The 69,242-nt window shown below is 54.0% G+C and overlaps 2 protein-coding genes across 2 annotated transcripts in view; one reads left to right on the top strand and one right to left on the bottom strand.

Moving 5' to 3' along the window:
- Positions 1–4,676, bottom strand: part of LOC134047566 (diacylglycerol kinase beta-like) — a 16,557-nt gene extending 11,881 nt beyond the window's left edge. The window contains exons 1-3 of the mRNA XM_062498815.1: positions 4,610–4,676; positions 2,372–2,448; positions 1,261–1,439 (exon numbers count right to left, since the gene is read on the bottom strand). Coding sequence (XP_062354799.1) covers positions 1,261–1,439; positions 2,372–2,448; positions 4,610–4,676 — 323 coding nt within the window. The remainder of the gene's footprint in view (positions 1–1,260; positions 1,440–2,371; positions 2,449–4,609) is intronic.
- Positions 4,677–23,365: 18,689 nt separating this feature from the next.
- Positions 23,366–32,425, top strand: PTTG1IP (PTTG1 interacting protein). Its single transcript, XM_062499286.1, has 7 exons — positions 23,366–23,447; positions 26,051–26,103; positions 27,091–27,199; positions 29,742–29,847; positions 29,958–30,023; positions 30,393–30,439; positions 31,973–32,425. Exons 1-7 carry the CDS (start codon positions 23,366–23,368, stop codon positions 32,014–32,016), a joined length of 507 nt encoding a protein of 168 aa, XP_062355270.1. The 3' UTR covers positions 32,017–32,425.
- The last annotated feature ends 36,817 nt before the right edge of the window (positions 32,426–69,242 follow it).

The following is a 69,242-nucleotide window of genomic DNA, read 5'->3' as shown; positions in this document are numbered from 1 at the left end:
AGGGTGCCAGGACAGCCCACGCTCACTGATGCCAATGCCAACAGCAGGAGGGATGCTCCTGGCAGAGGGGCCCTTCCTCAGGGGCTGGCAGGGGCTGGGGCAAGGGGCAGCTGTGACTCGCTGCCTCATTTCCCCTCACTACAAGATGCTGCCAGGTAATTAAGACATTGACTGATGGGGGCTCTGTGGGATGGGACTGGTAGCTTAAGTTTGCCAAGAAAAGGGGTCAAGATGCCAGGAGCCCAGTGAGTTTGGGAGGTCACTGCCACCACGCTGGGGACTCGTCCAGAAACTGTGGAGGGCTTGTCACTGCCCGTGTCTCCCTGTGGAGCCCCAGCCAAGCTCACCTGGTGACTGAGGGCTGAGCAGAGACACGGATATCTTGGAAGAGCCTGAGGAGTTCTGAGCAGAAGTGGTGCCAGTGGTGGATTTCTGGGAGGATGATCTGGACCAGCTGGGGGAGGCATTGGGGATCGATGCCAGGGTGAGGGATGCTGGCTGTGGCTCAGCTGTGTTGCTGTGGCAGCTCTTGGGCTCGGGAGTGTGTCGTCCCAGAGCACTTCGAAGGGTTTTCCCATTGATCCCTGCAAAGAAGACAAACCCAAGGGCAGCATGACATCAGGGTGTCTATGCCCTTCCTCCAGGACTTGGCTCTGGGTGCTCACCCTGGGTCCTCTCTGCTAGCCCCATGCCTCTCTGCCCCAGCATCCCAGCCCCAGGGATCTCTGAGGGGTATCCCAGGTGGCCCCTCACCCTCATGCCTGTTCCAGTAGCTCCCAGCAGTGCTCACATCCCTAGGTGATGGACACCACAGTGCTCAGGACCAGACAAGGAGGATGTGGTCCTCCATCACCAGCCAAAGCTGGAGGACGTTTTCCCTTTCCCTTTGCAATTTATAGTCCTTTCAGCAGATGTCTCCACAAGCCATGAATCCAGCCAGGAAGGGCGTCGGTGGTGGGGGGGTGGAGGCAGAGTTGGGTGCCTGGTGCAGCTGAGTACAGGGGGGCTGCTCACACCAGTACAGGCACAGGTCACCTCAGTCTGCATGGAGATGCTGACATAGAGTGACTCGGGCTCTGAATGTGCACAGGAAAGGGCGCGTGCCATTGCATCCTATAGAAATCCCTCCCTGGAGCAGCACAGGGCCTTGGGAACCCATTGGACAGATGGGGTTGTGAGCTGGCCCCCCCTTCAGATGCCACCCCCCACCCTTCATTCCCAGCAGGGTGGGAGCGAGCCCAGGGTGCCCAGCTGGGTGACAGGGCTGGCTCACCGAGGGTGCTGTGCTGTGACACACCAGGGCTCTGGTGCTGGCTCTCGGGGGAGGCTTGGCAGATCTTACGCTTGAAGGAAGTGAAGAGGTGCTGGCAAAGCTCCTCGGGCACATCTGCCTCCAGGTAGGTCTTCATGAAGAGGCAGAAGCCCTCGTAGTCGATGGGCTGGGGAGTGGACAGAGGAGGAGGATGGAGGTGCCCCAGGCCACCATAAGGGTGCAGAGCTGCCAGTGGGTGCGGGGCTGCATGCCCTGGGCCCCCCTCACCGGGCACATCAGCTGCAGAGCCCTCCCTGAAACTGCTGGCTTCTGAAATCCCTGTGGCTGGAGGTAATCTAAAGGGACCCAGAGGCAGCAGAAATGCCCAGTGCCAGAGTGGCTGAGCCAGGTGAGCGGTGCAGGGAGCAGGGACAGCAGCCAGGGCAGGAGCTGGGGGAGTGGCAGGAAAGGGCAGAGCAGTGGGACCTTCCAGCCCAGCCCCATGGGGGTCTCCTCCTCCTGAGGACTCCGTGCCTCCTCCTTCCCTGCTGGGCATTGCCATTGTGTGAGGACAATGTCTTCTCAATGGCTTCTGCAGCCCCAGCTAGAGTGAGGGGCGGGTTGTACCATGGAATAGCAGGGTACCTTTGTGCCCCTCCTCACCATGTTCAGCCCACTGATTTTTCTCATTTTGCCTTGATTCTAGTGATTACAGCCCCCATGGAAGGCTCTGTCCTGCTGGCACACTAATAGGTCCCTCTGAAAGCAATACTTGGAAAAAATAATCCCAGCTTTCTTTGGAGGAGAGTGAGAGGGCACAGAGCTGTCCCATCCCCGTGCTGGCCAAGTCATTTGCTTTTAGGGGGAGAGTAAATCCATCCCAGATCCTGCCTGGAAAGGCAATGCCCCAGAAAGCTCTCACTGGGGTGGGATGGCTACGCAGTGGGCATGGTCCAGGGAACAAGTCCTGGGAGCAAACCCACGGGGAGAAATGGGGGCCAGGCAGCCAGCCCTGCCTTCTCCTGGCTGCTTCCTGCTGTGGGAGCTGGGCTGGGGGAGCCTGCAGGGGCTGGGAGCAGCCAGCAGCACAGGGGGACAACGGTGGGGACAGGGCCGTACCTGTTCAGGGTTGTACCTCGAGAGGACACCGTCCCCATTGAACTCCTCCAGAACATCCTTGAGCTTCTTGGTGGAGTCTGGGGAGACAAAGGCACTGTGCTGAGCATGGCCCCACTGGGCTGCCTTCAGCATCCACCAGCAGGATGGTGCAGAGGGGTTTATCTGCTGGGTATACAATTTCTGGATCCTTCTGTGCCTGGAAGAGGCCACCCATGCTCTGCTTCCCCTTCCACTATCAGAGGGCAGGGCAGATATGGAAAACTGGCCTGGGAGCTTTACATATATGGAGAACTTCCTCCTACCAGTATGAAAATAAACAGAGATCCAGAGCAAAGAAAGGAAGGTGTGGACCACACTCCAGTCCCAGCTGCTCTGGTGTGCCAAGCACACCCCTGGAAGTGCCTGCCCCAGTGCAGGTGGCTGCTGGCACCCCTTGGCAGGGCCTGTCATCCCAGAGGCTGCCTTGGACTGCCCATTGGTATCTCCAAGAGGTGCCAGGAGGGAGAAATAGATCTGTATTCATAGAATCATGGAATCATTTAGGTTGGAAAAACCCTCTAAGACCATCAAGTCCAACCATTAACTAGCACAACTGTGTTCACCACTGAGATAGAAATGTTCCCCATCTCTGTGGCTTTTAAATACCTCCAGGGATGGTGACATCACCACTGCCCTGGACAGCCTGTTTCAGATTTTGACTACCCTTTGGGTAAGAAATTTTCCTGAATGACCAATCTGAACCTTGTGGCCATTTCTTCTTGTCCTGTCACTGGATTGGTCCATGCAAATTTCCACACAAGTAGTAAAGACTTTCCCTGGCTGAGTGTCCTTAGGGCTGGAGTGTCTGGAGGGACATACATCCTTTCAAAACAGAGAAAAAAGGGAAAAACTGAAAAAAAAAAGATCAAGGTGAGTAAGCATTCAGTCCTCACCTTCACACACATCTCTGGGCACGTGCATTTTAAAGGTTCTCAGACACACCAGCCTTGTTAATTACTGTGAAATCCTCTCTCCACGTGGGGGCTGCGCTGGCTCTGATCCCTCCAGCCCTCTGCTGGGGACAGCACTTGGCACTGAACCACAAGTGGCTGGGATGTCTGGGACACTCAAGGAGAGGGATCCTGGCTCTCTTTGGAGGACCCCCAAATCCCATTCCCCAGCCCAGTGCTGAGCCATCCTAGAGGGGAGGAAGCAGCTGCCCATGCTGCAGCCTCGCTGACCACACTTTGATTAACAAAACAAAGATGCCATCAGTGTTCTGAGTCCAGCATTACAGATGGTGCTTTATGGTCTAGAAAGCAAAGCCCACCATCCTCCAGAGAGGCAGAATGAGATGCAGAGAGGGATATTGCACACACACCTCTGCCTGCAGCTCTGTCTGAGGTCTCTGGCTGGTGGGCAGGAGCATGGCCCCACTGGGGAACACGAGGAACTCGTCCCCAGCCTCACCCTTCTGATGCACAGTGTCCCCAAGGACAGTCTCAGAGAGCTCACGGTGTCCCTTTTGCCTCTCAGTCACCTCCCACGCACCCTGCCCACCCCAGGGCCATGCTAATTCTGCGAAGCAACACCCTTGTGATTTTACACCCCTTCTCCCTTCATCCTGTGGCTTTCCTGCCCCACCCTGCCCTGCTGTCATCACCTCCACGGGCTGCACCACTTCTCCATCAACTGCTGTAAAAAGCACGCCCACGCTCCAGCTCTCTGGCAGGCAGGACCTCAAGGACCTGGTTCTGGATCTCTGAGCTTTGCCCAGGCTCTCTCCAGCTTCTCCCAGCTCCAGGACCCCTTCAGTGCTGCTGCTAATCTCCTTTCCTGGGCAGGAGCTGCGGCAGAGTGTTGCTCTGCAAAAGCACTAAGGAAAATTACCGCAGAGGGCTGGCAGCCCAAAGCTGTGGAGCAGCTCTGTGTGTTTGGGAAAAGCCAGTCTGCTCTCCTGGTTGGCATTTCACTTTGGTGAGGAACGTGGGAGCCAGCCGCCTTCAGACGTACTGAGCTGTGCTCACGTGTCTGGCCCCCAAAGCTCAGCTTAAATCCTTCTGGGCAGGCAGGCATGGGGACCCCAACCAGCCAGGGGTAGGGGTATTTTAGACTTTTCCAGCCTCCCCACCCAAAATCTAAGGAATCACCTAATTTTCCAGGAGGACGCTAAGGGAAGGGAGCTCGCCGGTCCAGCACAGACCAACAGGATTTTTGAACCCGCTCTTCTCATCCCAGGAGGGCACACGGGGTACTCACAGTCCGTGTACTGCTGGAGCTGGGCAAACTCGGCGGGGCTGAGCGAGATCCACATGCCATCGCTCATCTTTGGGCAGCAGGGACGTGGCAGGGGCCACCAGGCTCAGTGCCACAGGTCCCAGACAGCAGGCTCAGTGCCACAGATCACATTGGCACAGCGAGGGGCACGGGGGGCTCTCGGACTGTTGGCATCATTCTGCTGAGCCTGTGAGAAGCCAGAGTTTCAGGGCACCTTCTGTCAGCACCTTTCTCCCTGGAGGGGACAGAAACAGAGGACGGGGTCAGTGGTAGGCACAGACTGGGTCCTGATGCCACAGCTCCCTGGGGACAGTCACCTTCAGTAGTGGGGGTCTGTGGGGCAGGGGGTGTGTGAGCTTGGAATTGGGGTGCCAGGGTGTTTTCCCAGCTGGGATGGACTCCCCACCGCAGATGTTGGGGATCTGTATTCCGGGGAACAGGGAGCATGGGCTGCAGTGAAATGGGGGTGAGCACAAGGAGCAGCACAGGGCACCTTGCTCTGTGAGCACTCTCAGGGTTTGGTGTCCCTGGGGAAACTCCTCTGCTGTGAAGCCAGCCTGGTGCCACCCACCCACAACAGCCACAACTCTCACTGGCCAGAGGATGTGGCTGACAGAGGTCAAGCAAACGCCTTGGGCAGGAAAGGAACTTGTCACCCCCAGCACTTCCTCTGGGGAGCCCAGCATGGGGAGAAGGAAGGGCACGACTATTTAAAGTAGATGCAAAAACTGGAGCCAGGGAACACAAGAGAGAATTAATATGCAGCTTACTCCTGCACCTTTGAAGCTGGTGTTTACTTCCAGAGAATCATTGTTAGTGAAAATCTAGTCAAAACTGGATACAAGGGAAAAACCTGTGCCGCAGAAAAACCCTGACCAAAGGACCCTCTCCAGCTCACCCATTTATAGGCTTCAAAATTTATTTTTTTTTTCCATTTAACCAAATTGATCATCAGGCAAAATATTTCGGAGGAGATGGTCGTTCTCCAAGGATCTCCATTTTAGGGCTGTTTCCCTGCTAAATGTTGGCTCCCAGTTTCCACCAGCCTGAGCTGGAACTGGACTGGAGAAAGAAGAGCAAGGATGAGCTGGGAAAGACCACAGGACTTGGGATGATGCTCGGGGAGCACCCACATCCTCCAGCTGGCTGCACCTTTCCACTCACAGAAAAACATTTTTGATTAAGATGAACAAGTAATTTTGGGGAGCCGTCAGGTCTCACATGTCACACCAACCACGCACAGAGTCCCTAGGAACATTCACATATGGGGGTGCACCAGGAGCAGTCACTTCATCCCTCATCCTCAGGACTTTGCCCACATTTCTCTACTAATGCTATTTTGGTTTTATACTCAGCTGCTGAAAATGCTCCAGGGCAAGACATGGCCCCAGGGGCAAAGCCTGGTGTTGGTGGAGGAAGGAGCAAACCCTCTGGAGTTCTGGGGAGGATGGTGATCCCTGAGGAAGCAGCACAGGGCTGAGCATCTGCCCAGATGGCTGCCAAGGGCTTTTCCAGCTGCAAGGAGTGACTGCACACTGAGAGAGGAGCCCACCAAACCCTGGCCACGCATTTGCCAGAGTTAAATGCCACAACTCTTTTTAGTCCTGTTCAGTCCTTTCCTCCCAGGAGGACAAAGCCACTGGGGTCTTGTCCCACACCTCCATGGCCTGGGACTTCTTGGCTGCTTCTGAGGATGCCTGGAGGGCTGTGGGGCTTGGGGACCCTACAAGATGCTGTTCCTGCCCAGGGGTTAAGCAATGGTTGTCCCAGGAAAGGGAGCAGTGCCCTCACTGCTCTGCCCTGGGGCACTCATGGTGGGATGACATACAATCCTGGGGAAAAATCTCACCTTCCCATCCTCACTGGGGCCCTGCAGCCTCATGGCAACTCACCTCCAGCCTGCGACTACCCCAGCTCATCCTGGCAGCTCTTTGTCCCCATGCCACCAACTGGGGACAGGCTGGATGCAACAGTGGTGTGGCTAGGGAAGAACCCCCCACACTGGCATTGGTTTTGTGGGGATCTTCATCTTGATGAAAGCACAAGCAAGAACATGGTGTTTGCTCATATCCTGGATGATGGGCTTGTCCCAAAGTACCTCTGAGGCTGGTCCAGAACTCAGTCTGTAAGAAGTGCCCAGGAATGCACACTGATTTCATGTTTCCTGGCAAAACAAGCTGTTTGATTTGATCAGAACCTCTTTTTTATCCTAAGCTTACCCAAGGAGAGGCTGAGAGCGCAGAACCAGTTAGAAGCAAAAGGCAAAGAGGGGGGGACCTGGCTGGCTCCAGCTCCCAGAAGGAGTTTGGGGGCACAGAGCCCTCCCACAACAGAGGGCAGCAAAAATATCCCTGGGGTGATGGGGCCGGGTGACAGGGCAGCACAAAGCACCAGAAGGAAAGCAAAGCAGAGCTAATTGGGCCATCCCAAGGGGCTTTCCCCCAGCAATTGCTGGAATAACAAATGCCACTTCTGGCACGTCAGCCTTGGATTTCAGGAAGGGCAGGAAAAAGCCTCCTCAGGAATCCAGCTGCTCCTCGTTTGGCCGCCCTCTGAATTGTCAGTGGCAAATTATGTTCTATTAAATCAAATTTGCCTCTCGCTAAAAATAGCTCCCTACTAGTGTTACAAATAACACCGGATTACCCTGCCTGAAGGCTCTCACCGGGACACGGCCCCTCTCCCTTGTCCCTCTCCCTTTCCCTGCCAGCCATGAGCGTGGGCACTGGGACTCAGGGAGGCTGAAACACCTGGGGGAGGACAGAGAAGGGAGACCTTGGAGCCTCCCAAACCTTCCTGGGGGAATCAGCAGTTCTTGGGAAGCTGCATGGAACATCCTGGCAGCTCCAGTGATGAAAGAGGTGCTGTCGGGAGCATCGATGGGTGCAGCTCCACGGGAGCCAGGGCCCAGCCATGTAGGGCCAGAAATACATCAACAAGGGAAATGCCAGGCGGGAGTTAGCCATGGGCCAGCTCTCAGTGGTAAGCAGAGCTTGAACATGAGGCAGGACCAGGCCACAGGCAGTGGAACACTTCAATATCCCTAAGAAAGGGCTCTTCGTGGGCACCTGTAGTATTCAGGGATGGGGGACTCCCAAAAGCAGCAATGGGATGGCAGAGGAGCTGTTTTTCCAGCCAGACATCCTTGTCAGGAGTCTCTTCATCAGCCCCCCAGGACCCAGCTCCTCCATCCCACAGCACAGTGCTCTGGGGGTCACCGTGGAATTGGGAGGGCTTGTGGTCCCCCAGGACCACAGCTACTGATGGGGACCTAACTCTGCCCACGCTGGGGCAGAGAACCAGAGGCAATGGACTGATGGGTTGGCAGCTGCCAGGTGCTGGCAGAGCCTCCATCCTCTGACTGGATTCACAGGAGTGTGAGGATAGGGCCGCAGCACATGCCCTGCAGGAGATTTCTGCTTCAGATGCCCTTTGGGAAGGAGAAACATCGACTCCTTGAGCTGCAGGAGGTGGCACGAGGAGGCAACACTCCTGCTGAGCACATACACACAACACACACACTCACACACACGTGCAGAGGCTGTGGCTCCCTGGCAGCAGAGGGATGGATGCAGGATACAGCATGGCAGGATGCTGGGCTCTTCCCTGCATCCCTGCCCGGGCCTGCAGAAGCCACAGTCACGTGCCACCTCTCCTGGGGCAGCAGCATGGCAGGTCCCTGCAGGAATGGCATTTTCCAGGCCTCCCCCACCATCTTTTGGAAAGATCAGCCTATTTTTGTGTTGGATGGGGAGAGGCCCCTGAGGCGGTGGGTGGAGTATAAATCCCTCCTGTCCCACTGCAGCAAGCAAACCCCAACCAAGTCACGCTCAAACTATTTTCTGCAGCGACAGGAGAAGGCGCTTTTCTGCATTTTGCCAGCCCAAGAGGACACTCAGGATTGGCTTTTTCAATTCTCCAAACCTGTTGCTGTCTACACATTCTCCTGACTCTTTGACCACTCACCCACAAAGAGCAATGATGTCCAGGTACCTCACACCAACTTTGCTTTGGATACTGAGCACTCTTGTGGCCCCAGCACAATAAAAGGTGCTGGCAGGGGTACCCATAGCATCTGTGCTCTCCCCTACAGTGACACAGGGAGAGGTGGGTGGTCAGAGATAGCCCTCCAGCCCCAGGGTTGGGCTGTGGTTGTACCAGCTTCCAGCTGGGTGCTGGGAGAGCTTGGCTCAACCTTGTGACAGCAGGAACCCAGCACAGCCTCCCTTGGAACTTGCCCACCCGCCAGGGCCACAGCTCAGCTCATACCCCAGAGACACCAACAACTTCCTGACTTACTGCTGTTGGATTTTTAGAGAACACTTTTGCTGGCTGAGTTCAGAGCGGACTGGATCTGAGCTGGGATACCTTCAGAGAGCAAGACCCTTCCCCTTGCCATGGCCCTTACAGGTTCCAGTCAGACCAGACAGAAAAGCCCTTTCCCACATCAGACAGGGAAGCAAATGCTGGTCCTGCAGCCTATGGACTGGGATCCCACCTCCACCACCTTGCACCTAGAAGCCCAGGACTTCAGGACACCTACAAACCTGTCAGACGGAAGCCCTGGCTCTCCCTCCCTGCAGGAATCTTGTGGCCACGAGTTCCATGGGTTACAACCACACCTTGTGTGGGATAACACTGCTTCCCGATAGCTTTGGAATACGTTCTTCCCTTTCATCCCCCAGCACAACCTGCAGAACAAGTCACATCAGCCCCCTTCCACAGGCCAGCCACACCGAGCACCACCTCAGTCCTGCTGTCTTCCAAAGCCAAGGGCCCGGGCAATTTTTACTTAACAAAAAAGGCACTAACGAGCTTTTCCGGCCTGGCAACACACAGGAACAGCTGGATTGGGCTGCTCTGCCCAGCCAAAGGTCGGCTGGTTTTACAGCCAGGCTGAGAACCAACACACGCTGTGACACCGCTGAAGGCGGTGTAGGGTGGTGTAGCCCCCCGGGCTGCTTTAGGGGCCGCTTGCCATCCTCCTCACCCTGGGGACAAGGGTATGCTGCCCTCTCTTTTCTCCACCTTTCGGGAAGCTTTTCACACGCCTGGGAACCCCGATCCGCCAACCCCAGTGCTGCCCCACACTCCCTCAGCGCCTGCACCGCTCCCTAAACCTCTCGGGAATGGGGTCAGGGCTGGCCCGGGAGAGGGTCACGGACTCCGAGGGCAGCAGACGGGGATCGACGTGCGCTGCCGAGCCGCTCCCGCGTGGATCGGGGGATTTGCCCACGACTGACAGGGGTGAGCCCACAGGGTTCCCCGCCCGGCCCCGCGTCCCCCCACCGCTGTCCCCTTACTTGGCGGCAGCAGCGCGGTGCCATCGGCGGGACCGACCGGCGGCTCCGGGAGTGGCGATGCCGGGAGCGCTGCCCAGCCCGGGATTGGCGATTCCCGGAACGCTGCCCAGCCCGGGATTGGCGATGCCGAGAGAGCTGCACAGTCCGGGATTGGCGATGCCCGGAGCGCTGCCCAGCCCGGGATTGGCGATGCCCGGAACGCTGCCCAGCCCGGGATTGGCGATGCCGAGAGAGCTGCACAGTCCGGGATTGGCGATGCCCGGAACGCTGCCCAGCCCGGGATTGGCGATGCCCGGAGCGCTGCCCAGCCCGGCGGCTCCGCGCTCCCGCGGCGGGGCGGGGATGGGATGGGGGGGGGGACGCGGACGGACCCGGCCCGCCCCGCTCCGCTCCACCCGCCTCCGCCGGCACCGGGCGGCCCGGCCGGGAGGGGGAGGACGAGGAGGAGGAGGAGGAGGAGAAGGAGGAGTTGGAGGGAAGAGCCCGGCGGCCCCGACCGCGCCCCCGCCCCTCCCCAGGCCCGGGGCAGCGCCGGGGAGCGCCGGGCTGGAGCAGGCGGCTGCGGGGGCGGCGGGAGACGTGTTTCCACGATCAAACTCCTTCGTGATGAATTCCCACCTCCCCACAGCGGCAGGGTTTCCCCCGCTTCCCCATGGTCACCACACTGCCCCGCAGCTCCCGTCCTTGTCCCCGTGCCTACCATCATCCCCAGCCCTAACCCCATCCTTGTCCCCATCCCCTCCCACGTCACCATCTTCATTCTTGTTCACGTCCCAATCTCCTATCATGTCCCCATCCCCGACCCCATCCATATCTTCATTCCATCCTCGTCTCCAGCTCCATCTCTGTCCCCATCCCAGTCCCCATTTTCACTCTTCCTTGGGCCTTCCTTCCCCCTACACCTCAGTCTCTCACTTTCAGTTTGACCCATGGCAAAGGTTGCTCTTTCCTCAGGAACAGAACAAACCACTGAAAACAAACAAACAAAAAAATGCCAAAACAGATAAAAAGCATTTTTATTTTCTTTCCATGACGCGTCTGCCTGCCTGCTTGGGAGTGACACTATTTCAGGCATGTCTATTATTTATGTTTCGCTATATTTATATTAATTAGAGACGTGATCCATGCACGTAGTTCTCCAACTTCAAAAAAAAGCAGGAGAAGGGGACTGACAGCTGGGACTGAACTTTCTTGAGAGAAACAGGAGGAGGTTCCACAGCCATGACTGTACATTGCACACCAGTCCTAGCTGATGTTCCTGCTCTTCATGGGGGATCTCTCCAGTCCCAGCCCCGCTTTCCCTCCCTCTCTTCTGGCTGGAACCCCAGAGAGATGGGTAGGGACTCTTGGCTGGGGTGCTGAGAATGATGGAATCATTCCAGAGCCACACCAGTTTTAGGGGAGGCAGAATCATAGAATCATTTAGGTGGGAAAAGACCTCTGAGACTGAATCCAACCATTAACTTTTGATGATGGCACTTGTCATGTGGGAAAGAGGAGCATCCCTTCAAAGAACCAACTGGTCTCTGATGATGGGCTGTGCTGAAGCACAGAGAAGTCTCACATTCCAGAGCAGTGGGAAGGGGCCTGCTCCCATCAATGCCAACCATCTCCCTCAGAAGCTGTAACCTGTGTCAGCCCTGAGCCAAAGCAAGTGATATCTCCTCTCCCTTGAGTGTCTCAGCCCTGTCCTCATCCTGTCTGTCTTACTTCTCCATCCCAGGAATGGGGATCAGGATGAGGGTGGAGAAGTGAGGCCTCAGGGCACAGTGCAGGGCTGGTGAGATGCAGGGAAAGCCCAGCCACCACAGGGGAGGCAGGGTAGAAATTAATAATAAATGAGTTTTATCATTATCAGCTATTGCATGGAGGCAACAGTTTGTCAAACACGTGGGTGAGAGGAGGATGAGGATGAAGAAGTCTCCTGGCCAGATACCTATTGCTGTCTGCATCCAGGGTGCCAGGGCACATGGTTTCTGGGCTGGGCAAGAACAGACGTGGCCAGGACTTGTGAAATTCCTGCTGCAAGGGCTCAATTGGTATCCTTTTCTCAAAAGAAATCTCACACAAGATGACACCTTTCCCAGCTCAGAGCTGATCCCAGCCCTCACAGGAGCAACACACTCAGGATGCAGTATTACCTCCTGTTATTATATCCAGCCAGCAGCAGTCTCCCAGGGCTTTCTAAATGGCCAGGAGCTCTCACAGGTTTTCCAGCATTTGGGAACAGCCCCCACAGAAGTGGGGCATGAATATTTTTTCCAGGCAGAGTGGCCAGCTCAATCATGAGAAGCTGCTGGCCCACTGAGATGCTGGACTCCTCCACTCTGCTTTTGACTCTGCTAATGCTCTGCCAGGGCTATTGCATCTGTAAGTATCCCTTCCAGGGATTAATTAGTAAATTAAAAGGGTAGATAGACCAAATTATTATGGTTAGGCACAAGCCCCGGTGATGATGTCTCTCTCTTGCAGATCTGTTTGCTGTGTCCTGACACACTCCCAGTCCCTGAAAGGGCTGAAGCAGCAGATTCACTCCCCAGATTCACCACCCAGGGCACTGGGGTCAGCTTTGGGAGGAGGAGAGCTAATTAACACTGATACCAGAGTCCCAAAGCCCTGACCATGCAACCCACGGTGCTCCACACCTGAGGGAGGAGCAGGATCCCTTTGCTGGGGTGGCAGCAACCATGGGCCAGGGGTGCTGGCAGGAGCAGTGGAGCCTCTGAGAACTGCCTCTGCACATGCAGGAGGAAAAGCCCATTTTGGAGAAGTAGGAAGGACAATGTGCCAGAATGGGGATGACAGTTTCCCAGTATTCTCCCTGCTCTGCCAATGGCTCCCTGGGATGACCCCACAGGTGTGTCTGCAGGTGCCTCTTGGCCCCTCACCTCTGCCAAGCACTGTGCCTCAAGGCCAGGTCTGTCCAAGCCTCACTCTCCAGATTAAGGCAAGTGATGGGTTAAGGAGAGCTGCAGCCCCGTTTTCCACCCCTGTCCAAAAAAGCCATAACGTTTTGCCAGGTAAAAATTGCTCTTCTTAAACCTGAGTCATTTAAGATTCCTTGTTCTGAGGCTCAATGGTTTCTTCTTTTTCACTGGTAGCCTCCGGCAGAGCCCAAACCCAGCAGGGATCAGCAGAGGAGGGGATGAACCTCCCCTGACCACCCTGGACACACAGGTTCCCACAGAGGTGATTGCTCTGCAAAGGATGGGCACTGATCCAACCTTATTTTGGGGGCACTCAAAGGGAAGAAGATGCTTTTTCAGCATGACAATAAAAGGAGAGGTTTAAAATGTCTTTTCATCACCTGGGCAGATTTGGGAGATTTTTATCAGCTCTCTTCTTGGTTTAACTCTGGTTAATTTTCTCTTGAAATGTTGGCCCAAGGCAACGCCAAGGCTGGCTGCTGACTCAGTTGTAGCACTGCTTCCCCTCCTGGGCTCTGTGACGTAGGAGAGAAGGAATCCCAAGCAATTATGACTTGATTATTTTACTGAACGTGTGATTACAAATGGGAACTGCAGAGCAGTGAGCACTGCAGTCAAGATAAAATTAAAATGAGCCCAGGCTCCCCCAGTCCCTGCTCTTGCTCCAAAGACAAACAGCTGCTTGGGAAGCCCTTCACAGCCCAGTTATTTCTCAGTGACCGCAGGAAAGGTGATAAAAACTCCATAAAACCAGAAGAAATTTCCAGGATGATTTTTTTGTACAGTTCTGCTCCCTGGGAGGAGGATGAGCTCATGGGTAGTTGCCAGTGTTATATTAAGTCTCAGTGAGCCTGGAGAGAGGTAGATTAGGTTGGAAATTAGAAAACACTGCAGGGATGGGATGTCCCCTGAGAGGGACCTGATTGAAGAGCCAGGAGATGCCAACGTGGCTAAACTGGTCCCTTCCCAGCTGTCAGTCGTGATGATTTGGGTGTCCCTGGGCATTGTGCTGGGGCTCCTGCATGCAGTGAGATGAGCCAGTGGCAGGGTGGGGCAGTCACTTGCTCTTTCACTGTTGTGGATTTTCCCAAAAAACTTGGTGTCCCCCCAGCAGGCTTTTCCCAAGCATTGGGGTGCTGAGCATCACGGAGGAAACAACAATTTGGCTGCTGGGTGCCAGCTGACTCCATCCCTTCCTCTGCACCTGGAGAACAGCCTGCACAGCTCTCCTGCAGAGCATGACATCTAGGCAGGATGGCTTTCTGGAGGGTGAAATAATTCTGATTTGGGAAACCATGAGGCTGACAGGAAGCAAGAGGGAGTTGCAGCAGGAGAGTCAGAGGGAACATCCGTAGCAGTGCCAGCAGCAGCTCTCCAGGGCTGTGTGGCTCTTGCCCAAGCCCAGCTCCAATCACAGAGCCAGCCTGCTCTCAGGGAAAGATGGTGTGAGTCAGGGATTTCAGCAAAGTGGCGTCTTCCCGAGGCTGGAGGAGGGCTCCGTGCTGAGAGCATGGAACCTTGTGATCCATGGCTACCTCTGAGCCCTGGAGCTCAGTACGGGCTGGGGAAACCCAGGAGGGAGGGAGCTGGGAGATGAGAGTGGTGTTATGGGATGAGTCAGAGCACCCATGGGTACTTAAAATTTTGTCCCTGCCCTAATTCCCCTTGAGTGACCTTGAGCTGGTAGGTGATCACAGAATTATAGAATGGCTGAATGATCTGGGTTTGAAGAGACCTTAAAAATCATCCAGTTCCAACACCTCATCCCCACAGGTGGAGACACCTTCCACTAGACCAGGTTGCTCCAAGCCCCATCCAAATTGGCCTGAAACACTTCCAGGGAGGGGGGTATCCATATTTTCTCTTGGCAACCTGTGCCAGGGCCTCACCATCCTCACAGGGAAGAATTGCTTCCTCAAATCTGTCTAACCCTGCCCTCTGTCAGAGTAAAGCCATCCTGCCTTGTCTATCACCTAGCCCTGTCCTTGTCCAAAGTCCCTTTCCGACTCTCTTGGAGACCCTTTAGGTACTGAAATGCCACAATAAGGTTCCTCTGGAGCCTTGTCTTCCTCAGACTGAACAATCCTTATCATTTCCATATAGGAAAGGGATTCCATCCCTCCAACCAACTTTGTGGTCTCTTCTAGACTTGTGATGGCCACAGTGACAATGTGACAGCATGATAGTGTCACAACATTATGACATCAGAACCCATGGGCAGAGAGCACCAGGTTCTTTTAGCCTAGTGAAAAAAAAAATCCCAAATGTAACAAAATACATGGAAAACCCCTTCTTGTACAGGGATACTGATCTGCAGCCTCAAGCATCCAATGCTGGGGGTCACACTTCACTGCACACCCATGGGTGCCTCCATCATAGAGAAGGGAGGTGGGAGGAGGAGGGCAGGGGAAGAGCAGGGAGCAAATTTGGGGTGCAAGAATCCATGCAAAGGCAGAGCCCCAGCTCTGTGCCCTCGGGGCAGGCATGGGAACAGGGGAATCCTGCCTCTTGTCTCCATATCTGGCTGCTTCCAGATTGTGAGGAGAAGAGCAGGGAAGGGAGTACAGGAGCTGTCAGATGTTGTTAGTGGTGTGACACCTCTTAATAAGGCCCTGGAAGGCAGCAGATCCAGCAGGGTTTCTGCAGACCTGATTGTGAATGCTACTGCCAAGGTTTTACAATCAGCACTAATAAACACGCTGGGGCAGCATTTGGCACCATGAGCTCAAACATCCCAGCATGAGAGTGAGAAAATTAGGATTACAACAAAAAAATCCTCACTGCAGCACAGAGCTCCTGGGAAACTCGTTGCATCTTTTGGGATGTGTTGATCCAGTTGTGGGTCACTTCTTGTGGTGTACCTTGTTCCCACAGATACACATCTTACCTGAGAATGTGCACATGGATCCTGCATCCTCAGTCAAAAGACTGAACAGGTTTTCCACCAGCCTTTCAACCATGAAGAAGCACCAGACCTTTATCTGAATCTCCATCCTTCTTGTGCTGCACCCCAAGGGACACAGGCAGCTGCTCAGTGAGACAATAACTTGTGAGAAGGAAATCCCTGTCTGTGGGAAGAAGGACTGCGGGGAGATAGAGGAGATAAAATGTGCTGTGACAAACCCCTGTGTCATCTCAGGGCAGCACGTGCCATCGGGCAGCGGGCACTCCTAGCGCAGGAGGGCACCACACAGAGCGTGTCTGGGAGGGAGCAGCTGGGCCTGTAGGTGTGGAATAGCAGCAGAAAAAAGCCCGTGTGATTTGGGAAATGCCACATTTGGCGATGATGAAAGGGTAGAGCTGAGTCAAGTGGCTATCTGTGAATCACAGGGCTGTAGGGAACACGCTGGTGGGTGTTGAAAACACTCTGCAAAGCTTGGCTCAGCTGTGGCAGACATTTGGGCGTGCAGGAACGTGCTCAGCTGCCTCTTCCGAGGATTTTCCCATCAGAGCTGGGGATACCTTGTGGGATCAAAGGGAACCAAACACCACGGTGTCCATGGGGGTCCCCTGCACGCTGCCACCCTCAAAGCAGGGGAAGGGATCAGTGGATCGGTGCCTTGGGACGGAGCATGGGGTCCAAGCATGGCATGTTGGTGTGAACTGAGCTTTGCCATGACAGCCCTGCCCAGGGAATGTTTAGTGCCACCCCCAGCTCCTGGGCCCTGCAGAGCTCGCAGCGCTCCCTCAGATGATTTGGCCTCTCTTGAGTGAGCAAAATTAAACTAATTTCATTAGAAACCCTATTATGTTGAGCAATCTGGAGCACCAGGCTTCAGGGAACAGTGAGTCTCCCCTCTGCTGGGGATAGGGGATCCCCAAATCAAAGGTGCTGATCCTGTGTATCCCCACAGACCTTTGCCCTTTGTGTTATTCCCACCCAGGTGGCCCAGTCTGTTGTCCCCACTGAGGCTCCTCTTCCCCAGAGTGATGGTGCTGGGTTCAGGTCTGTCCCCAGCACTGCCCCAGTGTCTGGGAGGGCTGGCTGAAGAGCTCCTCACTGAGAGCGATAAGAATTGCTCCAAGTATATACTTCCTTAAATCCCTTGAACTCCTAAATTAAAATACGGATGTGGGATTTAACTTGGAAGGTTTTTGAAGGAGATATTTTTGTTATACATCATCATGTGTGTCACGAGCCCCAAATATTTGGAAGGGTTGTATAAATAACTGTGTGATCACCTTTTCTCATCTGGCTTCTGCCTCTCCCTGTCCCACAGCTGCCACAGAGTAGGGAAACGTGCATGGCACTCAGGAACCTGCAAGTTTACACTCAGCTACTTTCATGAGAGATTTCTCAAGTTTTCATGAGAGGTGCTGTCACAAGACTTGTTTCATCTGAAAGGGAGGAGAGGAGAGGAGAGGAGAGGAGAGGAGAGGAGAGGAGAGGAGAGGAGAGGAGAGGAGAGGAGAGGAGAGGAGAGGAGAGGAGAGGAGAGGAGAGGAGAGGAGAGGAGAGGAGAGGAGAGGAGAGGAGAGGAGAGGAGAGGAGAGGAGAGGAGAGGAGAGGAGAGGAGAGGAGAGGAGAGGAGAGGAGAGGAGAGGAGAGGAGAGGAGAGGAGAGGAGAGGAGAGGAGAGGAGAGGAGCAGGGTTCATGAGGATGCTGCTTCCCCAAACATCCATCAGACACTTGCAAACTGTCAGGACAAAACTGTTGATGCTGAAACACCATCTGGGACAAAACACATACTGGGAACTACACCATGCACTGGGCAACAGTTGTGTCAATCCCAGAACTCCTGGCATGTGAAATCTTAGAATAATTCTTATTACCTTTTCAGCGGAGAGAGAGGCAAAATAAGCCAGAAGCTGTTTCCCACCTTGACAGCTGAACCAGCCGGGGACATGGATGGCATGTCCCACACGTCCCACATCCTCATCCCCATCACCCCAGACCAGCAGCCAGTAGAAATGCCCCAAGGCTGGCACCCCAAAACTGCCCTCCTGGCCCTGGGACCTGGGGTGGGGAGCACCCTGAGTGTTTTTTTTCCTAAAGCTACACCAAGAAGATGTTGCAATTAAAAGACTTTCTGGGTCTATGATGTGAATCCTCAGTCAGACAGCTTATTTTGGGCTCAGCTTAAACCCCTCCATGCCAGGCTGCGCTGCCGCAGTCACCAGGAGAAGAGAAACATTTGCCATATGCTGAGGGATTACTGTATAAAATTGAGATGCTTGGCTGCATGCCAAAGCACAGGGTTTCCAAATAGAGTCTGAATCCTGGACAGAAAAGTTCCAACTAAATATAGACATGACAGCCTCAGAGTTGAGTTGTTTTTTTTTTTTTTTAATTCACTTAAAATAGCATGTTGAGTGTTTGTTTTTTGTTTTGGTTTTTTTTTTTTTTTTTTTTTTTTTGTGCCTCCCTGAGGGGGCATGTAGAGGCATGTATACAAACACAGTTACAAACCCAAGGACATGGTGGAATGGGAACCTCACCCTTCCTTCTGCACACCCTTGAATGGTCCCGAGGCTGGGGCAGATGCTGGTACAGAGCACTCAGGCTGTCTCCAGCACTCAGGAGGAATCAGGCGAGGTGTCCTCTTTCTCACATCCTGCCCAGAAAGGTTTATCAGCCTAAAAACATTGCAGGGAGCCAAAAAATCTGGGGCCCATGATGACATGGGACAAGAGGAGTGGGTGGCACCAGTGGGTGGAAATTTGTTCGCACACAGCTCAGCAATGAGAAGCTTTGCTGGGTGGTATCAGAAGAGCCAGTCCTGCTGCTGGGAGTCAGTGGTGGTTGAAAGCTGAGAAGAATTCAGCAAGGAGATGGTGCTTTCACTTGGAAAAGGCGGTGTGGATTTTCTGAGCTGCCAGCCTTGCTCACACCTTTTGGAGATGTGGGCTGGATTACTCAGCCGTAGAACTACTGCAGCAAAAAAAAAATTGAAGCCCTGCACCAGGATGGAGCAAGAGATCTCAGTGGCTTTGGGATGCATCTGCTCTGGGTGCAGTAAGTGAAATACTTTTGCAAAAGCCCATAGAAAGAGCAACGAAGCCTAAATATCTGAGATGGGAAAGGAGGTGTTGGATGTGCTCCTCACACCCGGCATGGAGTGCTGGGAAAAAGAATCGGAGATTGGAGAGAACACATCCATATGCGCTTGAGGCAGAGGGATGCTGGAAGCTCTTTAAAAGGTTGGAGGAGAAAACTCCCAGAAAGCTGTAAGTCATTGGCTTTCTAACATCACATATATATAAAAAATATAATATGAGAAAATATTGTTAATAAGCTTGATGACAGAAAGGAGGTAAGACAAGCCCCTACATGCATGTTGTCTTGCACAGTATCCACAAAGGGCTGCCCAACACCTTTGTATTCCAAGCAGGAATTTATTTAAGGGTCCATAGCTCCCAGGACAGCTGATAGGGATAAAAATTAAGCAGGCCTTAAATGAGGGTGGCCCTATAAAACATAGGATGTCTTAGCATCAAATAAGCAGTTGCCCAAAATGGAAAAAAACAAAAACCTAATATAAAAAGTCAGGAAAGTGGTTAAGGTGGGATCCCACTCCAGCAGAGGAGCTGCCAGGAGGAAGAAGTCTGTAAAATTCCTGTTCCTAAACAATGGTGCTGGGAAGGTTGGTGACACGGGGGAGGTAGGGCTAATAATAACAAATACTGTTAGAGTTATACCTTACATAGAGAAAACTGCACTGGAACGGGCTTTCCAAGAGCCCAGCAAAAAGCTTTTGTTTAATTTATGGGGCTCAAGCTATTTTTAGCTGGCAGATCCTTGGGGTTTTATCTGGGATCGCTACTCTGAGCCAGCAGCTGGAACATTTTAATTGTTTGCTCTGGATTTAGGGTGGGTTTTTTTTCTAAAGAGAGAAAGAGGAAAGCAGGTGCCAGGGTCTGACCTTGCTGGGCTCCAGATTCCTTTGGCAGCACCTTCCCAAGTGGGGAGAGCAAACGGGTCTTGGAGCAGCACTCTACATCCTGGGAGAATTTTTGGCGTGGTGCTAGGGGGGTCATCAGATGGAACCCATATCCTCCAGTCCAGCCAGGACCCTGCATTCGTCCCCAGCCTCTGCCAAAGGCCAGCAGCCAGCAGGTGAGAGAGTGGCTGGGGGACACTGTGTCTCCCCATCCTCCGGTTGCTATGGAGGTCTAAAAATAACCTGGGCAGTCCAACAAGGAGGGAGCATCCCCTTCTTCCAGGAAAGCCAGAAGCTCTCCAGGCCTGCGTGGGGCGGTGCTTTATTTGTCAGGAAAGCCCTTTGGTATCTGCCTGGATCGTGGATGTGAGAGGAGCCATCTGCTCGGGGACAGGAGGTGTTTACGCAGCCTGGGCAGGGACGGCCTCTGCAGAGCCTTGTCCCAGCTCCCACCACGCTGCTGGCACCTCTGTCCTGCTCAGAGCTTGGCCCCAGTGATGAAGGCAGACGTCTCTGTTTATGAAAACACTGGCTCCTCCACTGTGGGAGCTCCCAGGGCAGCTCAGAAATCCATCCTGGCATGGTGGGGTGACAGCGGGACTGCCACGTGCTGGGGTGGTGTCCCTGCCATGCAGAGCACTGGGAATGCTGGCAGCCTCTCCAGAGCTGTGCCCTGGGGCTGAGCACAGAGCAGCCAGGGGACCCTGGGTGGGCAGGGCTGGGCTGCAGTTGACGGCAGAACCACTGGCACCGCAGGGATTCCTGCGGTGTGGGGACACCACAGCACAAAGAGGGTATTTTGGGGTTTCCTGTTCCACTTCCTGTGCTCAGGGCTGCAGGTAGACACTTCTTCCTGTGTTCATGTGAAGGTGTTGGTGAGTTATGAGACAGAAAGGAGGCAATTAAAAGCAAAGCAAAGCAAAACACCTCGGTCTTGAATATGGTCCTAGGAGAGTGTGAAGTACTCCAAGACCCCCACCTGCCTCCACTGACCCAAGAGTGGGATTGGGATTAAAGAGAGAACTTTAAGAAGTTTTTTTGAAGAATGGCAAGAAAACACAAGTTTTCAACCTTACTTCTCCCCTACTCCTTTTTTTTTTTTCATTTTTGTCTCCCTACAGAGTAAGTCCTTTACATTTGGATCCCGCTGACACAAATAACTTCAGGGTTTGGGCTGAAACATCAGCAGTCACCTCTTTCCATTGCCAGCTGGCATGGCAAGCTAATTTTAACCTCCCAAGCTCCCTCCCATCTCCTGGAGGTTGTCCTGTTGCAGCCAGGGAGTGCTAGAAAATAGTGCATCGCCCACTCATCCAGCCTCCTTCAAGGGAAATATTTATATGATGCCAAAGAGAGGGTTTCCATGGCAGTGATGACTCTAGCACTGTCGCCTTGGAAACCACTTGAGGCCATCTTGAAGGGTTTGAAAATCCCCCTCAGAGACAAATAAGGAGAGGGAGAGGAAAGGCCACTGGGATCAGAGTGGTATTCCGGTCTCCCCCGACTTTCCTGTCAGCTCCTTGCCTGCTCCCGCTGCCTGGATCCCTGCCCATGCCACTGGGATGATTTGTAATCCAGGTGTTGCTTCATGGATCGACTCACGACGAAGGAATGGAGTACTTTGCAAACAGAAATGGTTCAGTTGATGCTTCCTCGTGCCTCCCAAACCATCCAGCAGTGACTCGGGTGCTCAGCCCCAGAGGGAGTTTCAGGGAGACTCCCCTGCACCAGCGAATGCCAGGGTGACAGGAGTGGCTGTCCGACTTCAAGCACCAGCTGCTTTTGGAGCAGCAAATGCACAGGTTCCACGTCTTTAACAGCCCGAGCTCCCATCACACATGAAAAGCCTCGTGTTTCTCCCTGAGGAGCTGCCAAAATCTGAAGCACAGGCAAGAGACGGCTGCCGGCACCAGAGCGCTCGCCCGCGGCGGTGAAAGGAACGCACCTCTGTGTCACGCACATGCCAGGCTCAGCCCCCGCATCCCGTGCTTCAGCTCCCACATCCCGTGGTTCAGCCGACCGCCCGCCTTTGGCCACCTGTGCTCCCAGCCTGCAGGAGCACTGTCAGCGGCAGCCAGTCCATCTGGCTCTCAAGGACACCAAGAACACGGCAGGGAAAGCAAAGCTTTTCCAGCAGATGGACCATGAGCTCCACAACGCAGCCAGTGGTGGCCAGTGTTGTTGCTTGTTCAAGCTATGGGAATGCTTTCTTTGAGGTTTCGCTGAAAAATATTAGTTATCATCTTCATTGTGTTTAGGGCAATTGAAAATATTTTCTTCTTTCTCTCCATACGGCAGTGTCAGTAACTCTCCAAGCCAGAGCTCTTCCCTGACATGCACACCCACCGGTGGGTACCTTCACATCACCCCTCATCCCCACCTGCCCTCCAAAACCCAGCCAGTTTTCCCAAAGAGAATCACCCGTGCAGTGCTTAGTCCCTCAACCTACACCTCAGGGAGGGTCTGGCCACAGTGCCAGTACCAGGTTAAGTCACATCTCTCCATCCTGCTGCCTGTGCCTGCTCCTACCTGCACCTCGAGGGAACATTTGGGGGTGCCAGGGGAGCACCCAGTTCACTCCTGACCTACAGCGTGTGAAAAGCCTCAATTATACTGATGCAGCTTCTAGTGTCTCAAATGTTGAAACATATGGGTGTGAGGCCAGGGGTGTTTGGTTTTGCCCAGGAGGGAGCTCCTATCATGCTGTGTGCCACAAAATTTGTGTCTGGCCTGTGCTGACCAAGGTGCCAGGTTGGGATGCAAAGCTTAGAATTACAACTGTAAATATTTATTCATGGGCATAAGATGTCCCAGCCAAATCAGGGCACCCAAATGTTTTTTTTTTATGAGGTTCTTACATCCATCAAGTAAAACAGAACTTGACTGAGCACTAGACTCACACTAACAGATCTCCAATCACTTGGAGATTGGCCAAGTCGCTGTTTCTGCCTGTCTATCGATCCAGGTGTCCCTTCAGCCACTCGGGCTCCAGTGACTGACCTGGGACACCAGACGAGGCTGGGAGGGTCTCAAAGCCTTGGATGCTGTGGTACCTTGGTCATCCCACGGATAAAGCTGTTCTTTAACCTTCGGGCGCTGCTCTAAGCCACTGAAGAGCAAAAGTCCTCCTCTCCTGGACCAGGCTATATGTTTTACTTCAGCACGAACGATACCAAAGTCTTCAATAAAACTCCACTCCCTCATCACACCGTGGCGTGTCATGACAACTAATACTCATTTTACCATGACCGTGCTTCCGTGCTATAAACGGTGCGGGAAGGGTTGCGAGACGCTTTGGGGTGGGTTTGCGCCGAGGCAGGCGGTGGTTCTCCGGGGGAGATGAACCCGGGGAGGTTATGGAAAGGCCGGCTGTCTCCCTCTCCTTGCCATCCTCCTGCTGCTCCCGCGGGAGTCTGGCCCCCTCCTGCGGGCGCGCTCCCGCTAGGCTCCGGCAGCTCCGGGGGTCTCTCCGCCCGCACCAGCTCCTCCACCCACCGCCCCCCAGCCCTTACCCCGGCCGGCTGCTCAGCACGGTAGCCCCTCTGGCCCTCCGCCCCCGGCCCGCCCCCGGCCGGCGCTACAACCTCGGCGGTTCCGCCCCCGGCGCGTCCCGGCCGCGCTCCGCCATGGCCCCGGTTCTGCTGCGGCTCTGCGCGCTCGCCCTGGCCCTGCTGCCCGCCGCCGTCACCGCGCAGGACGCGGCCGGAGGTAAGCGGTGACCGCTGTGGGGCTGGGCGGTGCTGTTCGTACATCACCCCGAAATACCGGCCGGGCAGCTGCTTTGGGTCCTGTTTCTGTGGGATGGCCGGGGCGGGAAACAGGCGGGCACCCCACGGGCCGCCCGGGTGCGGGTGGACGCCGGTCAGTGCGAGCTGGGAGGGAAGGCCCTGTCCTTCCGCAGGGTGGGATCCGCTGCAGCCTGGTGCGTCCCTTCGAGAGTTCGGGAAAGTAGAGTGGATGCTGGAAGTGGTGCTTAGCTCGCTGCTTTTCCAGTTTCTTCTGCGATGGAATTTAGATGCCCATAAGATCTATGGTTGTCCCGTCCCTGGAAGTGTCCAAGGCCAGGTTGGACAGGACTTGGAGCAACCTGGGATAGTGGAAGGTGTCCCTGCCCATGGCGGAGGGGCGGGGGGTGAGACAAGATGGGCTTAAAGCCCTTCTATCCAAACCATTCTGTGATTCCATGATTTAGTGATGATAACAGCTCAGGTGACACAGCTGCTTACCTTCCCTGACCAGGAGCAGCGGGCAGCCAGGCTCCTGCTGATGGCCCTTTGGAGGGTGGGGGTGACTGGCTGGGGCAGCCTCAGACCAGGAAGAAGATGAGGGTTGTCGGATATGTATGGGTGGGGAGCAGCGGGTGTCTGGCTGCTCCTCCTTAGTGGGTGGGGGACGGAGCATAGCCCCCAGAGGTGCTGCACCAGGTGGAGAAGAAGCTAAGGGTGGAGATGACTGCCTTCAGAGTGTCCTAAGGAGTCTGCCCCCTCTTCCAAGCCAGGAACTGTTCTCCGTGTGATGACACCTGCATGGTAGCTCTGTTAGGGAGGAAGCTGAAGACCAGCACGTTTTGCTCTTCCTTCCACCCAAGCCATTCACTTCACTCCTCTTGTAGCCAGCTGTCAAAAGCATTTCCCAAGTGGCTTCTAGCACAGCAAGAGCTGCTGTCCTGTTTGTGTCCCTGAGGAGTGCAGTGCTGCCATCCCATGAGAGCTGTCTGGTCACCTGAGATGGGGTATTTGGACAAACCAAATCCTGAAGGGCTGCAGTGTCCTTGAAGCAGCCCATTCCCAAACAGCTGTAAGTGGGTGGCTTTGACTTAATGGCTTGGAGGATGGTCCCCAGCTAGGGATGCCAGGAGAAGGGGAAAGCAAAGCCCAGTTAAAACCACAGGTTCTACTTTTGCCCACCACTGGCCTTCTGTGGTGTGGGAGGGTGTTTTGTGGCTCCTGGTAAGGAACAGTCCCCGGGCAGCACAGGTGCCATTTTGCTTTTCCAGCCTCAGTTGAAGGAATGGGGATGCAGCTTCGGAGTGTTTAAAATCTGCAATCTCAGCCTCTCTGGGTGTGTAAACAGCCTTATCTGAGCTATGTTAATCAATTGCCCGGTTGTTTGGAAGGCTGCACAGAGCATGTGACTGCTGACAGTGGGTCATAGCTGAGGGTTCCTGCCAGCTGGAGGGAGAAAATGCAGCTTTGCTGATTGTGAGAGTGGAAAACAAGCACCTCCGGGACTGATTTTTTCCTGATTACGACACTGCAAAGCAGAGATCCTTCATCCAGCAGTGAGTGGTCAGGCAAACTGATTTGAGTTTTCCTTTTCAAACCACTGTCAAACAGGCTGCTGCTTAGACTCTTAGGCAGGAGTCAGTTTTAAATGGCTCATTCTTGAGGGCTTGGCAAACCACCCTTTCTGAAGATCTGGGGAAGCACACCAGTGAGTTGCAGGTGAATATCCTGTAGGAAGAAATTTTCTAAGAGTGCTGCTGGGAGCTGTAGCTAAGCTCAGAAAGGGGGCTGGACTGGGCCAGCTTGTCATGTGTTCAGGTTCAGACCATTCCCCTGCTTATTCCAATATCCATTCCATTCCAATATCCATTCCCCTGCCCAGCTGGATGCATCCTGTGGGAGGATGCCAACATCCATGGTGGCACTAGACCTGAGAGCCACCTGTGTCTATAGAACTGAGGTCTTCCTCTGCCAGATGGAGGTGGAAAGAGGTTCTGAACATGAGCATAGATTTTGGCTGCAGTGCTGCTCCCATTGTCTGGACTGTGTCCTGCTGAAGGAGGATTTGGATGAACTGGCTGGGGTGGGGTATGGCCGTCGTGTGCAGCAGGAGATCTCCTGCAGGATCTGTAGTTCTGTGTGTCCCTGTGTGCTCCTCTGCTTCTCCTGGTAGCAACTGCTATGTCTGGGACTTGTTTACTTGAGCTGCTCCATTATCTGGTGCTACAGGACTGTACCACCTACCCAGTGCTTGCCTCCATCCTCATAGGGTCCCTCCAGACCAACTCTAGTTGTGTCCCCTGGTTGCCCCACTGCCATAGCAGATGCTCAGGCTTTTAGGGAAATAAAACCCAGTAGAGGAACTCACAGCTGAGGGCTTTGTCAGCAGAGCAAGGCAGATGAACTTCCACTTGCATTTGGGCCTCCCACTGTGCCACAGAGTGCATGCTGAAGCTGGTGGCTCTTGCAGCAGCAGCACACATTGCTGCTGGTCCAGTGGTGGGTTGGAGCAGGCTTGGAGGAGCCCAAAGCTTTAAACCACCAAAGCTCTTAAAAGTCCTCAAGTGCCTTTTTTCCTTCCTGCAGATTGTCACCAGTACACGAACAGGAGCTGTGAGGAGTGCCTGAAAAATGTCACCGTGAGTAGCAGCAGTGAGACTCCCAACCTCTCAGCATGCCTGAAAAACGTTTCCTTCCTGGAAGGAGGGCTGGTCCCCTGGCCTTGTCCCAGACGTGCTGCAAATTCCACCCAGCTGTGAGGGTGAGAGGGCAGTTCCTCTCTGGTGCTCTGGAAGGAGGTTGCTAGAAACTGGGGTGGGTTTTGTTGTGTGCTTTTTGATTAGAGTAATGGAATTGCTGAGCTGCTTCCTCGTGGATGGGCGACGTGTTTGGAGAAGGCTCTGAGTGGGCTGAACTGGCTGGTCAAGTTCCCCTCCAGCAGTCTGTGCCATGGCACTGGGTGGATGCAGGATGTGTGCTGGTGTCCTGCCAGTCTCCGCTGCCTTGTCGCAGATATCAGCAAACTTGAACTGGAGTCAGATCTTGCAGCTGATGTAGCCAGAACCAGTTTGAGCAAACCCTGCTGAAAGCTGGGCTTGGGGGTTGGAGGCACCAGGAGAGGAGTGTGCAAAGCTCTGCAGATAGTCAGGTAGTGGCTGGGCACACACACACACACACACACACACCTCTCCTGCTCATCAGCTTTGTGTGTGTAGAGTGCTTTGTCTCAAAGGCTTTCTTCTTCTTCTCCCAGAAATAAACACAAAGGATTTGTGTTATTAATTGTGCAAGCCATGGTGGCATTCTTAAGGCTGTCCTGGGCAGGGCCAGCAGTTGGCGCAATAATCCTTGTGAGTCCCTTCCAGCTCAGGATAGTCTATGATTCTAAACCAGGAGAAGGATTCTCAGCATCTTTACTTGCTCTAGAACCCTGCACTCCCCTTGCCTGCCTCTGCTGCTGTGATCTGTGCTGACCTAGCTGTTCCTCCTGAGCACCCAGTTGCTGCTGGGTGGTATCTGGTTGTCGTGAGCCAGCAGCAGTGGCTCTGTGCTGTGGCTGCCAAAGCAAAGTGCGGGTCACTGGCATTGCCCCAGTAACACTGTGCTGCCTGGTTGCTGTGTTCTAGTGCCTGTGGTGTGCCAGCACCAGAAGGTGCATTGAATACCCCGTGCGAAGAATCCTTCCCCCGGCCGAGCTGTGTGAGCTCCGCTCTGCGCGCTGGGGAGTCTGCTGGGGTAAGTGCCAGCCTGGGGTAATGACTGTGAGAGCTTGCTGCTGGTGGGAGCTTCCCCTGCCTCCCCATCTCTCTGCCAGTGTAGCAATGACAGGCTGAAGTCAGTCAAGGTTGTGCAAACTTCCTGAAGTGTGGGCGGGGAAGCGGAGTGGGAGCAGTTGCCAGCCTTCTGGCAAGCAGGACCTGTGAAGATTTAGCTACTCCAAAATACATCCCGTATGCTTTGGTGTGATGGAGGCTCCAGACGTGGCTAGCGCCGGGGAGTGGAAGGTTCTCTGTGGGCCTTGCTGGTGTCTGAATCCCAGGAGATCTGTCCTCTGCAGCTGGCACGTGGCTCCGTGCACTGCTTCTGGCTCTTCACACGGCTGCTGGCCCAGGTGGGCTCCTGGAACCAGAGGTGTGGTGACTTCTTTGGGAACCTCTTGGTGCTTCTAGTGCTGAGTGTACTGGAGTGCTGCTCAGCTCTTATGCACCTGAGAAATCAACGTTCTCTAGAACTACCCCTGCATGTGCAGGTCTCTTCTAGGAGCTTGGTCTGGAGGACAGCTGGCTCTTGGCTGCCTCTCCTTGCTGCTGGGTTTTCTGAAGGATTTCTGGGGAGATTAGTGCCTTGTTTTCGACCAAGCTTAGTGTATGTTCATGCTCAGACAGGAGTGAGGTTCTGGGGGCTGGAGCAGGGAGGAAGGAAGCTGGGGCTTGGTTATGCTCACCCACCCCCTTGCTGAGGAGCCTTGAGCTGAATTGTCGTTGCCTGTCATGTGCTGTGCTCGAGGCAGGGCTCTCTTGTCTGCCCACAAGAGTTCAAACTGCTCTTATGCTTGTGGAGGAAGAATCTCCTGTTTGTGAGCCCTGTGGTATGCTTTCCTGAAACTTGTGTCAGACCTTGAAATACTAGTTTTGATGTGATCAGCTTCACAAAAGGTTTCATTGTAAAAGAGCACTTTCCTTAGCTTGCAAAACTTGCTATAGAGGAGATGAGTCCCGTGGAAGATTAGCTCTTAACGTGAGTCTGCATTTCTGGTGCGTGTGACTTAGGCTCTGTCATCAGCTGAAGGAGTGCGTCGTGCTCTGCCATAGATTGCTCTGTGTGGGGAGGGGGGGGGCTGAACGCCAGGCTCGTCCTGAAACCCCCAAAGGGTTCCAGAAGCACTGATGCTGCTGCAGGCTTTGGAAACAATTTCAGTGGTGGAGTCATGTCAGCGCGGAATACCTAAAAGAGGATCTATTTAGAACAGATAAAAAGAAGAAGTTTCTTACAATGACAGTGATGAAGCACTGGCCAAGATTGCCCAGAGAGATGGTGAATGCCCCATCCCTGGAAATATTCAAGGTCAGGTTGGATAGAACTGTTAACAGCCTGGTCTAGTGAAAGATGTCCCTGGCCATGGCAGGGACTTGGACTAAATCACCTTCTAAAGTGCTCTGAGCCATTGCACTGAGATTTCTGTAACCTGGCTGTCGTGTGCAAAGTAGCTCTTAAACAAATATTTCCACAGGCTCGAGTCTCTGAACCGCCTGAATCATACATCATTTGGCACCTAGATGTGTCTGTTTTGGCTGTTGTCTCTACTGCAGGAGCTGAGTAGGATGATCAGGGTCCCAGGCTCATGGCTGCTGCTTCACCATGTTCCAGCCGGTTTTGTTCTGTGTGTGAGCAAGCAGTTCCCCCCAGGCCTGGGGAGATATGGCAGTCAGGTGCAGAAAGCAAGACTTGGCCTTCAGCTGCCTGGGCAGCACTGCTGGCCCCAAGTACATTAATCCCTACAGATCTTGTTGCAATTTTTCTCTTGCTCAAGGACTTCAGATGCCTGTAAGTGCTCATCTCGAGATGACTTCTGAGGCTGACTCCCATGGACAGTATTTCCCCCCTGTCAGAGGTCCTTTCTTAGCCCTGAAACCTTCAGTTTGCTGGGATTTTTCCGTTGATGGTAACATTTTACCTGGATTAGTGATTAAGATAACTTTGCTCCCATTTCTGCCAGAGGAGTTTGACCTGAGTGCATTTTTCCTTGCCTTTCTTCATAGTCAGTAACTGAGCACTCCTGTTAGCAGGTACATGTACTCAGCTGGTGTTTATTTGCAGGTACCAACACTGGGTATATCTACAGCTAACAATGTCCATTTGTTTTCCCAGGTGGTTACACATCTCCAGCCCAGTGACTGAAGCTGCTGGTGACAGTAGTTGTATGTTCATAAACAGGACAAGAGAAAATGGATGTAGGATAAGAGGAAATGGCCTCAAGCTGCACCAGGGGAGGTTAAAGTTGAATATTAGGAAAAGCAGTTCTTCACTCAGAGGGTGGTCAGAGAGTGGAATGGGCTGCCCAGGGCAGTGGTAGAATTACCATCCCTGAAGCGTTCAAAAAACACAGAGCTGTTGCTCTCAGGGACATGGTTTACTGGAAGACCTGGCAGTGCTGGGGGAGCAGTTGGACTTGATGATCTTAGAGTGCTTTCCTATCATTCATGATTCTGTGATCCTGTATTGTAACTCCAGGCAGCTGTGTCCGTGTGTACTAAACACGTTTTGTCAAATCCTTTAGTGAACTTTGAAGCCCTGATCATTGCAATGTCCGTGGTAGGAGGAACACTTCTGATCATGCTGGGGGTCTGTTGCTGCTGCTGCTGTTGTAAGAAAAAGAGCAAAAAGCAAGTATTGGGGGGGGGGGTCCCCTGATTCTGTGGAGCAGCTCAGATGCAGCCATGTGCTGCTGCAGAACTGAATGCTGAATGCACTAAGGGGCTTTTCTGTCTGCCAGGCCAGACAAGGACGATGAGAGGGCAGCCCGGGAGCGGGAGAAGAGGCGGGTGAGGCAGGAGGAGAGGTGAGCTTTGTACCACAGGCCCTGAGGCTGCAGAATGATTTGGCTCCTGTCTGTGCCATCAGAAGGCATATGGGGCTCAACATATGCAGACAGTGGCTGCTTCAGCTCTTGCTGACACACAAGCCTCTTGAGAAATCATGCTGGGGTGACTTGTGGATGTAGCATCACAAGTATTGTGTATGCAGCTCCCTGAGGACTGCTGGTGTGTGTGGGCTCTGGTGGTCCGAGAGCCTCCAGGAGGTGGGAGGCTGAGCAAACCTACCAGCCTGGAGCTCATTTGGTTGGGAATAAGCAAAGGGCTCTGGCTCTTCTTGTTCTGTTTTGTATCACCAGTTACTGACTCATGGCTTTTCTGTTTGCTTCTTGCAGGAGAGCAGAGATGAAATCACGGCATGATGAAATCCGAAGAAAATACGGTACAGTGCTGACATGAGTGATTCAAACGAAGCTTTTAGATGAAGCAGCCTCAGTAACTGTGCTCCTTGCCATGGTTACAGCTGTAGATGAGACCTGGTCACCAGGAAAACATGGTCCCTGCTTTTGTTGGCTCAGAGCAAGTGTAGAGATACTGGGGTCATGGTGTGTGAGCCCAAACAAGGGCTGTTTTTCCTGGGCAGGGAAGAGGAAGTGTTTAATGTTCCCCAGAATGTGTCCTCCAAGCTTACCATGTAAGAGAAGCTTGACTGGAGGGGAGAAACAGAAGCTGGCAGACACAGCACCATCCTAATGCTGTTACCCTTCAGGCACAGCCCTCCAGAATCCCTGTGGTGAGCAAGTGGCTGGGAAGCCTTCAGCCTGGGGTGTATGGCCTGGTAGGAATCAGAATGTCCACAGCTGCAGGAGCACAGAGCAGGCACCAATCCCACCCCAATCCCACTGGTCCTCTGTGCTGGCAGTACTTCCCGAGGAGGTGTCTCAGTCCCCTGGGGACGGGAGTGCACAGCCTCCCTCCTGGGCTGGACTGTCCCTCAGGTGGGTCCCATGGACCTAGCCCAGATCTGGACCTACCTGAGGAGGAACATCAGCTGGGAAGGAAGCAGGGAACAGCCAGCTGCTCTGTGCAGGGGAGGGTCCCTCCAGTCTGCCCACTGGGACTGCTGTGGGCTCTGCCAGCGTCTGGCTGTGGAGCAGTTTGGCTCATGCATGCTGCACATGGTGGTCTCTGCCTTTGCAGGGGCTGTAGGGAAGGCTAGAGACCTTTCCTCTGCCTGCAGGTGCTGCCTGCTGCAGGTCCAGGTTAGGCAGGAGATCCCAGGGCCTCTGGATGGGCTGGCTTCTTCAGGGAAAAAAGAGCAGGCAAAGCTGTGCCTGAAGGGTGGGGAAGCACTTGCCCCTTGGTGAGGGAATCACCTGCCTGTGGAAGCGCTGTTCTCTGAGACTGTCTTGGCATGTCAGGGCTGTCTTGCTGCAGCCTGACCCCAGAGTTTGCAGTCTTGTTCTTTGTGGCTGTTCTTCAAAAGTGTTGAGCTGGGAATGCAGCAAATAGCGTGGCATATGGCTCATTGCTAGCCCAAAAGTCAGCCCCATACCCTGCCTTGCTGTTTCCTAGTCTCAATGCAGGAGCAGGGAAGCAACTCTAAGAACAATTTTAATTTCATTTGAGTCTGGGCTCTCTGCTTGTAAGCCCAGTCTGACAGAAGGGGTGTGCAGAGAGAGCACTCTGGAAGATTAGCCAGGCTGCTTTACCTGGACTGTACATGGACTGCCTGGGAGAGGTCAAGCTGCCATCAGGTCAAGCTTCTCAATGGATGTCTCCTCTTGTGCAGAATGGGAGAGTGAAACACTGCTGACTGTGGGCACTGCTCAAGGAAGAGCAGGTGTTTTGGGAGAACTGCAGCTGGGAGGCTTGAGGATGCTCAAATGACAAAGTTGTTTCCCAGGACTGGTTTTCTTGCTGGCAGTGACCAGTATGGGAGCTGCTGTCTGAACAAATCTCTCATCTCTTCTAGGCCTGTTCAAGGAAGAGAACCCTTATGCAAAATTTGAGAATTAGCATCTCCAGACCCACCCACCTTGGTGAACAGTGCCTTCTGCAGAGCCAAAAGTCTCCAGGCTTCCCCCCCACCACCATGGTGCCACTTCAACTGCCACAGGGGATGACCCAGATATTTGGTGACACCATTGTCCCCACTCCAGGTGCTTGGTTTGGTCAGACCTTTGCTCTTGCCCTGCTGGTGCAAGGAACCGTGGTGACAGTACTGGAGGATTTCTTCTCACTCACCCCTGGAGTGGTTGTGGTGTCCAAAGCAATGCACGTAGCAGTCCTTGTCCCAGCCAGGGTCAAAAGCAACATCACACATTTCCCTCACTCCTGCCTCACCAAGAAAACTTGATGCACACAGGGCTAGGCTGTTCTGCTCTGCCCCCCCCCCCCCCCCCTTTTTTTTTTCTTTTAGTATATGCAAAAGCCAGCAAGAGTTTCCTGACATATGGGTCATCAGAAGGCTTTGGCTGTCACTCCAGGTGCCTGCACTTATCCCAGCACATTAGCAGTCCTCTCAAAGAGCACAAGTTTCTGGTAGTCTGGTGCTTCCAGGAGGAAGGACTTATGTGCACCTTCTCACTTGCAACTAATCTGGGCAAATGCCCCAACTCTCCTACCTCTCTGTGCCTTTCTAGAAAGGTGGTCTTGGGCTCAATCGCCACATCTCTTAGCAATACTGTAAGTTTCAAGTGCATTTCCAATATGCTGACTGTATATTAAACTGATTCAATTACCATTCTGGTCTGAAAGAGTTTAATTCTGCTTCTACTGCAGGCACAGGTTAGCAGTAGGGGCTGATGGAGTTGTCAGTGTTACATGGCTCTGACTCACTGGGGGTAGCTGGAGGAGGAAGAAGCCTTAGGCTCTCGCTGGGCTTGAAAAGAGAGGTGCACTCCCAGAGATGTTAAGGTGTTAGGAATCGCTTCAGATGGAAGTAAGGCTGCTCTCTAAGGAAGGAGCTGGGTGTTCTTTCCAGTTTGGCCTTTTGTCCCCTGCCATCTCTAGGAGAGAGGCCTTGTGTTCGTGGGGTGGCCTGGGGGTTCAGGCTGCAGCTGGAGCTGTGTGAGGGAGTTGGGGTGGGAAGGACGATGAGGGGACTTCGGGGACTGCGAGAGGCTGGGCTGAGGAAAGCTGCTTGTGGCCTCCTGCCAGCTGGGGGGACTCCTGGGGCTGCCTGGGCTTGGCTCAAGTGCTCCCTCTGCATGCAGGGCTCTGGAGCTCAGCACAAGCTGCTCCAGCTGAACTGGAGGGACTAAAGCAGCCGGGAGCCCTTGCTGCTGCTGCCCGGGCTGTGCTGGCTGCCAGGCCCTGGCTGCTGCCAGCCTGTTCCAAGGACAGGACTTGCACGTGACTTACTGCAGCTTGTCTTTGGCTACTGCCGGAGGAGATCTCGGGTGGGAGGAACAAAGGGATGGACTGTGTCAAGCTCTCTGATAACTGCTGTCCCACCTTCTGTGCGAGACAGCTTGACGGTCCTGGACTGGGCAGGGGCCGTGTTCCAGTGCTGCCCAGGAGCCCAGGGTGGCGCTGACAGAGGCGTGTTCAGGTGTGCATAGGCGGGAGAGGAGGATTCAAAGAGATCCCCGTTTGCCTTGAATCTCCTTGTGCATGGAAACTAGACTGTGGCACCCAGGAAAGAGAAGGGGAAGTGATGATAAGGGTCCTGGTTGTGCCCTGGAATTTTCCTGTGTGTGTTGGCCCGAAGGCACACAACCAGAGGTCGAGGGAAAGTTGTGGGGGCTTTGTTTGAGAGCCAGCAACAACCAGGGACAGCTGGTGCTACAGCCTTTTGAGCTGCCGTGCCCTTGCTGGGCTGCACGAGGCTCCAGTCCCCCTCCTTCCCTGGTACTGGCACCAGTCAATTCATGTTGAGTTCCCCAAGCACTCCCACTGGCCCTGCTCTCAGCACGAAGGGCTGGTGCCTCCAAACCCATCAGTGATGGGGGAACCCTGCAAGCACCTTCCCCTTCCCGAGACCCCGCTTGTGACTGGCTCTGTCCTCCTCTGCTGAGCAAGGGCAGCAGAGAGACCTTCTGGGAGCCAAGCCCTGCCCGGATGGAATGTAGCCATGCCCTGGGGACAAGCAGAGGCCGTGCCATGCTGCCAGGGCAGCACCCAGTGTCCCTGGAGAGAGGCCCTCTGTCCTGTGCTGTCATCCTGAGCTTGTCCTGGGCTCCAGCATCCTCATGCCAGGGGCTTCCTCCCATAAGCTGTGGTTGGAGCTACTCCTGAAGGTTCTAACTGCTGCTGTGAAGGTTGCTGTGTGAGGGGATCAAGTGGCTGCTGCTCTGCAAAGCTGGGGAAGCCTTTGGCTTGGCTGGGCCACGGTGGGGAGGTGAAGCTGTGTCGTTGGGTGGGCAAGGTGCCTGCTCAGGTCTGGGAAGAAGCATCTGCAGTGTAAGTGAGAGTGGAGCCCAGCAGCCAGTAAAAGATTTAATGAGGATTAACTGTTCCTTTGCAAGGCTGGCACAATGGAAAGGTGTCCTGACTGGGTTGGGGAAGCAGGTAGTGATGGGGACAGCAGAGCTGAGGAGTGGAAGAGTGGCCCACCATTTTCCATGGGTAGAAGGAGGATGTGCAAGGGAAGTTGGAAAGAAGGGGTTAAGAAGATGTAACCGGGAGCTTGGCTTTGAGCCACAGGGGAGTTCAGCAGCACATAAAGGCACATAAAGGCCACAAAAAGCTGGCACTGGGCCAATGCCAAGCAGGTGATAGGGAAGGTGGGACAAACAGGTGGGATTTCACTGTGAGAGGTGAAATCGCAGGGACAGACTGAGCTGTGACCACAGTCTTCCCAAGTGCAGGTGGGTAACTGTGCTGGGGTGGCCGGCTGTCATCACAGCCTCTTCCATTCCATTCACAGCAGGGCTACGGTGGCAGCAGCAGCAGCAGCAGCAGCAGCAGCAGCAGCAGGGCCCCGAAGATGCCTGGTGCTGGAGAGTCTGTGCCAAAGGACCTGCTTGTTTGCAGGGGGCAGCAAATGATTCCAAGAGGCAGCTGTGGTGTGTAAGTGCTACGATGGTATCTTCAAGAAAAGTGGTGGAAGAGGCAAAGAATTCAACAGACTCTATGTTGTATTCCAAAGCTGCTGTATTTGAAGGGGGAAAATGCTTAGTGGGACTGATAAATGATCAGCCAGACCTTTCTCATGAGTTTGGAGAAAGCAGAGGGCTGGGGAAAGGCGGAACTTTGCAAATAAGCTCTGCCCTGTGAGGAGAGGAAGTGATTGTAAGTGTTGATCCTGGCTTTTAAGTAGAGGGTGTTGATCTCAGCATGAAGCTGAGATAGAGGCTGATCATCATCAGTGTAGCCCAGGCATCAGTACTGGGACTGGTCCTCTTCCTTCTTGCCGGTGGCCTGAATAATGGGGCCCAGGGCACCTTCAGCACGTCTGCGGAATCTCCTACAGTGGGAGGAGCTGCTGAGACACCAGAGGGTGATTCTGCACCCACAAGGACCTCAACAAGCTGGAGAATTGAGCTGATGGAACGTCCTGAAATTCAACCAAGTACCATTCAGAGTCCTCCCCCTGGGGAGATGCGGCCCCAGGCACCAGGACACATCATGGAAAGCAGCTCTGCAGAGCAGGTGTGAGCAAGTGTGACTGGCACAGTCCCACTCCAGCAGGGACTGCCTGGAAGGATGCTGGGCAAACACTGAGGTGTGCAGCCCACTGCCAGGTGGGCTTTGTGCCACAGGATCTGCCTCTGTGCATGGGGGCGGTCCTGGGTGCCACACAGAGCCCTGTGATGTCACCACTCACGATCACTGTGACACCAGGGGCGGTCCTGGGTGCCACACAGAGCCCTGTGATGTCACCACTCACGATCACTGTGACACCACTCACGTAACTATAAACAGCAGCGTTGGGCAGTGCCCCAACACTCACACTGTGACCCACTAGCAGCTGAGGAGCCTCCGAGTGCTGCCACTGTGTGAGGAGCCTCTGAGTGCTGCCAGCATCTGAGGAGCCTGAGTGCTGCCAGTGTCTGGAGAGCCTGTGTGCTGCCAGCGTCTGAGGAGCCTCTGAGTCCTGACAGTGAGTGAGGAAGCTCTAAGTGCTGCCAGTGACCGAGGAGGAACCTCCGAGTCCTGACAGTGACAGAGGAGCTTCCGAGTGCTGCCAGTGACTGAGGAGCCTCTGAGTCCCTGGAGAGGTTGAGGAACCTCCGAGTGCCGCAAGTGGAAGCCGAGCCTTCGAATCCTTGCGGCAGCTGAGGGGACTCAAGCCCAGGAGCAGCAATGGCAGAGCTCAGGCAGGAGCCATCAGCGGCACGACCCGTCAGGGTCTGCTACATCTGCGTGGATTTCCTGCAGAGCCCCGCTGCCGTGGAGCCCTGCGGACACGTGTTCTGCCACGCCTGCATCCAGCCCCAGGCCGCCCCCGACACCGCTGCCAGCTGCCCGATCTGCCAAGGGCCCATCGGGGCCATCCGCCGGCTGCAGGGCCAGGACAACCCTGTCGTTGTGGCCCCACCTCGCCGCCGCCGCCGCCTCCATCCCTTCGTGGTGCGCTGGCGGCAGCGGCAGCAGCAGGAGCAGCAGGAGGATGCGGCTCCTGGAGGTGGCCGGCGCCGAAGACTCGCCGATGGGGATAGGCCACCGAGCCCTGTGCCCCGCCAGCGTCCCCGGAGAGAGCTGGATGACCTGCAGAGGAACGGGCTGGGGCGGGGACCGCCGAGGGGACACGAAGCGTTGGCAGCAGGGGACAACCGGCACCTCCGGCCCGTCATCCCGTTTGATGTGGAGCCGCCATGGCCCCTCTGAACTGAAAGCCGGGATGCTGAGAAGGGCCTCGTCTGCTTTCTTCTGCAGTCTGCACAGAAGACTGGGGAAGTGGGAGCTGTGGGAGGGAACGCATATAGTTGTAGTACTTTAGGAAGAGGGTAGTATATTGATACTGTTCTTAGCTGTAAAATAAAGTTTTTCATTCTGTTTGAAGCATTAGAGAGCAGACATTCTTCATCAGCGCTCGATACATGGAACAGTATCTCCTTTAATCTGATGGGTGTGGTGAAACTTCACAGCAGGGTATTTATTCAGTCCTGATCATACATACTCATTACAATGCACCTCCTACCTCATACATGAACACTACTTTCCAAAAACGAATTGGCATTCACCTTCTACTGGAAGTCTTCATTTGGTCCTGGAGGTCATTGGAAGGGGTGTCTGGTGGTCATATTCACAGAATGCTTCAATATTACAGGTGCCCTCTCTTTGAACTTTTTATTTGGGCAAGCACTATTGTTTTTGTCAAGTAACTTACAAAATAAACTTCTCTTGTCCTCTTTTATCTGTTTCTCTACTGGCTCCATCCTCCTTTGTGCGTACCTTTACATCCTTTTGTCTTTTTTGCTAATTAGTCCTAAAGCTCTATTCAGCAACTTCAGTGGAACTCAAAAATGGATATTCCATGAGTTATGTATCAAGTCCCCCCTTTTCTTGTCTCTTTTAGACAAGTCTCAGTACTTGATTTTCCAACACAAAGTGCTACAACAACTGCAACAGTTAAGACAAGCTGAGATGGAGGTTTGGGGCAGAACCTCCTCCTCTCTCCTAACCCCACAGCACTGCTAGGCTAGAGGAGGCAGCCTTGGCCAGCGGCTCAAGGGCACTGCCTGTGGGAGAAGTGGACTCAGCCGGGATGGACCTCATATTTAGGGGGGTTCCTCTGAAGAAGCCCAGAGCCCTTTCTGCCCTCTCCCTGCAGCAGGGGCACCTCTATCTGCACCAGCCTCCCACCCTGCTCTCACCTGGCCCTTTGTAGAGAACAAGTAAATAGGAAGGAATGGTTTTCTTCATTGCCTTTTGGAAGATTCAAGTTTGAAAATTCAAAGTTTTACTCTGCCTCTAACGAAAGCTTTAGTCCCTGCTTTATTGCAGAAAGTAAACCCTGTTTGAAGTCCTGAAGAGGGTTTGCAGTTGATAGATACATCAGGCGAGCAAGCAGCAAAGCTTCAATACATGAGAAAAGCAAACAATAAACTTTTGGATACATCAGGTGAACTTCAGCTGGATTCCAATGACCAGTTAATGAACTTTAAATGGGCCTACATGAATCGGCCCATGGACATGCTGTTGCTTTGAGGTGGACATGACATTGCCACTCCCAAAACCCTCTAGAAGCAACTTCCCCAGAAGCTGCAGCTGCCAAATCTACAAAGTGTTGGAATCTTTGCTGTCTGTTGGTGTCCTCCCACAGTGCTGGTCCAGCTACCTCCCTCACAGTCTATCCCTCAAAGGGTGGAATTCAGCAGGGAAAGACCCATCGCACTCTGGGAGCCACTGCTGGACCCATGGTGGTGGTAACCCCTTCCCTGTGCTTCACAGAATTATTCTTGGCCTTTCCCTACTTTCCTATCTTCTTTCTTTTTTCTTTTATGAAAAAATAAAGGTTGAAATATCGCTTTGGATCCAAACATTTAACCTCGTTTGTGCTTTAATGTTGCTTTTGGGTATGTTTAGGATCTAATTCTTTCCTCAATTGTGGATCAAGGTAAACTTGCCTCTCCTCCCCTTACGGGGATCCAAACAGCCCAGCAGCAGTCTGGACTGGGCTGGGCTGGACTGGAGACAGTGGGAAGGCTGTGCTTTGATGGAAGGCTTCTTGTTCCCTGTTTCCCCACGTGCAGGAGCTATTCTGGGCCCCTCAGTTTAGGAAGGACATTGAGACGCTTGAGTGCATCCAGAGGAGGCAACAAGGCTGGTGAGGGGCTTGGAACACAAATCCTGTGAGGAACGACTGAACGACTGCTCAGCCTGGAGAAAAGGGGACTCAGGGGAGAGTCTTATCACTCTGTACAGCTCCCTGAAAGGTGGCTCTAGTCAGGTGTGGTGGTCTCATTCAGCAGGCTGCACTGACAGAACCAGAGCACACAGTCTCAAGCTGCACCAGGGGAGATATAGGCTGGATATCAGGAAGAAGTTTTTTCACGGAAAGAATAATGAAGGATTGGAATAGTTTAGCTGGGGGGGAGGTGGCGGAATCACCATCCCTGGATGTGTTTTAAAAAAAGACTGGATGTGGCACTTGGTGGCATGCTCTAGCTGAGGTGTCAGGGCATGGGTTGGACTTGATGTCGGAGGTCTCTTCCAAGCTGGTTACCCTGTGATTCTGTGATTCCGGGGGTGTCCAGGGGGTATCCAGAGGCTGTTCCGAGCTGTCCCGGGCGCTCCCCTCAGGCCGGCCCGGCGCCGGAGCACAGCGCCCCCTTGCGGCTCAGCGGGGACGCTCCTGCGCGCGGCCCCGCCCGCGGCCCCGCCCCCTGCCGCTGGCCACGCCCCCAAGGCGAGCCCCCCCGCTCCCCCTCCGCCATGTCGGAGGAGAAGCCCCGGGTGAGGCGGGGAGAGGAGCGGGACGGACGGACGGACGGAGGAAGGAGCGGCTGTCCCTCCGCATCTCGGGGCACGGCTGAATAAAGAATAAAGCGGCACGCTCCGCTGAGCAAGCTCATGAAGGCGTACTGCGGCCGACAGGTAGGCGCGGGCACGGCCCGTGGCGGGGCTCCCACCGGGACCTGAGGGACCTCGGCCACCCCGAGGAAGCGTCCCCGTGCCGGTGGAACCTTCGCTTGCTTCTGCGGCCGGATCGTGGAACGTGCTTGTGGGCAGCGTGAGGGTGTCCGGGTGTGTGCGAGAGTGAGGAGCTGGGATGCTGGCAGCTCCTCGGTGTGGAGTTCTTCTCATGGCTGAGTCAAGGCTGTGTCTTCCTTTTCAGGTGCTCCCTAACGTCCCGTGATAGTTACAAAACTTCCTCCGGCTCCGATCCTCACTCTGAGACAATTCACCAACCCTCAGTGCTGTCATCTTCAGAAACTTCCTCAACTTTGAGGGCATTTTCTCTTTGGATAATGGCGCCAAATAAATTCTTCTATGCCGCAGCTTCCTCGTGGATGGTTTCCTCCTCCCTTCCAGTGTCTCCTGCTGCCTGTTGCACAGCTGTGACCGCTGTGTTCCACAGGTGTTCCCAGGCTGTTCCTCATTGCCATCCTGAGCTGGAGAAGGATGAATCCCCACAGCTCAGTTCCTGAGCCTGGAGCTCCCAATGGCTCTGCTTTACACAGAGCAGAGGGTGGGCATGCGAGTGGCTTTGGAAAGGGAGTTGGATTTTGTTGGCCCTTGTCTGTTACCTGCAGGATCCTTTCTTTGCTTATTCAAAGTTGACTCTCTGCCCTGCTCTGTGCCTGCTGCACCCTGACACCTCTCTGGGTTTTTGGAGAGGTACAGGGAATTTTTAGCATTCCTGTGCGTGACAGAAGTGTGAATGCACGTGCATTTTGAAGGATTTTAAGAGGGCAAAGCAAGGCCCTCAATCCCTGATGCAGTGAATAAAGACTTCCTCGCACACTTAAACATGGTCGGAAGGGGATTCAGTAGCAGTGTGGTAACTCAGGTTTTAAGGGCAACGTAAAATTGCTAGCATTTGGCCTTCCTCAGTGTAGACAGCAAGACAAATGTGCTCAGTGTCCTGGTGGTTACATCTTAATCAGAGAATCACAGGATGCTTTGGGGTAAGAAGGGAATTTAAAGCCCATCTCACTCCACCCCCTGCCATGGGCAGGGACACCTTCTACTATCCCAGCTTGCTTCAAGCCCTGTCCAGCCTGGCTTTGGACACTTGCAGGGATCCAGGGACAGCCACAGCTTCTCTGGGCAACCTGTGCCAGGGCCTCACCTCCCTGACATGGAAGAGGCTGTAATCAAAATCTGTCATCTTCTGTCATCCCCCTGGTCTTTTTGAGTGTTCATTTTGCTAACATGTGTTTAGACAGTCAATCCATGAATACTTAGTTTGGATTCAGAAACACAAGTGCAGTTTCTCATACGTGACTTTGAACTTGCAGGGCTTGTCACCGAGGCACATTACGTTCCTGTTTGATGGACAGCCTATTAAAGAAGCAGACACACCTGCACAGGTATGAAAAACACTCTCCCTGCAAATTGCTACACAGATATTTGGATGTCTGAGTGATGATCAAAGGGGCTTGAAATCAAACTGATCCTGAAATAATTGCTGTGAGTTTAGCGTGTTCCAACAAATTTGTCCAGGGTGACTGATGGAAAGTGTTTCACGTCTTAGTTAATGGAAGTTATTCCTGAAGTGCCCTGTTGCTGATTAGGAGCAGAGAGCCAAGTGCTTTTGTCACATGTTTTTCAAGGTTTCTGATGCTCAGGCTTTTAGGGAAATAAAACCCAGTAGAGGAACTCACAGCTGAGGGCTTTGTCAGCAGAGCAAGGCAGATGAACTTCCACTTGCATTTGCGCCTCCCACTGTGCCACAGAGTGCATGCTGAAGCTGGTGGCTCTTGCAGCAGCAGCACGCATTGCTGCTGGTCCAGTGGTGGGTTGGAGCAGGCTTGGAGGAGCCCAAAGCTTTAAACCACCAAAGCTCTTAAAAGTCCTCAAGTGCCTTTTTTCCTTCCTGCAGATTGTCACCAGTACACGAACAGGAGCTGTGAGGAGTGCCTGAAAAATGTCACCATGAGTAGCAGCAGTGAGACTCCCAACCTCTCAGCATGCCTGAAAAACGTTTCCTTCCTGGAAGGAGGGCTGGTCCCCTGGCCTTGTCCCAGACGTGCTGCAAATTCCACCCAGCTGTGAGGGTGAGAGGGCAATTCCTCTCTGGTGCTCTGGAAGGAGGTTGCTAGAAACTGGGGTGGGTTTTGTTGTGTGCTTTTTGATTAGAGTAATGGAATTGCTGAGCTGCTTCCTCGTGGATGGGCGACGTGTTTGGAGAAGGCTCTGAGTAGGCTGAACTGGCTGGTCAAGTTCCCCTCCAGCAGTCTGTGCCATGGCACTGGGTGGATGCAGGATGTGTGCTGGTGTCCTGCCAGTCTCCGCTGCCTTGTCGCAGATATCAGCAAACTTGAACTGGAGTCAGATCTTGCAGCTGATGTAGCCAGAACCAGTTTGAGCAAACCCTGCTGAAAGCTGGGCTTGGGGGTTGGAGGCACCAGGAGAGGAGTGTGCAAAGCTCTGCAGATAGTCAGGTAGTGGCTGGGCACACACACACACACACCTCTCCTGCTCATCAGCTTTGTGTGTGTAGAGTGCTTTGTCTCAAAGGCTTTCTTCTTCTTCTCCCAGAAATAAACACAAAGGATCTTTGTTATTAATTGTGCAAGAAATGGTGGCATTCTTAAGGCACATAAAGGCCACAAAAAAGCTGGCACTGGGCCAATGCCAAGCAGGTGATAGGAAAGGTGGGACAAACAGGTGGGATTTCACTGTGAGAGGTGAAATCGCAGGGACAGACTGAGCTGTGACCACAGTCTTCCCAAGTGCAGGTGGGTAACTGTGCTGGGGTGGCCGGCTGTCATCACAGCCTCTTCCATTCCATTCACAGCAGGGCTGCGGTGGCAGCAGCAGCAGCAGCAGCAGCAGCAGCAGGGCCCCGGAGGTGCCTGGTGCTGGAGAGTCTGTGCCAAAGGACCTGCTTGTTTGCAGGGGGCAGCAAATGATTCCAAGAGGCAGCTGTGGTGTGTAAGTGCTACGATGGTATCTTCAAGAAAAGTGGTGGAAGAGGCAAAGAATTCAACAGACTCTATGTTGTATTCCAAAGCTGCTGTATTTGAAGGGGGAAAATGCTTAGTGGGACTGATAAATGATCAGCCAGACCTTTCTCATGAGTTTGGAGAAAGCAGAGGGCTGGGGAAAGGCGGAACTTTGCAAATAAGCTCTGCCCTGTGAGGAGAGGAAGTGATTGTAAGTGTTGATCCTGGCTTTTAAGTAGAGTGTGTTGATCTCAGCATGAAGCTGAGATAGAGGCTGATCATCATCAGTGTAGCCCAGGCATCAGTACTGGGACTGGTCCTTTTCCTTCTTGCTGGTGGCCTGAATAATGGGGCCCAGGGCACCTTCAGCACGTCTGCGGAATCTCCTACAGTGGGAGGAGCTGCTGAGACACCAGAGGGTGATTCTGCACCCACAAGGACCTCACCAAGCTGGAGAATTGAGCTGATGGAACGTCCTGAAATTCAACCAAGGGCCAAGCAGAGTCCTCCCCCTGGGGAGATGCGGCCCCAGGCACCAGGACACATCATGGAAAGCAGCTCTGCAGAGCAGGTGTGAGCAAGTGTGACTGGCACAGTCCCACTCCAGCAGGGACTGCCTGGAAGGATGCTGGGCAAACACTGAGGTGTGCAGCCCACTGCCAGGTGGGCTTTGTGCCACAGCATCTGCCTCTGTGCCTGGGGGCGGTCCTGGGTGCCACACAGAGCCCTGTGATGTCAGCACTCACGATCACTGTGACACCACTCACGTAACTATAAACAGCAGCGTTGGGCAGTGCCCCAACACTCACACTGTGACCCACTAGCAGCTGAGGAGCCTCCGAGTGCTGCCACTGTGTGAGGAGCCTCTGAGTGCTGCCAGCATCTGAGGAGCCTGAGTGCTGTCAGTGTCTGGAGAGCCTGTGTGCTGCCAGCGACTGAGGAGCCTCCGAGTCCTGACAGTGAGTGAGGGAGCTCTAAGTGCTGCCAGTGACCGAGGAGGAACCTCCGAGTCCTGACAGTGACAGAGGAGCTTCCGAGTGCTGCCAGTGACTGAGGAGCCTCTGAGTCCCTGGAGAGGTTGAGGAACCTCCGAGTGCCGCAAGTGGAAGCCGAGCCTTCGAATCCTTGCGGCAGCTGAGGGGACTCAAGCCCAGGAGCAGCAATGGCAGAGCTCAGGCAGGAGCCATCAGCGGCACGACCCGTCAGGGTCTGCTACATCTGCGTGGATTTCCTGCAGAGCCCCGCTGCCGTGGAGCCCTGCGGACACGTGTTCTGCCACGCCTGCATCCAGCCCCAGGCCGCCCCCGACACCGCTGCCAGCTGCCCGATCTGCCAAGGGCCCATCGGGGCCATCCGCCGGCTGCAGGGCCAGGACAACCCTGTCGTTGTGGCCCCACCTCGCCGCGGCCGCCGCCTCCATCCCTTCGTGGTGCGCTGGCGGCAGCGGCAGCAGCAGGAGCAGCAGGAGGATGCGGCTCCTGGAGGTGGCCGGCGCCGAAGACTCGCCGATGGGGATAGGCCACCGAGCCCTGTGCCCCGCCAGCGTCCCCGGAGAGAGCTGGATGACCTGCAGAGGAACGGGCTGGTGCGGGGACCGCCGAGGGGACACGAAGCGTTGGCAGCAGGGGACAACCGGCACCTCCCGCCCGTCGTCCCGTTTGATGTGGAGCCGCCATGGCCCCTCTGAACTGAAAGCCGGGATGCTGAGAAGGGCCTCGTCTGCTTTCTTCTGCAGTCTGCACAGAAGACTGGGGAAGTGGGAGCTGTGGGAGGGAAAGCATATAGTTGTAGTACTTTAGGAAGAGGTTAGGATATTGATACTGTTATTAGCTGTACAATAAAGCTTTTGATTCTGTTTGAAGCATTAGAGAGCAGACATTCTTCATCAGCGCTCGATACATGGAACAGTATCTCCTTTAATCTGATGGGTGTGGTGAAACTTCACAGCAGGGTATTTATTCAGTCCTGATCATACATACTCATTACAATGTGCCTCCTACCTCATACACAAACACTACTTTCCAAAAACGAATTGGCATGCATTCACCTTCTACTGGAAGTCTTCATTTGGTCCTGGAGGTCATTGGAAGGGGTGTCTGGTGGTCATATTCACAGAATGCTTCAATATTACAGGTGCCCTCTCTTTGAACTTTTTATTTGGGCAAGCACTATTGTTTTTGTCAAGTAACTTGCAAAAAAAAAACTTCTGTTGTCCTCTTTATCTGTTTCTCCACTGGCTCCATCCTCCTTTGTGCGTACCTATACATTCTTATATCTTTTTTGCTAATTAGTCCTAAAGCTCTATTCAGCAACTTCAGTGGAACTCAAAAATGGATATTCCATGAGTTATGTATCAAGTCCCCCCTTTTCTTGTCTCTTTTAGACAAGTCTCAGTACTTGATTTTCCAACACAAAATGCTACAACATCTGCAACAGTTAATACAAGCTGAGATGGAGGTTTGGGGCAGAACCTCCTCCTCTCTCCTAACCCCACAACACTGCTAGGCTGGAGGAGGCAGCCTTGGCCAGCGGCTCAAGGGCACTGCCTGTGGGAGAAGTGGACTCAGCCGGGATGGACCTCATATTTAGGGGGGTTCCTCTGAAGAAGGCCAGAGCCCTTTCTGCCCTCTCCCTGCAGCAAGGGCACCTCTGTCAGCACCAGCCTCCCACCCTGCTCTCACCTGGCCCCGTGTAGTGAACGAGTAAAAAGAAAGGAATGGTTTTCTTCATTGCCTTTTGGAAGATTCAAGTTTGAAAATTCAAAGTTTTACTCTGCCTCTAACGAAAGCTTTAGTCCCTGCTTTATTGCAGAAAGTAAACCCTGTTTGAAGTCCTGAAGAGGGTTTGTAGTTGATAGATACATCAGGCGAGCAAGCAGCAAAGCTTCAATACATGAGAAAAGCAAACAATAAACTTTTGGATACATCAGGTGAACTTCAGCTGGATTCCAATGACCAGTTAATGAACTTTAAATGGGCCTACATGAATCGGCCCATGGACATGCTGTTGCTTTGTGCAAGCCATGGTGGCATTCTTAAGGCTGTCCTGGGCAGGGCCAGCAGCTGGCGCAATAATCCTTGTGAGTCCCTTCCAGCTCAGGATAGTCTATGATTCTAAACCAGGAGAAGGATTCTCAGCATCTTTACTTGCTCTAGAACCCTGCACTCCCCTTGCCTGCCTCTGCTGCTGTGATCTGTGCTGACCTAGCTGTTCCTCCTGAGCACCCAGTTGCTGCTGGGTGGTATCTGGTTGTCGTGAGCCAGCAGCAGTGGCTCTGTGCTGTGGCTGCCAAAGCAAAGTGCGGGTCACTGGCAGTGCCCCAGTAACACTGTGCTGCCTGGTTGCTGTGTTCTAGTGCCTGTGGTGTGCCGGCAGCAGGAGGTGCATGGAATGCCCCGTGCGAAGAATCCTTCCCCCGGCCGAGCTGTGTGAGCTCCGCTCTGCGCGCTGGGGAGTCTGCTGGGGTAAGTGCCAGCCTGGGGTAATGACTGTGAGAGCTTGCTGCTGGTGGGAGCTTCCCCTGCCTCCCCATCTCTCTGCCAGTGTAGCAATGACAGGCTGAAGTCAGTCAAGGTTCTGCAAACTTCCTGAAGTGTGGGCGGGGAAGCGGAGTGGGAGCAGTTGCCAGCCTTCTGGCAAGCAGGACCTGTGAAGATTTAGCTACTCCAAAATACATCCCGTATGCTTTGGTGTGATGGAGGCTCCAGACGTGGCTAGCGCCGGGGAGTGGAAGGTTCTCTGTGGGCCTTGCTGGTGTCTGAATCCCAGGAGATCTGTCCTCTGCAGCTGGCACGTGGCTCCGTGCACTGCTTCTGGCTCTTCACACGGCTGCTGGCCCAGGTGGGCTCCTGGAACCAGAGGTGTGGTGACTTCTTTGGGAACCTCTTGGTGCTTCTAGTGCTGAGTGTACTGGAGTGCTGCTCAGCTCTTATGCACCTGAGAAATCAACGTTCTCTAGAACTACCCCTGCATGTGCAGGTCTCTTCTAGGAGCTTGGTCTGGAGGACAGCTGGCTCTTGGCTGCCTCTCCTTGCTGCTGGGTTTTCTGAAGGATTTCTGGGGAGATTAGTGCCTTGTTTTCGACCAAGCTTAGTGTATGTTCATGCTCAGACAGGAGTGAGCTTCTGGGGGCTGGAGCAGGGAGGAAGGAAGCTGGGGCTTGGTTGTGCTCACCCACCCCCTTGCTGAGGAGCCTTGAGCTGAATTGTCGTTGCCTGTCCTGTGCTGTGCTCGAGGCAGGGCTCTCTTGTCTGCCCACAAGAGTTCAAACTGCTCTTATGCTTGTGGAGGAAGAATCTCCTGTTTGTGAGCCCTGTGGTATGCTTTTCTGAAACTTGTGTCAGACCTTGAAATACTAGTTTTGATGTGATCAGCTTCACAAAAGGTTTCATTGAAAAAGAGCACTTTCCTTAGCTTGCAAAACTTGCTATAGAGGAGATGAGTCCCGTGGAAGATTAGCTCTTAACGTGAGTCTGCATTTCTGGTGCGTGTGACTTAGGCTCTGTCATCCGCTGAAGGAGTGCGTCGTGCTCTGCCATAGATTGCTCTGTGTGGGGAGGGGGGAGCTGAACGCCAGGCTCGTCCTGAAACCCCCAAAGGGTTCCAGAAGCACTGATGCTGCTGCAGGCTTTGGAAACAATTTCAGTGGTGGAGTCATGTCAGCGCGGAGTACCTAAAAGAGGATCTATTTAGAACAGATAAAAAGAAGAAGTTTCTTACAATGACAGTGATGAGGCAGTGGCCTTTTGTCCCCTGCCATCTCTAGGAGAGAGGCCTTGTGTTCGTGGGGTGGCCTGGAGGTTCAGGCTGCAGCTGGAGCTGTGTGAGGGAGTTGGGGTGGGAAGCACGATGAGGGGACTGCGGGGATTGCGAGAGGCTGGGCTGAGGAAAGCTGCTTGTGGCCTCCTGCCAGCTGGGGGGACTCCTGGGGCTGCCTGGGCTTGGCTCAAGTGCTCCCTCTGCATGCAGGGCTCTGGAGCTCAGCACAAGCTGCTCCAGCTGAACTGGAGGGACTAAAGCAGCCGGGAGCCCTTGCTGCTGCTGCCCGGGCTGTGCTGGCTGCCAGGCCCTGGCTGCTGCCAGCCTGTTCCAAGGACAGGACTTGCACGTGACTTACTGCAGCTTGTCTTTGGCTACTGCCCGAGCAGATCTCGGGTGGGAGGAACAAAGGGATGGACTGTGTCAAGCTCTCTGATAACTGCTGTCCCACCTTCTGTGCGAGACAGCTTGACGGTCCTGGACTGGGCAGGGGCGGTGTTCCAGTGCTGCCCAGGAGCCCAGGGTGGCGCTGACAGAGGAGTGTTCAGGTGTGCATAGGCGGGAGAGGAGGATTCAAAGAGATCCCCGTTTGCCTTGAATCTCCTTGTGCATGGAAACTAGACTGTGGCACCCAGGAAAGAGAAGGGGAAGTGATGATAAGGGTCCTGGTTGTGCCCTGGAATTTTCCTGTGTGTGTTGGCCCGAAGGCACACAACCAGAGGTCGAGGGAAAGTTGTGGGGGCTTTGTTTGAGAGCCAGCAACATCCAGGGACAGCTGGTGCTACAGCCTTTTGAGCTGCCTTGCCCTTGCTGGGCTGCACGAGGCTCCAGTCCCCCTCCTTCCCTGGGACTGGCACCAGTCAATTCATGTTGGGTTCCCCGAGCACTCCCACTGGCCCTGCTCTCAGCACGAAGGGCTGGTGCCTCCAAACCCATCAGTGATGGGGGAACCCTGCAAGCACCTTCCCCTTCCCGAGACCCCGCTTGTGACTGGCTCTGTCCTCCTCTGCTGAGCAAGGGCAGCCGAGAGACCTGCTGGGAGCCAAGCCCTGCCCGAATGGAATGTAGCCATGCCCTGGGGACAAGCAGAGGCCGTGCCATGCTGCCAGGGCAGCACCCAGTGTCCCTGGAGAGAGGCCCTGTGTCCTGTGCTGTCATCCTGAGCTCGTCCTGGGCTCCAGCATCCTCATGCCAGGGGCTTCCTCCCATAAGCTGTGGTTGGAGCTACTCCTGAAGTTTCTAATTGCTGCTGTGAAGGTTGCTGTGTGAGGGGATCAAGTGGCTGCTGCTCTGCAAAGCTGGGGAAGCCTTTGGCTTGGCTGGGCCACGGTGGGGAGGTGAAGCTGTGTCGTTGGGTGGGCAAGGTGCCTGCTCAGGTCTGGGAAGAAGCATCTGCAGTGTAAGTGAGAGTGGAGCCCAGCAGCCAGTAAAAGATTTAATGAGGATTAACTGTTCCTTTGCAAGGCTGGCACAATGGAAAGGTGTCCTGACTGGGTTGGGGAAGCAGGTAGTGATGGGGACAGCAGAGCTGAGGAGTGGAAGAGTGGCCCACCATTTTCCGTGGGTAGAAGGAGGATGCGCAAGGGAAGTTGGAAAGAAGGGGTTAAGAAGATGTAACAGAGAGCTTGGCTTTGAGCCACAGGGGAGTTCAGCAGCACATAAAGGCACATAAAGGCCACAAAAAGCTGGCACTGGGCCAATGCCAAGCAGGTGATAGGGAAGGTGGGACAAACAGGTGGGATTTCACTGTGAGAGGTGAAATCGCAGGGACAGACTGAGCTGTGACCACAGTCTTCCCAAGTGCAGGTGGGTAACTGTGCTGGGGTGGCCGGCTGTCATCACAGCCTCTTCCATTCCATTCACAGCAGGGCTACGGTGGCAGCAGCAGCAGCAGCAGCAGCAGGGCCCCGGAGGTGCCTGGTGCTGGAGAGTCTGTGCCAAAGGACCTGCTTGTTTGCAGAGGGCAGCAAATGATTCCAAGAGGCAGCTGTGGTGTGTAAGTGCTACGATGGTATCTTCAAGAAAAGTGGTGGAAGAGGCAAAGAATTCAACAGACTCTATGTTGTATTCCAAAGCTGCTGTATTTGAAGGGGGAAAATGCTTAGTGGGACTGATAAATGATCAGCCAGACCTTTCTCATGAGTTTGGAGAAAGCAGAGGGCTGGGGAAAGGCGGAACTTTGCAAATAAGCTCTGCCCTGTGAGGAAGTGATTGTAAGTGTTGATCCTGGCTTTTAAGTAGAGGGTGTTGATCTCAGCATGAAGCTGAGATAGAGGCTGATCATCATCAGTGTAGCCCAGGCATCAGTACTGGGACTGGTCCTTTTCCTTCTTGCTGGTGGCCTGAATAATGGGGCCCAGGGCACCTTCAGCACGTCTGCGGAATCTCCTACAGTGGGAGGAGCTGCTGAGACACCAGAGGGTGATTCTGCACCCACAAGGACCTCACCAAGCTGGAGAATTGAGCTGATGGAACGTCCTGAAATTCAACCAAGGGCCAAGCAGAGTCCTCCCGCGGGGGAGATGCAGCCCCAGGCACCAGGACACATCATGGAAAGCAGCTCTGCAGAGCAGGTGTGAGCAAGTGTGACTGGCACAGTCCCACTCCAGCAGGGACTGCCTGGAAGGATGCTGGGCAAACACTGAGGTGTGCAGCCCACTGCCAGGTGGGCTTTGTGCCACAGCATCTGCCTCTGTGCATGGGGGCGGTCCTGGGTGCCACACAGAGCCCTGTGATGTCACCACTCACGATCACTGTGACACCAGGGGCGGTCCTGGGTGCCACACAGAGCCCTGTGATGTCACCACTCACGATCACTGTGACACCACTCACGTAACTATAAACAGCAGCGTTGGGCAGTGCCCCAACACTCACACTGTGACCCACTAGCAGCTGAGGAGCCTCCGAGTGCTGCCACTGTGTGAGGAGCCTCTGAGTGCTGCCAGCATCTGAGGAGCCTGAGTGCTGTCAGTGTCTGGAGAGCCTGTGTGCTGCCAGCGTCTGAGGAGCCTCCGAGTCCTGACAGTGAGTGAGGAAGCTCTAAGTGCTGCCAGTGACCGAGGAGGAACCTCCGAGTCCTGACAGTGACAGAGGAGCTTCCGAGTGCTGCCAGTGACTGAGGAGCCTCTGAGTCCCTGGAGAGGTTGAGGAACCTCCGAGTGCCGCAAGTGGAAGCCGAGCCTTGGAATCCTTGCGGCAGCTGAGGGGACTCAAGTCCAGGAGCAGCAATGGCAGAGCTCAGGCAGGAGCCATCAGCGGCACGACCCGTCAGGGTCTGCTACATCTGCGTGGATTTCCTGCAGAGCCCCGCTGCCGTGGAGCCCTGCGGACACGTGTTCTGCCACGCCTGCATCCAGCCCCAGGCCGCCCCCGACACCGCTGCCAGCTGCCCGATCTGCCAAGGGCCCATCGGGGCCATCCGCCGGCTGCAGGGCCAGGACAACCCTGTCGTTGTGGCCCCACCTCGCCGCCGCCGCCGCCTCCATCCCTTCGTGGTGCGCTGGCGGCAGCGGCAGCAGCAGGAGCAGCAGGAGGATGCGGCTCCTGGAGGTGGCCGGCGCCGAAGACTCGCCGATGGGGATAGGCCACCGAGCCCTGTGCCCCGCCAGCGTCCCCGGAGAGAGCTGGATGACCTGCAGAGGAACGGGCTGGTGCGGGGACCGCCGAGGGGACACGAAGCGTTGGCAGCAGGGGACAACCGGCACCTCCCGCCCGTCATCCCGTTTGATGTGGAGCCGCCATGGCCCCTCTGAACTGAAAGCCGGGATGCTGAGAAGGGCCTCGTCTGCTTTCTTCTGCTGTCTGCGCGTTACATCAAGACTGGGGAAGTGGGAGCTGTGGGAGGGAAAGCATATAGATGTAGTAATTTAGGAAGAGGGTAGGATATTGATACTGTTATTAGCTGTAAAATAAAGCTTTTGATTCTGTTTGAAGCATTAGAGAGCAGACATTCTTCATCAGCGCTCGATACATGGAACAGTATCTCCTTTAATCTGATGGGTGTGGTGAAACTTCACAGCAGGGTATTTATTCAGTCCTGATCATACATACTCATTACAATGCACCTCCTACCTCATACACGAACACTACTTTCCAAAAACGAATTGGCATGCATTCACTTTCTACTGGAAGTCTTCATTTGGTCCTGGAGGTCATTGGAAGGGGTGTCTGGTGGTCATATTCACAGAATGCTTCAATATTACAGGTGCCCTCTCTTTGAACTTTTTATTTGGGCAAGCACTATTGTTTTTGTCAAGTAACTTACAAAATAAACTTCTCTTGTCCTCTTTTATCTGTTTCTCCACTGGCTCCATCCTCCTTTGTGCGTACCTTTACATTCTTATATCTTTTTTGCTAATTAGTCCTAAAGCTCTATTCAGCAACTTCAGTGGAACTCAAAAATGGATGTTCCATGAGTTATGTATCAAGTCCCCCCTTTTCTTGTCTCTTTTAGACAAGTCTCAGTACTTGATTTTCCAACACAAAGTGCTACAACAACTGCAACAGTTAAGACAAGCTGAGATGGAGGTTTGGGGCAGAACCTCCTCCTCTCTCCTAGCCCCACAGCACTGCTAGGCTGGAGGAGGCAGCCTTGGCCAGCGGCTCAAGGGCACTGCCTGTGGGAGAAGTGGACTCAGCCGGGATGGACCTCATATTTAGGGGGGTTCCTCTGAAGAAGGCCAGAGCCCTTTCTGCCCTCTCCCTGCAGCAGGGGCGCCTCTGTCAGCACCAGCCTCCCACCCTGCTCTCACCTGGCCCCGTGTAGTGAACGAGTAAAAAGGAAGGAATGGTTTTCTTCATTGCCTTTTGGAAGATTCAAGTTTGAAAATTCAAAGTTTTACTCTGCCTCTAACGAAAGCTTTAGTCCCTGCTTTATTGCAGAAAGTAAACCCTGTTTGAAGTCCTGAAGAGGGTTTGCAGTTGATAGATACATCAGGCGAGCAAGCAGCAAAGCTTCAATACATGAGAAAAGCAAACAATAAACTTTTGGATACATCAGGTGAACTTCAGCTGGATTCCAATGACCAGTTAATGAACTTTAAATGGGCCTACATGAATCGGCCCATGGACATGCTGTAGCTTTGAGGTGGACATGACATTGCCATTCCCAAAACCCTCTAGAAGCAACTGCCCCAGAAGCTGCAGCTGCTAAATCTACAAAGTGTTGGAATCTTTGCTGTCTGTTGGTGTCCTCCCACAGTGCTGGTCCAGCTACCTCCCTCACAGTCTATCCCTCAAAGGGTGGAATTCAGCAGGGAAAGACCCATCGCACTCTGGGAGCCACTGCTGGACCCATGGTGGCGGTAACCCCTTCCCTGTGCTTCACGGAATTATTCTTGGCCTTTCCCTACTTTCCTATCTTCTTTCTTTTTTCTTTTATGAAAAAGTAAAGGTTGAAATATCGCTTTGAATCCAAACATTTAACCTCGTTTGTGTTTTAATATTGCTTTTGGGTATGTTTAGGATCTAATTCTTTCCTCAATTGTGGATCAAGGTAAACTTGCCTCTCCTCCCCTTACGGGGATCCAAACAGCCCAGCAGCAGTCTGGACTGGGCTGGGCTGGACTGGAGACAGTGGGAAGGCTGTGCTTTGATGGAAGGCTTCTTGTTCCCTGTTTCCCCACGTGCAGGAGCTATTCTGGGCCCCTCAGTTTAGGAAGGACATTGAGACGCTTGAGTGCATCCAGAGGAGGCAACAAGGCTGGTGAGGGGCTTGGAACACAAATCCTGTGAGGAACGACTGAACGACTGCTCAGCCTGGAGAAAAGGGGACTCAGGGGAGAGTCTTATCACTCTGTACAGCTCCCTGAAAGGTGGCTCTAGTCAGGTGTGGTGGTCTCATTCAGCAGGCTGCACTGACAGAACCAGAGCACACAGTCTCAAGCTGCACCAGGGGAGATATAGGCTGGATATCAGGAAGAAGTTTTTTCACGGAAAGAATAATGAAGGATTGGAATAGTTTAGCTGGGGGGGAGGTGGCGGAATCACCATCCCTGGATGTGTTTTAAAAAAAGACTGGATATGGCACTTGGTGGCATGCTCTAGCTGAGGTGTCAGGGCATGGGTTGGACTTGATGTCGGAGGTCTCTTCCAAGCTGGTTACCCTGTGATTCTGTGATTCCGGGGGTGTCCAGGGGGTATCCAGAGGCTGTTCCGAGCTGTCCCGGCCGCTCCCCTCAGGCCGGCCCGGCGCCGGAGCACAGCGCCCCCTTGCGGCTCAGCGGGGACGCTCCTGCGCGCGGCCCCGCCCGCGGCCCCGCCCCCTGCCGCTGGCCACGCCCCCAAGGCGAGCCCCCCGCTCCCCCTCCGGCATGTCGGAGGAGAAGCCCCGGGTGAGGCGGGGAGAGGAGCGGGACGGAAGGACGGAGGGACGGAGGGACGGAGGGAGGGAGGAGCGGCTGTCCCTCCGCATCTCGGGGCACGGCTGGATAAAGAATAAAGCGGCACGCTCCGCTGAGCAAGCTCATGAAGGCGTACTGCGGCCGACAGGTAGGCGCGGGCACGGCCCGTGGCGGGGCTCCCACCGGGACCTGAGGGACCTCGGCCACCCCGAGGAAGCGTCCCCGTGCCGGTGGAACCTTCGCTTGCTTCTGCGGCCGGATCGTGGAACGTGCTTGTGGGCAGCGTGAGGGTGTCCGGGTGTGTGCGAGAGTGAGGAGCTGGGATGCTGGCAGCTCCTCGGTGTGGAGTTCTTCTCATGGCTGAGTCAAGGCTGTGTCTTCCTTTTCAGGTGCTCCCTAACGTCCCGTGATAGTTACAAAACTTCCTCCGGTTCCGATCCTCACTCTGAGACAATTCACCAACCCTCAGTGCTGTCATCTTCAGAAACTTCCTCAACTTTGAGGGCATTTTCTCTTTGGATAATGGCGCCAAATAAATTCTTCTATGCCGCAGCTTCCTCGTGGATGGTTTCCTCCTCCCTTCCAGTGTCTCCTGCTGCCTGTTGCACAGCTGTGACCGCTGTGTTCCACAGGTGTTCCCAGGCTGTTCCTCATTGCCATCCTGAGCTGGAGAAGGATGAATCCCCACAGCTCAGTTCCTGAGCCTGGAGCTCCCAATGGCTCTGCTTTACACAGAGCAGAGGGTGGGCATGCGAGTGGCTTTGGAAAGGGAGTTGGATTTTGTTGGCCCTTGTCTGTTACTTGCAGGATCCTTTCTTTGCTTATTCAAAGTTGACTCTCTGCCCTGCTCTGTGCCTGCTGCACCCTGACACCTCTCTGGGTTTTTGGAGAGGTACAGGGAATTTTTAGCATTCCTGTGCGTGACAGAAGTGTGAATGCACGTGCATTTTGAAGGATTTTAAGAGGGCAAAGCAAGGCCCTCAATCCCTGATGCAGTGAATAAAGACTTCCTCGCACACTTAAACATGGTCGGAAGGGGATTCAGTAGCAGTGTGGTAACTCAGGTTTTAAGGGCAACGTAAAATTGCTAGCATTTGGCCTTCCTCAGTGTAGACAGCAAGACAAATGTGCTCAGTGTCCTGGTGGTTACATCTTAATCAGAGAATCACAGGATGCTTTGGGGTAAGAAGGGAATTTAAAGCCCATCTCACTCCACCCCCTGCCATGGGCAGGGACACCTTCTACTATCCCAGCTTGCTTCAAGCCCTGTCCAGCCTGGCTTTGGACACTTGCAGGGATCCAGGGACAGCCACAGCTTCTCTGGGCAACCTGTGCCAGGGCCTCACCTCCCTGACATGGAAGAGGCTGTAATCAAAATCTGTCATCTTCTGTCATCCCCCTGGTCTTTTTGAGTGTTCATTTTGCTAACATGTGTTTAGACAGTCAATCCATGAATACTTAGTTTGGATTCAGAAACACAAGTGCAGTTTCTCATACGTGACTTTGAACTTGCAGGGCTTGTCACCGAGGCACATTACGTTCCTGTTTGATGGACAGCCTATTAAAGAAGCAGACACACCTGCACAGGTATGAAAAACACTCTCCCTGCAAATTGCTACACAGATATTTGGATGTCTGAGTGATGATCAAAGGGGCTTGAAATCAAACTGATCCTGAAATAATTGCTGTGAGTTTAGCGTGTTCCAACAAATTTGTCCAGGGTGACTGATGGAAAGTGTTTCACGTCTTAGTTAATGGAAGTTATTCCTGAAGTGCCCTGTTGCTGATTAGGAGCAGAGAGCCAAGTGCTTTTGTCACATGTTTTTCAAGGTTTCTGATGCTCAGGCTTTTAGGGAAATAAAACCCAGTAGAGGAACTCACAGCTGAGGGCTTTGTCAGCAGAGCAAGGCAGATGAACTTCCACTTGCATTTGGGCCTCCCACTGTGCCACAGAGTGCATGCTGAAGCTGGTGGCTCTTGCAGCAGCAGCACGCATTGCTGCTGGTCCAGTGGTGGGTTGGAGCAGACTTGGAGGAGCCCAAAGCTTTAAACCACCAAAGCTCTTAAAAGTCCTCAAGTGCCTTTTTTCCTTCCTGCAGATTGTCACCAGTACACGAACAGGAGCTGTGAGGAGTGCCTGAAAAATGTCACCGTGAGTAGCAGCAGTGAGACTCCCAACCTCTCAGCATGCCTGAAAAACGTTTCCTTCCTGGAAGGAGGGCTGGTCCCCTGGCCTTGTCCCAGACGTGCTGCAAATTCCACCCAGCTGTGAGGGTGAGAGGGCAATTCCTCTCTGGTGCTCTGGAAGGAGGTTGCTAGAAACTGGGGTGGGTTTTGTTGTGTGCTTTTTGATTAGAGTAATGGAATTGCTGAGCTGCTTCCTCGTGGATGGGCGACGTGTTTGGAGAAGGCTCTGAGTGGGCTGAACTGGCTGGTCAAGTTCCCCTCCAGCAGTCTGTGCCATGGCACTGGGTGGATGCAGGATGTGTGCTGGTGTCCTGCCAGTCTCCGCTGCCTTGTCGCAGATATCAGCAAACTTGAACTGGAGTCAGATCTTGCAGCTGATGTAGCCAGAACCAGTTTGAGCAAACCCTGCTGAAAGCTGGGCTTGGGGGTTGGAGGCACCAGGAGAGGAGTGTGCAAAGCTCTGCAGATAGTCAGGTAGTGGCTGGGCACACACACACACACACCTCTCCTGCTCATCAGCTTTGTGTGTGTAGAGTGCTTTGTCTCAAAGGCTTTCTTCTTCTTCTCCCAGAAATAAACACAAAGGATCTGTGTTATTAATTGTGCAAGCCATGGTGGCATTCTTAAGGCACATAAAGGCCACAAAAAAGCTGGCACTGGGCCAATGCCAAGCAGGTGATAGGGAAGGTGGGACAAACAGGTGGGATTTCACTGTGAGAGGTGAAATCGCAGGGACAGACTGAGCTGTGACCACAGTCTTCCCAAGTGCAGGTGGGTAACTGTGCTGGGGTGGCCGGCTGTCATCACAGCCTCTTCCATTCCATTCACAGCAGGGCTACGGTGGCAGCAGCAGCAGCAGGGCCCCGGAGGTGCCTGGTGCTGGAGAGTCTGTGCCAAAGGACCTGCTTGTTTGCAGGGGGCAGCAAATGATTCCAAGAGGCAGCTGTGGTGTGTAAGTGCTACGATGGTATCTTCAAGAAAAGTGGTGGAAGAGGCAAAGAATTCAACAGACTCTATGTTGTATTCCAAAGCTGCTGTATTTGAAGGGGGAAAATGCTTAGTGGGACTGATAAATGATCAGCCAGACCTTTCTCATGAGTTTGGAGAAAGCAGAGGGCTGGGGAAAGGCGGAACGTTGCAAATAAGCTCTGCCCTGTGAGGAAGTGATTGGAAGTGTTGATCCTGGCTTTTAAGTAGAGGGTGTTGATCTCAGCATGAAGCTGAGATAGAGGCTGATCATCATCAGTGTAGCCCAGGCATCAGTACTGGGACTGGTCCTTTTCCTTCTTGCTGGTGGCCTGAATAATGGGGCCCAGGGCACCTTCAGCACGTCTGCGGAATCTCCTACAGTGGGAGGAGCTGCTGAGACACCAGAGGGTGATTCTGCACCCACAAGGACCTCACCAAGCTGGAGAATTGAGCTGATGGAACGTCCTGAAATTCAACCAAGGGCCAAGCAGAGTCCTCCCGCGGGGGAGATGCAGCCCCAGGCACCAGGACACATCATGGAAAGCAGCTCTGCAGAGCAGGTGTGAGCAAGTGTGACTGGCACAGTCCCACTCCAGCAGGGACTGCCTGGAAGGATGCTGGGCAAACACTGAGGTGTGCAGCCCACTGCCAGGTGGGCTTTGTGCCACAGCATCTGCCTCTGTGCCTGGGGGCGGTCCTGGGTGCCACACAGAGCCCTGTGATGTCACCACTCACGATCACTGTGACACCAGGGGCGGTCCTGGGTGCCACACAGAGCCCTGTGATGTCACCACTCACGATCACTGTGACACCACTCACGTAACTATAAACAGCAGCGTTGGGCAGTGCCCCAACACTCACACTGTGACCCACTAGCAGCTGAGGAGCCTCCGAGTGCTGCCACTGTGTGAGGAGCCTCTGAGTGCTGCCAGCATCTGAGGAGCCTGAGTGCTGTCAGTGTCTGGAGAGCCTGTGTGCTGCCAGCGTCTGAGGAGCCTCCGAGTCCTGACAGTGAGTGAGGAAGCTCTAAGTGCTGCCAGTGACCGAGGAGGAACCTCCGAGTCCTGACAGTGACAGAGGAGCTTCCGAGTGCTGCCAGTGACTGAGGAGCCTCTGAGTCCCTGGAGAGGTTGAGGAACCTCCGAGTGCCGCAAGTGGAAGCCGAGCCTTCGAATCCTTGCGGCAGCTGAGGGGACTCAAGTCCAGGAGCAGCAATGGCAGAGCTCAGGCAGGAGCCATCAGCGGCACGACCCGTCAGGGTCTGCTACATCTGCGTGGATTTCCTGCAGAGCCCCTCTGCCGTGGAGCCCTGCGGACACGTGTTCTGCCACGCCTGCATCCAGCCCCAGGCCGCCCCCGACACCGCTGCCAGCTGCCCGATCTGCCAAGGGCCCATCGGGGCCATCCGCCGGCTGCAGGGCCAGGACAACCCTGTCGTTGTGGCCCCACCTCGCCGCCGCCGCCGCCTCCATCCCTTCGTGGTGCGCTGGCGGCAGCGGCAGCAGCAGGAGCAGCAGGAGGATGCGGCTCCTGGAGGTGGCCGGCGCCGAAGACTCGCCGATGGGGATAGGCCACCGAGCCCTGTGCCCCGCCAGCGTCCCCGGAGAGAGCTGGATGACCTGCAGAGGAACGGGCTGGTGCGGGGACCGCCGAGGGGACACGAAGCGTTGGCAGCAGGGGACAACCGGCACCTCCCGCCCGTCATCCCGTTTGATGTGGAGCCGCCATGGCCCCTCTGAACTGAAAGCCGGGATGCTGAGAAGGGCCTCGTCTGCTTTCTTCTGCTGTCTGCGCGTTACATCAAGACTGGGGAAGTGGGAGCTGTGGGAGGGAAAGCATATAGATGTAGTAATTTAGGAAGAGGGTAGGATATTGATACTGTTATTAGCTGTAAAATAAAGCTTTTGATTCTGTTTGTAGCATTAGAGAGCAGACATTCTTCATCAGCGCTCGATACATGGAACAGTATCTCCTTTAATCTGATGGGTGTGGTGAAACTTCACAGCAGGGTATTTATTCAGTCCTGATCATGCATACTCATTACAATGCACCTCCTACCTCATACACGAACACTACTTTCCAAAAACGAATTGACATGCATTCACCTTCTACTGGAAGTCTTCATTTGGTCCTGGAGGTCATTGGAAGGGGTGTCTGGTGGTCATATTCACAGAATGCTTCAATATTACAGGTGCCCTCTCTTTGAACTTTTTATTTGGGCAAGCACTATTGTTTTTGTCAAGTAACTTACAAAATAAACTTCTCTTGTCCTCTTTTATCTGTTTCTCCACTGGCTCCATCCTCCTTTGTGCGTACCTTTACATTCTTATATCTTTTTTGCTAATTAGTCCTAAAGCTCTATTCAGCAACTTCAGTGGAACTCAAAAATGGATATTCCATGAGTTATGTATCAAGTCCCCCCTTTTCTTGTCTCTTTTAGACAAGTCTCAGTACTTGATTTTCCAACACAAAGTGCTACAACAACTGCAACAGTTAAGACAAGCTGAGATGGAGGTTTGGGGCAGAACCTCCTCCTCTCTCCTAGCCCCACAGCACTGCTAGGCTGGAGGAGGCAGCCTTGGCCAGCGGCTCAAGGGCACTGCCTGTGGGAGAAGTGGACTCAGCCGGGATGGACCTCATATTTAGGGGGGTTCCTCTGAAGAAGGCCAGAGCCCTTTCTGCCCTCTCCCTGCAGCAGGGGCACCTCTGTCAGCACCAGCCTCCCACCCTGCTCTCACCTGGCCCCGTGTAGTGAACGAGTGAAAAGGAAGGAATGGTTTTCTTCATTGCCTTTTGGAAGATTCAAGTTTGAAAATTCAAAGTTTTACTCTGCCTCTAACGAAAGCTTTAGTCCCTGCTTTATTGCAGAAAGTAAACCCTGTTTGAAGTCCTGAAGAGGGTTTGCAGTTGATAGATACATCAGGCGAGCAAGCAGCAAAGCTTCAATACATGAGAAAAGCAAACAATAAACTTTTGGATACATCAGGTGAACTTCAGCTGGATTCCAATGACCAGTTAATGAACTTTAAATGGGCCTACATGAATCGGCCCATGGACATGCTGTAGCTTTGAGGTGGACATGACATTGCCATTCCCAAAACCCTCTAGAAGCAACTGCCCCAGAAGCTGCAGCTGCTAAATCTACAAAGTGTTGGAATCTTTGCTGTCTGTTGGTGTCCTCCCACAGTGCTGGTCCAGCTACCTCCCTCACAGTCTATCCCTCAAAGGGTGGAATTCAGCAGGGAAAGACCCATCGCACTCTGGGAGCCACTGCTGGACCCATGGTGGCGGTAACCCCTTCCCTGTGCTTCACGGAATTATTCTTGGCCTTTCCCTACTTTCCTATCTTCTTTCTTTTTTCTTTTATGAAAAAGTAAAGGTTGAAATATCGCTTTGAATCCAAACATTTAACCTCGTTTGTGTTTTAATGTTGCTTTTGGGTATGTTTAGGATCTAATTCTTTCCTCAATTGTGGATCAAGGTAAACTTGCCTCTCCTCCCCTTACGGGGATCCAAACAGCCCAGCAGCAGTCTGGACTGGGCTGGGCTGGACTGGAGACAGTGGGAAGGCTGTGCTTTGATGGAAGGCTTCTTGTTCCCTGTTTCCCCACGTGCAGGAGCTATTCTGGGCCCCTCAGTTTAGGAAGGACATTGAGACGCTTGAGTGCATCCAGAGGAGGCAACAAGGCTGGTGAGGGGCTTGGAACACAAATCCTGTGAGGAACGACTGAACGACTGCTCAGCCTGGAGAAAAGGGGACTCAGGGGAGAGTCTTATCACTCTGTACAGCTCCCTGAAAGGTGGCTCTAGTCAGGTGTGGTGGTCTCATTCAGCAGGCTGCACTGACAGAACCAGAGCACACAGTCTCAAGCTGCACCAGGGGAGATATAGGCTGGATATCAGGAAGAAGTTTTTTCACGGAAAGAATAATGAAGGATTGGAATAGTTTAGCTGGGGGGGAGGTGGCGGAATCACCATCCCTGGATGTGTTTTAAAAAAAGACTGGATATGGCACTTGGTGGCATGCTCTAGCTGAGGTGTCAGGGCATGGGTTGGACTTGATGTCGGAGGTCTCTTCCAAGCTGGTTACCCTGTGATTCTGTGATTCCGGGGGTGTCCAGTGGGTATCCAGAGGCTGTTCCGAGCTGTCCCGGCCGCTCCCCTCAGGCCGGCCCGGCGCCGGAGCACAGCGCCCCCTTGCGGCTCAGCGGGGACGCTCCTGCGCGCGGCCCCGCCCGCGGCCCCGCCCCCTGCCGCTGGCCACGCCCCCAAGGCGAGCCCCCCGCTCCCCCTCCGCCATGTCGGAGGAGAAGCCCCGGGTGAGGCGGGGAGAGGAGCGGGACGGAAGGACGGAGGGACGGAGGGACGGAGGGAGGGAGGAGCGGCTGTCCCTCCGCATCTCGGGGCACGGCTGGATAAAGAATAAAGCGGCACGCTCCGCTGAGCAAGCTCATGAAGGCGTACTGAGGCCGACAGGTAGGCGCGGGCACGGCCCGTGGCGGGGCTCCCACCGGGACCTGAGGGACCTCGGCCACCCCGAGGAAGCGTCCCCGTGCCGGTGGAACCTTCGCTTGCTTCTGCGGCCGGATCGTGGAACGTGCTTGTGGGCAGCGTGAGGGTGTCCGGGTGTGTGCGAGAGTGAGGAGCTGGGATGCTGGCAGCTCCTCGGTGTGGAGTTCTTCTCATGGCTGAGTCAAGGCTGTGTCTTCCTTTTCAGGTGCTCCCTAACGTCCCGTGATAGTTACAAAACTTCCTCCGGTTCCGATCCTCACTCTGAGACAATTCACCAACCCTCAGTGCTGTCATCTTCAGAAACTTCCTCAACTTTGAGGGCATTTTCTCTTTGGATAATGGCGCCAAATAAATTCTTCTATGCCGCAGCTTCCTCGTGGATGGTTTCCTCCTCCCTTCCAGTGTCTCCTGCTGCCTGTTGCACAGCTGTGACCGCTGTGTTCCACAGGTGTTCCCAGGCTGTTCCTCATTGCCATCCTGAGCTGGAGAAGGATGAATCCCCACAGCTCAGTTCCTGAGCCTGGAGCTCCCAATGGCTCTGCTTTACACAGAGCAGAGGGTGGGCATGCGAGTGGCTTTGGAAAGGGAGTTGGATTTTGTTGGCCCTTGTCTGTTACTTGCAGGATCCTTTCTTTGCTTATTCAAAGTTGACTCTCTGCCCTGCTCTGTGCCTGCTGCACCCTGACACCTCTCTGGGTTTTTGGAGAGGTACAGGGAATTTTTAGCATTCCTGTGCGTGACAGAAGTGTGAATGCACGTGCATTTTGAAGGATTTTAAGAGGGCAAAGCAAGGCCCTCAATCCCTGATGCAGTGAATAAAGACTTCCTCGCACACTTAAACATGGTCGGAAGGGGATTCAGTAGCAGTGTGGTAACTCAGGTTTTAAGGGCAACGTAAAATTGCTAGCATTTGGCCTTCCTCAGTGTAGACAGCAAGACAAATGTGCTCAGTGTCCTGGTGGTTACATCTTAATCAGAGAATCACAGGATGCTTTGGGGTAAGAAGGGAATTTAAAGCCCATCTCACTCCACCCCCTGCCATGGGCAGGGACACCTTCTACTATCCCAGCTTGCTTCAAGCCCTGTCCAGCCTGGCTTTGGACACTTGCAGGGATCCAGGGACAGCCACAGCTTCTCTGGGCAACCTGTGCCAGGGCCTCACCTCCCTGACATGGAAGAGGCTGTAATCAAAATCTGTCATCTTCTGTCATCCCCCTGGTCTTTTTGAGTGTTCATTTTGCTAACATGTGTTTAGACAGTCAATCCATGAATACTTAGTTTGGATTCAGAAACACAAGTGCAGTTTCTCATACGTGACTTTGAACTTGCAGGGCTTGTCACCGAGGCACATTACGTTCCTGTTTGATGGACAGCCTATTAAAGAAGCAGACACACCTGCACAGGTATGAAAAACACTCTCCCTGCAAATTGCTACACAGATATTTGGATGTCTGAGTGATGATCAAAGGGGCTTGAAATCAAACTGATCCTGAAATAATTGCTGTGAGTTTAGCGTGTTCCAACAAATTTGTCCAGGGTGACTGATGGAAAGTGTTTCACGTCTTAGTTAATGGAAGTTATTCCTGAAGTGCCCTGTTGCTGATTAGGAGCAGAGAGCCAAGTGCTTTTGTCACATGTTTTTCAAGGTTTCTGATGCTCAGGCTTTTAGGGAAATAAAACCCAGTAGAGGAACTCACAGCTGAGGGCTTTGTCAGCAGAGCAAGGCAGATGAACTTCCACTTGCATTTGGGCCTCCCACTGTGCCACAGAGTGCATGCTGAAGCTGGTGGCTCTTGCAGCAGCAGCACGCATTGCTGCTGGTCCAGTGGTGGGTTGGAGCAGACTTGGAGGAGCCCAAAGCTTTAAACCACCAAAGCTCTTAAAAGTCCTCAAGTGCCTTTTTTTCCTTCCTGCAGATTGTCACCAGTACACGAACAGGAGCTGTGAGGAGTGCCTGAAAAATGTCACCGTGAGTAGCAGCAGTGAGACTCCCAACCTCTCAGCATGCCTGAAAAACGTTTCCTTCCTGGAAGGAGGGCTGGTCCCCTGGCCTTGTCCCAGACGTGCTGCAAATTCCACCCAGCTGTGAGGGTGAGAGGGCAATTCCTCTCTGGTGCTCTGGAAGGAGGTTGCTAGAAACTGGGGTGGGTTTTGTTGTGTGCTTTTTGATTAGAGTAATGGAATTGCTGAGCTGCTTCCTCGTGGATGGGCGACGTGTTTGGAGAAGGCTCTGAGTGGGCTGAACTGGCTGGTCAAGTTCCCCTCCAGCAGTCTGTGCCATGGCACTGGGTGGATGCAGGATGTGTGCTGGTGTCCTGCCAGTCTCCGCTGCCTTGTCGCAGATATCAGCAAACTTGAACTGGAGTCAGATCTTGCAGCTGATGTAGCCAGAACCAGTTTGAGCAAACCCTGCTGAAAGCTGGGCTTGGGGGTTGGAGGCACCAGGAGAGGAGTGTGCAAAGCTCTGCAGATAGTCAGGTAGTGGCTGGGCACACACACACACACACCTCTCCTGCTCATCAGCTTTGTGTGTGTAGAGTGCTTTGTCTCAAAGGCTTTCTTCTTCTTCTCCCAGAAATAAACACAAAGGATCTGTGTTATTAATTGTGCAAGCCATGGTGGCATTCTTAAGGCACATAAAGGCCACAAAAAAGCTGGCACTGGGCCAATGCCAAGCAGGTGATAGGGAAGGTGGGACAAACAGGTGGGATTTCACTGTGAGAGGTGAAATCGCAGGGACAGACTGAGCTGTGACCACAGTCTTCCCAAGTGCAGGTGGGTAACTGTGCTGGGGTGGCCGGCTGTCATCACAGCCTCTTCCATTCCATTCACAGCAGGGCTACGGTGGCAGCAGCAGCAGCAGGGCCCCGGAGGTGCCTGGTGCTGGAGAGTCTGTGCCAAAGGACCTGCTTGTTTGCAGGGGGCAGCAAATGATTCCAAGAGGCAGCTGTGGTGTGTAAGTGCTACGATGGTATCTTCAAGAAAAGTGGTGGAAGAGGCAAAGAATTCAACAGACTCTATGTTGTATTCCAAAGCTGCTGTATTTGAAGGGGGAAAATGCTTAGTGGGACTGATAAATGATCAGCCAGACCTTTCTCATGAGTTTGGAGAAAGCAGAGGGCTGGGGAAAGGCGGAACTTTGCAAATAAGCTCTGCCCTGTGAGGAAGTGATTGTAAGTGTTGATCCTGGCTTTTAAGTAGAGGGTGTTGATCTCAGCATGAAGCTGAGATAGAGGCTGATCATCATCAGTGTAGCCCAGGCATCAGTACTGGGACTGGTCCTTTTCCTTCTTGCTGGTGGCCTGAATAATGGGGCCCAGGGCACCTTCAGCACGTCTGCGGAATCTCCTACAGTGGGAGGAGCTGCTGAGACACCAGAGGGTGATTCTGCACCCACAAGGACCTCACCAAGCTGGAGAATTGAGCTGATGGAACGTCCTGAAATTCAACCAAGGGCCAAGCAGAGTCCTCCCGCGGGGGAGATGCAGCCCCAGGCACCAGGACACATCATGGAAAGCAGCTCTGCAGAGCAGGTGTGAGCAAGTGTGACTGGCACAGTCCCACTCCAGCAGGGACTGCCTGGAAGGATGCTGGGCAAACACTGAGGTGTGCAGCCCACTGCCAGGTGGGCTTTGTGCCACAGCATCTGCCTCTGTGCATGGGGGCGGTCCTGGGTGCCACACAGAGCCCTGTGATGTCACCACTCACGATCACTGTGACACCAGGGGCGGTCCTGGGTGCCACACAGAGCCCTGTGATGTCACCACTCACGATCACTGTGACACCACTCACGTAACTATAAACAGCAGCGTTGGGCAGTGCCCCAACACTCACACTGTGACCCACTAGCAGCTGAGGAGCCTCCGAGTGCTGCCACTGTGTGAGGAGCCTCTGAGTGCTGCCAGCATCTGAGGAGCCTGAGTGCTGTCAGTGTCTGGAGAGCCTGTGTGCTGCCAGCGTCTGAGGAGCCTCCGAGTCCTGACAGTGAGTGAGGAAGCTCTAAGTGCTGCCAGTGACCGAGGAGGAACCTCCGAGTCCTGACAGTGACAGAGGAGCTTCCGAGTGCTGCCAGTGACTGAGGAGCCTCTGAGTCCCTGGAGAGGTTGAGGAACCTCCGAGTGCCGCAAGTGGAAGCCGAGCCTTCGAATCCTTGCGGCAGCTGAGGGGACTCAAGTCCAGGAGCAGCAATGGCAGAGCTCAGGCAGGAGCCATCAGCGGCACGACCCGTCAGGGTCTGCCACATCTGCGTGGATTTCCTGCAGAGCCCCGCTGCCGTGGAGCCCTGCGGACACGTGTTCTGCCACGCCTGCATCCAGCCCCAGGCCGCCCCCGACACCGCTGCCAGCTGCCCGATCTGCCAAGGGCCCATCGGGGCCATCCGCCGGCTGCAGGGCCAGGACAACCCTGTCGTTGTGGCCCCACCTCGCCGCCGCCGCCGCCTCCATCCCTTCGTGGTGCGCTGGCGGCAGCGGCAGCAGCAGGAGCAGCAGGAGGATGCGGCTCCTGGAGGTGGCCGGCGCCGAAGACTCGCCGATGGGGATAGGCCACCGAGCCCTGTGCCCCGCCAGCGTCCCCGGAGAGAGCTGGATGACCTGCAGAGGAACGGGCTGGTGCGGGGACCGCCGAGGGGACACGAAGCGTTGGCAGCAGGGGACAACCGGCACCTCCCGCCCGTCATCCCGTTTGATGTGGAGCCGCCATGGCCCCTCTGAACTGAAAGCCGGGATGCTGAGAAGGGCCTCGTCTGCTTTCTTCTGCTGTCTGCGCGTTACATCAAGACTGGGGAAGTGGGAGCTGTGGGAGGGAAAGCATATAGATGTAGTAATTTAGGAAGACGGTAGGATATTGATACTGTTATTAGCTGTAAAATAAAGCTTTTGATTCTGTTTGAAGCATTAGAGAGCAGACATTCTTCATCAGCGCTCGATACATGGAACAGTATCTCCTTTAATCTGATGGGTGTGGTGAAGCTTCACAGCAGGGTATTTATTCAGTCCTGATCATACATACTCATTACAATGCACCTCCTACCTCATACACGAACACTACTTTCCAAAAACGAATTGGCATGCATTCACTTTCTACTGGAAGTCTTCATTTGGTCCTGGAGGTCATTGGAAGGGGTGTCTGGTGGTCATATTCACAGAATGCTTCAATATTACAGGTGCCCTCTCTTTGAACTTTTTATTTGGGCAAGCACTATTGTTTTTGTCAAGTAACTTACAAAATAAACTTCTCTTGTCCTCTTTTATCTGTTTCTCCACTGGCTCCATCCTCCTTTGTGCGTACCTTTACATTCTTATATCTTTTTTGCTAATTAGTCCTAAAGCTCTATTCAGCAACTTCAGTGGAACTCAAAAATGGATATTCCATGAGTTATGTATCAAGTCCCCCCTTTTCTTGTCTCTTTTAGACAAGTCTCAGTACTTGATTTTCCAACACAAAGTGCTACAACAACTGCAACAGTTAAGACAAGCTGAGATGGAGGTTTGGGGCAGAACCTCCTCCTCTCTCCTAACCCCACAACACTGCTAGGCTGGAGGAGGCAGCCTTGGCCAGCGGCTCAAGGGCACTGCCTGTGGGAGAAGTGGACTCAGCCGGGATGGACCTCATATTTAGGGGGGTTCCTCTGAAGAAGGCCAGAGCCCTTTCTGCCCTCTCCCTGCAGCAGGGGCGCCTCTGTCAGCACCAGCCTCCCACCCTGCTCTCACCTGGCCCCGTGTAGTGAACGAGTAAAAAGGAAGGAATGGTTTTCTTCATTGCCTTTTGGAAGATTCAAGTTTGAAAATTCAAAGTTTTACTCTGCCTCTAACGAAAGCTTTAGTCCCTGCTTTATTGCAGAAAGTAAACCCTGTTTGAAGTCCTGAAGAGGGTTTGCAGTTGATAGATACATCAGGCGAGCAAGCAGCAAAGCTTCAATACATGAGAAAAGCAAACAATAAACTTTTGGATACATCAGGTGAACTTCAGCTGGATTCCAATGACCAGTTAATGAACTTTAAATGGGCCTACATGAATCGGCCCATGGACATGCTGTAGCTTTGAGGTGGACATGACATTGCCATTCCCAAAACCCTCTAGAAGCAACTGCCCCAGAAGCTGCAGCTGCTAAATCTACAAAGTGTTGGAATCTTTGCTGTCTGTTGGTGTCCTCCCACAGTGCTGGTCCAGCTACCTCCCTCACAGTCTATCCCTCAAAGGGTGGAATTCAGCAGGGAAAGACCCATCGCACTCTGGGAGCCACTGCTGGACCCATGGTGGCGGTAACCCCTTCCCTGTGCTTCACGGAATTATTCTTGGCCTTTCCCTACTTTCCTATCTTCTTTCTTTTTTCTTTTATGAAAAAGTAAAGGTTGAAATATCGCTTTGAATCCAAACATTTAACCTCGTTTGTGTTTTAATATTGCTTTTGGGTATGTTTAGGATCTAATTCTTTCCTCAATTGTGGATCAAGGTAAACTTGCCTCTCCTCCCCTTACGGGGATCCAAACAGCCCAGCAGCAGTCTGGACTGGGCTGGGCTGGACTGGAGACAGTGGGAAGGCTGTGCTTTGATGGAAGGCTTCTTGTTCCCTGTTTCCCCACGTGCAGGAGCTATTCTGGGCCCCTCAGTTTAGGAAGGACATTGAGACGCTTGAGTGCATCCAGAGGAGGCAACAAGGCTGGTGAGGGGCTTGGAACACAAATCCTGTGAGGAACGACTGAACGACTGCTCAGCCTGGAGAAAAGGGGACTCAGGGGAGAGTCTTATCACTCTGTACAGCTCCCTGAAAGGTGGCTCTAGTCAGGTGTGGTGGTCTCATTCAGCAGGCTGCACTGACAGAACCAGAGCACACAGTCTCAAGCTGCACCAGGGGAGATATAGGCTGGATATCAGGAAGAAGTTTTTTCACGGAAAGAATAATGAAGGATTGGAATAGTTTAGCTGGGGGGGAGGTGGCGGAATCACCATCCCTGGATGTGTTTTAAAAAAAGACTGGATATGGCACTTGGTGGCATGCTCTAGCTGAGGTGTCAGGGCATGGGTTGGACTTGATGTCGGAGGTCTCTTCCAAGCTGGTTACCCTGTGATTCTGTGATTCCGGGGGTGTCCAGGGGGTATCCAGAGGCTGTTCCGAGCTGTCCCGGCCGCTCCCCTCAGGCCGGCCCGGCGCCGGAGCACAGCGCCCCCTTGCGGCTCAGCGGGGACGCTCCTGCGCGCGGCCCCGCCCGCGGCCCCGCCCCCTGCCGCTGGCCACGCCCCCAAGGCGAGCCCCCCGCTCCCCCTCCGGCATGTCGGAGGAGAAGCCCCGGGTGAGGCGGGGAGAGGAGCGGGACGGAAGGACGGAGGGACGGAGGGACGGAGGGAGGGAGGAGCGGCTGTCCCTCCGCATCTCGGGGCACGGCTGGATAAAGAATAAAGCGGCACGCTCCGCTGAGCAAGCTCATGAAGGCGTACTGCGGCCGACAGGTAGGCGCGGGCACGGCCCGTGGCGGGGCTCCCACCGGGACCTGAGGGACCTCGGCCACCCCGAGGAAGCGTCCCCGTGCCGGTGGAACCTTCGCTTGCTTCTGCGGCCGGATCGTGGAACGTGCTTGTGGGCAGCGTGAGGGTGTCCGGGTGTGTGCGAGAGTGAGGAGCTGGGATGCTGGCAGCTCCTCGGTGTGGAGTTCTTCTCATGGCTGAGTCAAGGCTGTGTCTTCCTTTTCAGGTGCTCCCTAACGTCCCGTGATAGTTACAAAACTTCCTCCGGTTCCGATCCTCACTCTGAGACAATTCACCAACCCTCAGTGCTGTCATCTTCAGAAACTTCCTCAACTTTGAGGGCATTTTCTCTTTGGATAATGGCGCCAAATAAATTCTTCTATGCCGCAGCTTCCTCGTGGATGGTTTCCTCCTCCCTTCCAGTGTCTCCTGCTGCCTGTTGCACAGCTGTGACCGCTGTGTTCCACAGGTGTTCCCAGGCTGTTCCTCATTGCCATCCTGAGCTGGA

This window comes from Cinclus cinclus, chromosome 10 (genome assembly GCF_963662255.1).
Source record: "Cinclus cinclus chromosome 10, bCinCin1.1, whole genome shotgun sequence".
NCBI lineage: Eukaryota > Metazoa > Chordata > Aves > Passeriformes > Cinclidae > Cinclus > Cinclus cinclus.
The sequence above is the reverse complement of the archived record's forward strand: the minus strand, read 5'-3'. Positions and strand labels throughout refer to the sequence as shown.

Coding starts and splice junctions, on each gene's coding strand:
- PTTG1IP (XM_062499286.1), top strand. CDS start 23,366: ATGGCCCCGGTTCTGCTGCGGCTCTGCGCGCTCGCCCTGGCCCTGCTG. Junction 23,448..26,050: donor CGCGCAGGACGCGGCCGGAG/GTAAGCGGTGAC, acceptor TCCTTCCTGCAG/ATTGTCACCAGTACACGAAC. Junction 30,024..30,392: donor CGGGTGAGGCAGGAGGAGAG/GTGAGCTTTGTA, acceptor TGCTTCTTGCAG/GAGAGCAGAGATGAAATCAC.